Genomic DNA, 72,089 nt, shown 5'->3' with positions numbered 1-72,089 from the left:
TGCCCTGCCCTAATCAAGATAATCAGATAGTTTTGCTTTAGGGGGGCCACTGCTCACGCCTGTGCAACATATAGTCACAAGAATCCAAAGAACAGACATCAAGTCTTTGTAATTAGATTGTGATTAAGATAACAAAGTACATTGGAAAGCTTCAGTTAATAAATTAACATAAATGAAACACACTCACCTGCTTTTGTTTTTCTGCACTTAATTAGTACCAAGAAAAAGATAATGCAATCACCAAGTTCCTTGAGTGCAAGGTCACTTATGGAGTTGGTTGGAGATAATTCAACTTTCTGATCAGTATGAACCTGAATGGTTCAGTTACAGGATACTGTTTGACAGTTATACATGTATCTTACATGTACCACCACAAAATGACACATTTACTGGTAGATAAGGCCTATTGTGTACATCCATGTACATTCTCTGTATATAAAATCTGTATAAAATCGTAAAACATTTGCAAAACCTGGACAGTAAATTTTTTGATGATTTCTATAAAACAGGGCATAACACACCCCTGGTTTTTATTTATTTTCAAGATGAGGTGATGTGAAGTAACCCCCATTTTTTTGAGTAACATATATTTTTGCAAACCTCGGGTTCTGGGGGGTCAAAAAGGGGTACCCCCAAAAAACATATCTCCATAACCACAAGAGATAGCCAAATTCTCATTTACATGCAGAATCTAAATCTACATGAAAAATTACATAAATATACCAAGTTTCATCTCCATATGACATATAGCAAGTGAGTTATCAAGGAAAAGAGGATTTCAAAAAGGGGCGTGGCATGTCTTGAAGCACTTTGAAGTAAAAAATTTGGATGGCTGCCATTTTTTTCTGAGTGGAAGTTGGGACAAAAAAATTGGGGGTTTTTATTTTCATGGCAACACCAACAATTGGTAAAAAGTCTGCAAAATCTGAGAAGTGATGGTGGAAAATTTCTCCTCCATTGGTTGATTTGAGATGGAATTACTCAGATGGAGATGGTGCCTAAAGTTGCATGGTGTTGTGGAAAAAGAAAGCAAAGATGTCAGAAGCGTGGTGAAAAGAAGGTTGCTCCTGGGATTGGAGACAGACTCCAGGACAGTGTTGATGTCGCCCACCGTCTGGGTCCGAAACGATCGGAGGGTAAGGCCAGATCGATCATAATCCTCTTCTCACTACGTCGCATCCAGGACATGGTTTGGAATGCTGCCAAGGGCTGCAAATTTCTGCGCAAAAAAACAGACTTCATCTTTCGGAGCCTTTATCTCCTGGCGATAGAGCAGCGCGTCCCGCTCTGGCCACTTATGAAGAAGGCATGCAAGGAGGGCAAAAGAACAAGCTTTCCGATGGGAAACAAGTATTCTACGCGGACGTTTCCTAAGCTGAGTTTTAAGGACACTGGCCACCTCTCTCATGTGTTGTTCTAAAAGACTTAAAACTGTAAACAACACCATCTGTGCCATTCTTAGTAACAGGATAGTTACTATGTTTATTTAGCCTTGGTTGTTGTTATTTTGATGATTAATCTTGACCTCATTTATTTTATTTATTTCACCTTAAAGTCAATATAATTACAGGTTATTAACCACCTCTCCCTTCTTGTTTAGGGTTAAGTTAAAGGGAACTACTCTTTTGTTGTTTGTTTTAAATTATTTGGTGGTTCTTTTTCTTTTTTTTTCATGGAGTTCAAGTTCAAGTCTGTCTATTGTAACATTAAATGATCGAGGTTTGCGGGACAATTTGAAAAGAAAAGCAATTTTTTTATTTAGTAAAAAAAGTGCAGCTGATTTTATCTTTCTTCATGAAATCCACTCAGGGGGAACGGATGTTAGCTTTTGGAGGAATCAGTGGGGAAACTCAGTCTTCTTTAGTCATGGTAGCAATCACTCAGCTGGAGTTGCAATTATGTTACACCGTTTTAAAGGTACTATTTTAGAAACTTTAAGTTCTGAAGAAGGCAGATGGGTTATAGCTATAATCAAACAAGATATTACCACTTTCATAACTTGCTGTGTATATGGTTATAATTCTAATACATCCAATAGAGCAATGTTTTCTCACCCAGTTGATAAACTTCAGAATTGAAATAAAATATATATTGATGCTTATTTTATTTGAGGAGGGGACTTTAATGAATGTACAGATAATTATTTGGATAGACACCCCCCTAGACTCCACGGTGGGATGAGTAATGACTTAATTTTTTCGATTTGTACGATTCTCTCTCTGACTGATACATGGCGATTCTATAATCCTTATACTAAACATTTTACTTGGTCAAATAATACTTGTTCTTTTAGATCTAGAATTGATTTATTTTTTATTTCTTCTTCCATCGTCAGTTATATAAAAGATATTTCTCATGCTATTGGCCCCTTTATCAGATCATAAATTAGTCTGTTAAAGCTGAGTGACATCCATGATAACCCAAGACTTAGGGGCTATTGGAAACTTAATAATACTTTGTTAAAAGATAAAAAATTCAATGATAGTATTATCAATCTTATTAAATAATTATTCACAGCCTCAATTGAAGATTATAAAAAAGCATGGGAGTTCTTTAAATATAAAGCTAGACATATAGCAGTTAAAAGAAGTGAAGAAATTAAAAAGAGTAAACATCAAACTGATTTGGAGTTGGTTAATAAACTTAATGCTTTACTAGCTAAAAGTGATATTACAGAAGAGGATACTTTAGAAATAAATAGGCTAAATTTGGAGCTTGATGAAGCCTACTTAGATTTAGCCAAAGGTGCATATACAAGATCTCGTGATAAATGGCTGGAGAAAGGGGAAAGAAATTCTAGATATTTCTCTTTCTGCACTTAAAATAGATGGAGTCAGAAGACCAAAGAGTAATATCAGATTTTGTTGCTAAATTCTATGGTGGCCTTTATACCTCTAATTTTAACTATAATATTTCTGAAGAATTTATTGATCTAATTAAATACCATATTAAAGATATTGATTTAAAGTAAAGACAAATTTGTGATTCACCTTTAAATATTGAAAAATTAAACAAGCTTTACATAAAATGAAAAAAGGTAAATCCCCTGGGATCGACGGGCTTTCAGCTGAATTTTATCTTCATTTTTGGGAATTTATCAAATTACCTTTCATATGTACAAGGAATGCATCAGTCAAAGAGAAATGACCGATACTATAAAACAGTGCGTCATCTCTCTTATACCTAAACCAGATAAGGATCCTTTAATAATCGATAATTGGAGGCCCAATTCTTTGTTAACATTAGATTATAAAATATTAGCCTCTGTGTATGCCAAAAGATTAAGCTATAGTTTAGGAAACATTATTTCAGAATGTCAGTCTGGTTTTATGAAAGGTTGTCACATTTCTAACAACATAAGATTAGTATTAGACTTGCTGGATTATTCCAACTCAATCTGTTCAGATGGTCTCATACTCTTTCTTGATTTTCATAAAGCTTTTGACTCCATAGAACACAAATTTATATTTTGTACTCTAGAATTATTTGGTTTTGGTAAAGCTTTTATTGAGACTGTCACCATGTTTTACAAGGGTATTAATAGCTCAGTGATTGTGAACTTTGACCTCTCTAAGCGATTTGACATCCATTGTGGAGTTAGACAGGGCTGTCCAATCTCCCCATTTTTATTAATTTTAGCCACAGAGTTACTCTGTTAAAGAATCACCCAAGATAATAATTAGTGTATTTGATAAGGAGTTCAAAATTGCACAGTTAGCGGATGACACTACGCTGTTCTTGAATGACAAAAAACAGCTACTAAAAGCTCTGGAATTAGTTGAACATTTTTCTTGTGCCTCAGGTCAAAAACTTAACATGTTGGAGTTTGAAATTATCTCAGTCCATGATATAGATGATGTACTCTTAGAAGGTATTCCAGTTAAGAAACGTGTAAAATATTTAGGAATTCATATCACAAGAAATTTAATTTGTGGACATAATTTAAAGGGGTCATCCAGAAACATGTTTCATTAAATGTTAATATGATCTTTAGGGTCCTAATGAAAAGTTTGTAATATATTTAATTAAAAATTCTCAATGGTTGTGTAAAAAAAACACTACTATTAACTGGTAAAAACTAGCTCTGTTCTCAGCAACCTGTTTCAGTACATGTTCCTTTAAATGCTTATGATCCCAGTTTTGTGGGGCGTGTCTTCACAACACACGTGGGGTATAGCCACGGGAGTGTAGTCCAGTGCGGGCAATGCTTTGGACTGCATTGCCCACAACGCAGTGCTTTGTGGGTAATGCAGTCCAAACTGAAAAACGCTGGAATATAGAGCCTGAGCCTGTTTTCTTAAGTAGTTTTTGGTTTGATTTAAGTACGGAACCTACGCGGAAGTTTGTAATATCGCCTGACAATGCAGAAATTAAAAGAATGGACATGCATCGACTCGATTTGTCTTTCTCATCACTGCATGGGCATGAATTAACGGGCTGTTACGCTGCCGCGAGCAAAAACAACAAAAGCGGAGAAGCTTACTGAGAGAGATACGAACGCGATGTGTTTACTGATGTGTTTACATGACTTCTTAATCTTCGACAGACATCGTTATAAACCATCTAACGTTACAAAGGTAAGCATAATATAGTCTTTCGACTACGTACACAGTTTGCAACTAGACAATCACCTTAATGCATTGTTTATTCTAAACGGGCGATTAGGGATTATATAGAGACGGATGTACATAGAGAAGAAGCCATAACCATGTTCTATGAGAGTATAAGTTAACTTACACTCCGCATTTATCGTGATTATTAAAAAGGCGATCTGCAAAGATTCATAGAAAAAGAAATTACTCACTGAGCCTGGTAAAGATGAAGCAGGAACACGAAGCGTTAGTACAGATCCATTTTTTAGGAGCAGCTTCCTAGTAAAACCTGCTTTATATTGACCCGCGTTTATAAAGCAGTCTGGTGAAAAATGATTATCGCAAACATGAACGCATTTAGGTAAATCTGCGGGGACGTTAACTTTAAAAACTAAATTCAGCCACTGCGTCCTCAGCGGCTCAGATGTCGGTAGTGAATGACGACTGCTGTGTTCCCTATTACACCCAACAACTGTACAACACACTCGCTTTGGCGCCATTTTGCTCCAGCGGCGAAAAACAATGGCCGACAGCTTCTTCTCACTCAGGACGAGTCTTTGCTAAAACACCAGTGTCAATCAACTAGTGTAGGAGCGGCCTCTTGTGGTGTGGCGTTACAGTGACGGGCATTTGCGATTGGCCTGATTTCAGAAGGGGCATGTTATTGTAATAAATGAAAAGAAAACCACTGGGCGGCTCTTTATCATCGTAAAGTGGTTGTGTACGCACGCTCCTAACACACAGTTCAGTCCAAACAGCTTAAAAAAGTGCATGTAGGCCTGTTTGACCCCTTTAAACTTTTCTGATAAAATTATTAAAACTAAATATATTTTTAACAACTGGCTTTAAAGGGATCTCTCTTTATACGGTCGTGTTCTTTTGTTCAAGGTTGAAGGGCTTTCTCGTTTTGTATATTCTGCTCTTTCTTTATTTGTCAGCGATAAAACTATAAAGGAAATTAATAAACTGTTTTTTGGATTTTGTTTGGAAAAATAGACCCTACAAATTAAAAAGAGAAGTGCTTGATAACTCTAGGAGTGGGGGTGGTCAGGATTTTTTGGATTTTGCTGATACAGTGAATACTTTTAAAGTAAATTGGCTGAAGAGATGCCTTAAAAATACAATGTCTGTATGTTTTTTTATTCCAAATAAGATCTTTGACCAACTTGGTGGCTTACCTTTTTTTATTAAAATGCAATTTCCTCCCCAGTAAATTACCTATTTCCTTATCCAATTTTCATCAGCAATGCCTTCTTTCATGGAAACTGTGTTTTATTCATGGCTTCTCCCCCCACAAAGTTATAATTTGGAATAATGCAGATATAACTGTCAGAAATAGGTCTCTTTTATTCCCTAGATGGTTTAATAACAACTTTAATTGTATTCTATCTGTGTTTGATGATTCCGGTAACATCTTAACTTATGAACAATTTATGAATCTTCATAATTTTCCAGTCCCACCGAAGGAATATAATACCTTAATGAAAGCTATACCAACTGGCTTGATTCAGCTGACTAAAAATTACCTTAAGTTTAATAAAGGCACCATTGCTTATCCATCTTTACACTTGGATGGAATTAATATTTTAGATCGAAAATGTAATAGTAAACATATTCGCAAAATTTTTTAGTCAAAAAGAAAAATTACTCCAAGAGGGAAATTTTACTGGGGTTCATTTATAACAAATGTAAATTGGAGAAAGGCCTGGCTGTTACCAAATAAGTTTTGTATTTCTAACAAAGTTAAGGAGATTCACTTTAAAATTCTTCCTAAAATTTATCCAGTTAATTCGACCATTTCGAGATATTCTGATGTTGATGAGTCTTGCTCTTTTTGTGGAATTGTGGAGGAAACTGCTACTCACCTGTTTTTTGATTGTGGTATTACTAAAAAATTATGGATTGACCTAAGTGCTTATGTTTCTAACCTTACAAATGTGACCCATACCTTTGACCTTAAGGATATTATATTTTATTATGAAAACCCAAAGCTACCATCTGCCGAATTTGTTGTTAATTTTTTCATATTGAATGCAAAGTTTTTTATTCATAAACAAAAATAACGTAAATCTCCTGTAACTCTCACCCTCTTCCTTACTGAATTTAACCATCTTGTTTCCTCTCTTAGACTTACGAATAAAAAAAAAGTATACAGGTTTTGGTGCATTTTGACAAATTTTCTGAAAGGATGTAACTTAATGTAATATTTTATTTACTTGTTTTTCTATCTTTATGGATATTAATGGGTTAAATGCAAACCAAAGACCTTTGTTTCCTTTTTATGTATGATTGTACATTGTAAAACTATATTAATGTCTTTCTTCCCTGTTCTTGTATGTTTTAATTCTTGCATTAAAAAAAAAAAAAAAAAAAGTGAATATCAAAAAAAAAATCTCCTAAATGCGCGTTCTCTGTGCCGTTTTCTTGGGGGTGGGGCTAAAAAACGCATCCTGATGGGGGAACCAAATTCGACACAGCACCGGCCCTAGCGTGGACGAGGAAAAAGTATATATATATATATATATATATATATATATATAAAACATCTAATCCTCAGAGAAAGTCTAAACTTGGTACATGGTAATGTAGACTGCGCATGTGCGGTACGATTCTCATGCGTTTAGAGCTGCGCGCGCTGACTGTGTAGCTGAAGGCGTCAGGGGTAGCTCAGTGGTTAAGGCATTGGACTACGGTTCGGAAGATCCCAGGTTCAAACCCCACAACCACCAAGTTGCCACTGTTGGGCCCTTGAGCAAGGCCCTTAACCCTCAACTGCTCAGATGTGTAATGAGATAAAAATGTAAGTCGCTCTGGATAAGAGCGTCAGCCAAATGCCTAAATGTAAATGTAAATGTCTCGCGTGCTGTGCACGTGCACAACAAGCTAGAAGACGTGTCTGTTCAGAACAGCAACGTTCGCTAGCGTTATACTCCCTCTTGTGGTCAATGTTAGTAACAACATTGCTTTAGCTTTATTTTAAACAATGCAGTGTCTGTGTATTGGAAACTGGAGTATCAATATTTCGTAAACAAATCACACCATGATGAAAAAAAAAGAAACATTAAGTATAATTTTACTTCAAAAGTGTTAGGATTTAGTAAAATTAATAATATGTAAACAGTGTTGGGGAGTAGTAAACTACAAGTAGCGACGCTACTAACTTAACTACATTTTTCAGTAGCTTGGCAGTAGCTCAGTTGCTTTTTAAACAGTGTAGCTTTTCCAGTAGCTAACTACTTTTTGCAGCAAGTAGCGGTGTAGCTGCGCGAATCAGCGCGATGCAAAGATATTCTTTTTGTTAGATTACAAACTCATTTTTTGCCATTACCGCCACCTGTTGTTTAATCACGCATCTTGCGGCTAACGGTTCACTGACGTACAGAAGTGGGTTGACACACCCATCCATGATGGAGCAAGACGTGGCGGCAGATTTGGAGGATGGAGAAACAACTAACGTTAATTACCCATGGCCTTATTTGTCCAAGTTCATGTCTCTCAAAGAAACAACAAGTAAAAGTTACACTTTTGTATGCAATCTTTGCAAACCAAAGTTTAAAACGCTGTCTACGTCGAAGACCTCAAGCACAAATTTAAGGACGCACATACAGGTGAGTAATGGCCATTTTAAATGTATTAATTATCCTGCTTTATTGCTCTCTATGTTACATCAAATTTCTATTTCTGATTTAATTACAATGACCCGCCATGATCTGTCCGCCAGTTTGGTAATGAACATAAAAGACCACTAACGTTAACGTTTGCGCCATCGTGTTTGTCAGTTGAACAAAAAATGTAATCTTAGTTTTTTATTGCACGACAAAGGCTTTGATCTAATTAAATTGCTGTATAGATTTGTTGTGACTGGTTTCAGAGCAGCTGAACTGCATGTGAGCGAGTTTAACGTGCATTTTTCAAATAGCAGTTATGCTGTTTAACATTCACATAACTTCCAACATTTATTTATAATATACGTTGTTCAAAAAAATCAAAAGTAGTTTCAATGTAGCTAGCTACTTTTTGATAGTAACTTGTAGTGTAGCTAACTACTTTTCCAAAAGGGTAGCTTGACTGTAGTTTAACTACTTTAACTTACGAGTAGCTTGTAGCTTGTCAAACTACAGTTTCAGAGTAGCTTCCCCAACACTGTATGTAAAGGTATGTAAATATGTAATGTGCTCTTTTAAGTGCTTCATTAAAGTCACATCCCTCACACAGACACCTAGGCATTTTCAGATTGCCTGTAGAGAGTGTGTGTGTGTGTGTGTGTGTTAGAGAGAGAGAGAGAGAGAGAGAGAGAGATCTGGGATCGAAGAGTCACATGTTGTGACATGTTGTTTTTTAACAATATCAGGATGGAATCCCTTTTGCGTTAAAACTGGTAGCACTTTCTGACATTATTCATCAATGGTAAGCGTGGGTAGGATTGACTGATGGGTAGGATGAATTTATAGAACACCAACAGTGTATATATTGTAGCCAGTGAAGTGAACTAACATTGTTAGTGTTGTCAGATGTATAATAATTATTGTATTTGTGCTCTCCGTATGATCTACAATTAGTAATTGTAAACATAGCCATAGTTTAACAGCGTGGGTTTGATTTGTGAGTCTGGTTATTCATTTTATATACAGTGGGACCTCAGATTGTGAGTAACCCGGTTTGCGAGCGTTCCACAAGACAAACAAAAATTTGTAATATATTTTGACTTCATAAACGAGCGAGTCTTAATATACATCATAACATAACCACATAATTATCATGAAGTATATATATGATATACATCATGTGGCACGCATACACTTCTTCTTTTGACGCCGAGTGTCTGAAAGGAAAGCGAATCAGGATGTTCATTTCATATAGGATGAGCTGAATTTGATGACGGACTGAGTCTGATGGAGCTCCTTCAAGTCTTTTGTTTAAAAAGTTTGATATGAATGAGTGTAATTTTTTTCTAGATTTCGAGAACACAGTGAGAGTGTGTGATGTAACTGAATCAGTATTAGTGCCTGTGCTGCTGATAAACCTGATCAAAGGGAATCTGCTTCCCTCTGCTCTCATCTGGATCACCTCCCGACCAGCAGCAGCTGATCAAATCCCCCCTGAGTGTGTCCATCGAGTCACAGAGGTACGAGGGTTCAATGACCCACAGAAGGAGGAGTACTTCAGGAAGAGGATCAGTGATCAGAGCCTGGCCAATAACATCATCACACACCTGAAGTCATTAAGAAGCCTCTACATCATGTGTCACATCCCAGTCTTCTGCTGGATTTCAGCCGCAGTTCTAGAGAGAATGTTTGGTGAAGCAGAGATTGGAGAGATCCCCAAGACTCTGACTCAAATGTACACACACTTCCTCATCATTCAAATAAACATCATAAGAGAAAAGTACTCAAAGAAGCAGGAGAGTGATGAAGAAATGCTTCTTAAACTGGGACAACTGGCTTTTGAGCAGCTGAAGAAAGGGAACCTGATCTTCTATGAGGAAGACCTGAGAGAGTGTGGCACTGATGTGAGAGAAGCAGCAGTGTACTCAGGTGTGTGTACGGAGATCTTCAGAGAGGAGTTTGGGCTTCACAAGAGTAAAGTCTACTGCTTTGTTCATCTGAGTATTCACCTCGCAGCTCTGTATGTGCACTGGATGTTCATGATGAAAAAGATAAACGTTCTTGAACAAAGTAAGGTTTCTAAGCATGAGAGTAATAATATTACAATATCAGATGTACATGAGTGTGCTGTCGATGAGGCTTTAGAAAGACAAACTGAACATCTGGATCTTTTCCTTCGATTTCTTTTGGGTCTCTCATTGGAGGTCAATAAGAAACTCTTAAATGCTTTAGTAACACAGACAGGAAATAGCTCAGAGAGCACAGAGAAAACAGTACATTAAGAAGATGATCAGTGAAGATCTTCCGACAGAGAAATCCATCAATCTGTTCCACTGTCTGAATGAACTGGGTGATGATTCCATAGTGGAGGAAATCCAACGCTACCTGAAATCTGGAAAACGAAGTGAACTCTCTTCTTCACAGTGGTCTGCTCTGGTGTTTGTGTTACTGACATCAGCACAGGAGCTGGAGGAGTTTGACCTGAATAAATATATCAGTGAAGATGAGATAACAGAAGCTGTTCTTCCGTAGATGATGCCTGGGATTGCAGCATCCAGAAAATCACTGTGAATAAATCCGAATATTACCGTTTTCCCATTACAGAAAAACTTAACACACTTTGTTCAATATGTTTGTTAGGATGTTTTTAACTTAAGGCAATACAGGTTTAAAATATGGCAGCTTGATAAATAGATAAATAGGTAAATAAATATAGAACACAATTAAAAAGAATTAAATAAAAAAAATGGATTGAGCCAATTAATAACACAGAAAGGAAAGGTATTAAATGTGTGGAGGGTAACTGATTTTATCATAGGAAAAACATAAAAGTCTTGAATTTATGCTACGGTATCTTAAAATAATAATAGTTTCTTAAAATTCTGATTGTAGTTTTATCATGCTGATGATATCTTTGATATATGTTCACAGAGCTCAGAGGAAAGTCTGTTATATTGTTTAAAATTATATAAACTTTATCATTGTGATACATCTCTTTTACTTTTATGTCATAGAATTTATGTTTTAAATCAATTTAAATTATGCAGATTAAACACATAAAAGCATATTTATTGTTAATCTTCCTTTCAAATAAAAAAGTCGAATGAGTCAAGGAAATACAGCACAGAGATTAGGTGGAAGAACACGTCCATTGCATCAACAGCCACCTGACCCCCAACAAAACCACTTTTAGTTTGTGATTTAGATTTTAAGAGAGCTGTGAAAGGAGGACAAAGCTATGCCCACATGCCATCTGATCTAATGGACAACAAGGTCCATGGCAATTCTGTTAAAGACAACCTTGATCAATGTGGATGTGGACACTTTTGAAGACCCATGTAGGTTTGTTTACTAGTTGGCATTTATGACAAGACGACCAACACCTACTCACCTTTTCATGTATGTGCAGACAATAAAAATGATCCATGAGCTAATTCAGTGTTTAATTAACCATTAGATGATCTGCCATTGAATAGAATGTCCCTTTTGGAATAAGGTTTTCTAGTCGGCCCTATATTGCCCCTAGTGTGAGGCAATAATATTGATGAGGGGGAAGCAGAAATAGAAGGAAAGCAGAGGTTCAGGGAGGATCTTTGCCGCGTCTGTGTAGTTTAAGGTTGAACATTTAACTTTTAAATTAAACTATCAACATCCTTATCATTATCAAAGGTAGCCGTCATCAGTCACCACACATATCCCAGGCAGACCAGCAAGAGGCCTCCATATGATCTCTAACCAGAAGTGGGGCACCAGGATGTGTCGGACAGGTCCAGAAGGCAGAAGGGGTCGGGATTACTGGCAGCTTACACTGTAAACCCCAATAAGTTGGCAAAAAAAAAAAAAAAAATTGAGGTAATCAGTTACATCAAATATTTTAAGTAATAATGTTTCAAGTTTTAAGTAAATGAAACTATATATTTTTTCACTTGAAAAGTAGCATTTCTACAAACTCATAAATAGTTATAATAAAAAGTTCTAAATACTCATCAAGGTCTATTAATTTAAACTAATTGTAATTATTTAAGTTAACAGTACTCAATGTGTTTAATTACTTTGAGCATTAAAGTTTACAGTGCAGGAGTTCCTTGTGTAGGTTAACAGAAAGAAAGAGAGAGAACAGGTGGGTATTCAATTCAATTCAATTTTATTTGTATAGCGCTTTTAACGATTTACATCATCACAGGCAGCTTTACACAATCAAAAGAACTAAGTTTGTATGAAATGTGAATGTGTATGAATCAAAATGATATGATTGTCCCTGATGAGCAAGCCTAGGATGACGGCGGTATGCTAACAGTCACGTAATATGAATGTGATTGTAAATTTAGTGCATACAGGAATGCATACAGGAAGTTGTGCTTGCCAAGCATCATCGCATGGAGCCACTTTCAGTGTTTCTTGGGGGTATGGCTTACCCACTGTATAACTGCTGATTGCTGTGGTACACTATCCAGAAGTCGGCAGGGCACCTGTGGGCGGTTAGCTGCACCTCCTCTTTTAGCAATGGCAGCAGACCGGCTATCTTCTGGCTGCTTCCTTTATTACTTCATCATTACATCATTGAGGCGCCCCCTTTGGTTTAATTTCTGGCTTTGCCCCTGAACAATCTTTTGATTGATTATACCTAGTCAAAAGAGGGCAGAAAATTCGAGGAGCCAGACACAACATGTTCACAAAAATCTGTTGATGAAGAGCGTCTCGTCATTGTGTCTCTCTATAGGATGTATAGGTGTGGTGTCTCAGATGAAGGCCTTGCTGTTCTGTCCTCAGCTATGAGATCAAACGCGTCATACCTAAAAAAAAAACTGGATCTGTCCTATATGTAGGAGACTCAGGAGTGAAGAGTCTCTTTGCTGTTCTGGAGAATCCCCACTGTAATCTGGAGAAATCAAGGTAAGATTATGTCACATGACTTGGTAAGATGACATGATGGTTCAATTATATATGTACACAGTTTGCTTCATGTAATTGCATACACCACTCACATAATGTATGATCCTATACTGAGATAATGTAGCCCACTTTAGAAGCACTAAAAACCTATCGCCACACAAAATACTACTACTGCTACTACTACTACTAATAATAATAATTATAATAATAAATCTACAAACAACTTGCAGCATTATGTAATTTATAATAATAATAATAATAGATTTTATTTGTAGGCGCCTTTCATGACACTCAAGGACACCTTACACACCATAAAAAATAAATGTATAAAAAACAACAACAATAGTAAAGGACAATATACAAGCAATGCAGTGTTAAAAGTATGTCTGCCTGAAGAGATGTGAGTTACTATTTCGGATATCAAGAGGTAGTAGATTCCACAGGTAAGGGGCAGCATAGCTAAAAGCTCGAGATTCCATGGTTGCCAAACGCATACGAGGAAAAAACAAATTTAGTGACGATGATGATCTCAGGTTTCTAGAAGGAGTATAGGTTAGGAGAAGATCTGTTAAATATGACGGAGCCAGGTTATGTAATGCCTTATAAACAAAAAACAGAATTTTATAATGTATGCGCTGTTGAACAGGAAGCCAGTGTAACTGTTGAAGAACAGGAGTTATGTGGTCCATTGTAGGAATTCTAGTTAGTATTCTAGCCGCTGAGTTCTGTACTAACTGTAGCTTATGTAGGAGTTTTAGGGGAAGACCAAAAAATAGAGCATTGCAATAGTCGATGCATGTGGTGACGAGGGCGTCTACCAGGATAGCAGCGCTCCTCATTGAGAGGGCCGGATGGAGACGGTTATGGTTTCGGATGTGATAGTACGCTGTCCTAGTGAGTTTATTAATGTGTGCTTGAAAGGATAGGGTGCTATCAAGAATAACACCCAAGCTTTTAACTTGTGTTGAAGGAGAGATTGTAGAACCATCAATACATAAGGAAAAACTACTGGCCTTTGATAGAGTATTTTTAGTGCCCACGAGGAGTATTTCGGTTTTACCACTGTTGAGTTTAAGATTATTTGAAAACCAAGATTTAATTTCAGCTAAACAATTTGAAAGAGAAGATGGAGGAAGGTAAGAAGTAGGTTTGGAGGAAATATAAAGCTGGGTGTCGTCAGCATGACAATGAAATTAAACACCGTATTTCCGGAAAATGTTCCCCAAAGGCAATAAGTAGATGATAAAGAGTAAGGGCCCCAAGACTGACCCCTGAGGCACTCCTGCAGTGATGGGTAAAGATGTAGATTTGATCTGGCCTAGCTGAACAAACTGAATTTCTTGGACTGTTGTGATCAGTTGGCCCATCATACAACCTATGTCATGTATGTGCCTATCCATAAATGCTACTGTTTAGACTTTACAGTTTAGACTTGTTTTAGAATGAAAGTAATTTATCAATGCTACTAGGAACGATTTCCTAAATATTCTTAATAGAATGAATGAATTTAGATAAGAACCAACCCGCTAAAATTGCAGTAAGATTTACCGTACCGTACATGTCTAAAAGTGGTTTATAAAAATCTGCTGATGAAGAGTGTGTTGTGTGTCTCTGCAGGTTGTGGGGTTGTGGTGTCTCAGATAAAGGCTGTGCTTATGAAAGTATAACAGTGCCAAAATTCCTCAAAGCAAAATAGCAGGTTGAATTACATGAACTGAGGGGGGGCGCTCTTGCGTGGCTATGGGGTAGGACGTGTTTGGCTCGTGCTCTCGCCGAACTCTTGTTTTTTAATATAAATAAGCGCTTTATTTTACGAAAACACTGTATAAAATTTTATATGATTTTACTTTAAATTAAGGGGGAAATTAACATGCGGGTCAATGGCGGAAAAACTACGCAAATATAAATACGACGCATCATCTAATACTAGGCCCAACGTCGCCTCGTCTTCGTGCTCCACCGTCACCCGGTCCCGAGCAACACCACCCCCTCCGGGCTGTCCGGAGAAAATGGATCCTGAGGCCTTGAAATCCGAGATTCTTCGCTCATTAAAAGAAGACATCTCGGCAGTAGTTAAGGCTGAACTAAAAAATGCGCTTGCCGATGATTTCAGCGCCCTTAAGAACGAAATTCAATCCGTTAAAAGGGAAATTATAAACAATGCGGCGGCCTTTCACTCTGAAATACAGGAGATGAAGACCGTGATACAGGAGGTGGAAGGCGGCCTATCAACGTGCTTAGACGAGGTGACAACTTTAAAATCTGTGGTCACTTGTTTGAAAACAGAGGTAGCTGAGCTAAGAGGGAAATGCGAGGACATGGAGGGAAGGATGAGAAGATGCAATATCAGGATAGTGGGGGTGGCTGAGACAGAAGGATCAAACTCTAGTGTGTTTGTTTCGAGGCTGCTGAAAGAAACACTACAACTGGAGAAGGATGTGCTTGTGGACCACTCGCATAGAATTCAGGCTCAAAGAAGATCGGATGGAAAACCGCGTGTCATCATGGCTAAACTTCATTATCACCAAGACTGTGTCGAGGTGTTGAGCCGTGCGCGCGCTCGGGCTCCGCTGAGATTTAACGGAGAATCAGTCGCCATCTTTCCGGATTATACTGCGAGTGTTGCCAAGGCCAGGGCTGCGTTTACCGAGGCTCGGAATCTACTGCGCAATCGTCAGGGTGTCCGGTATGGCATTCTATACCCAGCCTATTTACGTGTTTCACACGACGGGAGAGAAAAGGTATTTACAGATGCAGAGGAAGCCATGAGGTATATCAGGAAAAACATTATCCCCACAGAGGCTTGAAAACTATGAAAACACTTAATTTATCCGTCTATACCGTTTTCCAGCCTAGACCGCGTTTCAGTGGAGCAGTGACCTTTTAGTTCGCGTTGTTTTTAGCTCCTCCCAGAGGACGTACAGGGTACTGTTCAGTCATGAGCAGGAGACTTTCCACGGATAATTCTGACATGACAATATTTGCTTAATAGTCTCGCTGCTGATGGAAACATCACTAATTTTACTATTGATATATCGTTAAGGTTTCCTTCCCTATTTTTTTTTGTTGCTTGGTTTATTTATTTTATTGGTATTATTATTATCATCATCATCATTATTATTGTTGTTATTACTATTTTATTATATCTTTTAATTAATAATATAGCTCTTCTTTAATTGTGAGCTTGTATTGATTAGTTGCAGTTTAAGAGAAGCGTCTAATATTATTCCCTTGCCGGTGTCAATAGGCTTACTTTAACAGTTTTTCTTATTGTTATTACCATTATTATTACTATCTTATTCCGCAGATTTTACGACATATCATAATGCGCTATTTGAGTAACTTTAGTATGGTGGGTTTGGCAGGAGCGTGAGCTGTTGGTTCTGTAGAGCTCCCAACACAAACACTTAATGTGTGGATTTGTTTTTGCAGGGTATTTTGTTCACCATGTTCTTGTAGGTGATGGGGGGAGGGGGGTTGGGGTTTTATCCGGGGGTTTTTTTCTACCAGACTTATTCTGTCAGATGTCCATGTTAATTTTCACTCACTTTCAAGTTGCTTTTATGGATTTCATACATATAAATACTTCCCCTTAAGATGACAGCTATCCAAACTTTTAAAGGGCTCAATGGCTGTTCAGTTAATTTCGTGAGCTGGAATGTTAAGTCACTTAACCATCCCGTGAAACGTAAAAAGGTATTTGCACATTTAAAACAACTTGATGCGGACATCGCATTTCTTTAGGAGACTCATTTACGTACAACAGATCATTTCCGGCTCAGAGGGATTTGGGCGGAACAGATATATCACTCCAATTTCCATTCAAAAGCTAGAGGTGTGGCCATACTCATCAAGAAAAATACACCATTCACTATGACTAGTATAGAGGCTGATTCCTTGGGGCGATATGTTATTGTGGTGGGCCAGCTTTATTCCCTCCCAGTCATTCTGGCAAATATTTATGCGCCAAACTGGGATAACCCTGCATTCTTCTCAAATATTTTCTCTCGGTTACCAGATATATTATCACACCACCTTATTCTTGGTGGCGACACAAATTGTGTACTCTCCCCCGTTTTAGACCGTAGCTCGTCCAAAAAAGCTCCCCTTTCTAAATCAGCACGTTCAATTAAACTCTTTCTTAAATCATATAGTATAGCTGACGTTTGGCGGTTTCGTAACCCAATTTCCAGAGAATATTCCTTATTTTCTTCTGTTCATAAGACCTTTTCCCGTATAGATGCTTTTTTCTTAGACAAGAGACTTCTTCCTTTTATTACCAAATGTCATTATGGAGCTATAGTTATATCTGATCATGGTCCCCTAATTATGAAAATGCGTATCCCCAATACACAATCCAGCTACCGTCCCTGGAGGTTAAACTCCTTGCTTCTATCAGAGGAAGCTTTCACTGAATTCATTTCCTCTGAGATTGCATTATTTCTTGAGATCAATCAAACACCAGGGATGTCCTCTTTAACTATATGGGAGTCACTTAAGGCATATTTACGAGGCCAGATAATTTCATATTGCGCAAAGAAGAATAAAAATGACACTGCACGCTTTAAAGAACTGGCTGATGAGATACTGGAGCTCGATAGACTATATAGTTATGTGCCCTCTGCAGACATAATGAAAAAGCGTTTACTTTTGCAGACTGAGTTTGATCTCCTGTCAACAAGGCAGGCTGAATATCTTCTTTCTAAATCAAGACATATGTCCTATGAGCATGGGGACAAGGCTGGACGAACACTTGCTCATCAGCTAAAACAAAGAACTGCCAATCAGTCTATCCCTGTAATTAACAATGAGCAAGGTTTAAAAAATACTGATAGCCTTAAAATTAATGCATGTTTCCGAAATTATTATCAGTCACTATATACTTCCGATTCAGGTGTCGATCCTCTTTCCCTGGAGGACTTTTTCAATAATATACATATCCCTTCCATAGATCCAGTGAATGTTGCTGAATTGGAAGAAAATCTCACGGTGGAAGAAATAGCCTCAGCAATTGCATCTATGCAGAGTGGCAAGTCACCAGGACCGGATGGTTTCCCAACAGATTTCTTTAAAAAATTTTCAGAGCAGCTTTCACCTTTACTGTTATCAGTTTTTGAAGAGTCACTTTCAGTAAAATCCCTACCACCAACCATGCGTCAGGCAGTTATCTCATTAATCCTTAAAAAAGACAAGAACCCTCTCGAGTGTAGCTCATACCGTCCAATCTCCCTACTTAATACCGATGCCAAAGTGCTTGCTAAAGTCCTTGCGCGACATTTAGAGGGGGTGTTGCCCTCCATCATATCACCTGACCAAACGGGGTTTATTAAGAATCGTTATTCTTTTTTTAACATCAGACGACTTTTGAATATTCTTTATGGCCCCTCCCCACCTGGCACACCGGAGGTAGTTCTCTCATTGGATGCAGAAAAGGCATTTGACCGTGTGGAATGGGGTTATCTTTTTAATACTCTGGAGAGGTTTGGATTTGGTCATAAGCTCATGGATAAAACTTTTATACACATCTCCATTAGCCGCTGTGCGTACTAATAACAGCATATCTGCTTATTTTGAGCTTCAACGTGGCACGAGGCAGGGATGCCCTCTGTCTCCACTTCTATTTGCAGTCGCAATGGAACCACTTGCTTTAACTCTGAGACAAAGAGCCGATATCCATGGTATTCAATGGGCAGGATTGGAACATAAGGTGTCGCTTTATGCAGACGACATGTTATTGTACTTGTCACAACCCCTGACAAACTTACCTAAGTTAGTGACTCTACTTACAGAGTTTGGCAAAATATCTGGCTATAAAGTTAATATCCAGAAAAGTGAACTAATGCCTGTTGGTGATGGGGTCAGTCTGTCATCTTTAAGCTCAATTCCCTTTAAGATTAGCCCTAAAAAATTTAAATACCTTGGGATTTGGGTTACGCATGATCATAAAGACTTGTTCGGAGCCAATTATCCACCTCTCTTATCCAATCTTAAACAAGATCTTGAGCGTTGGGACCACCTCCATCTTTCATTGGGTGAAAGAATTAATACAATAAAAATGAATGTATTGCCCAAGTTTTTGTATATTTTTCAGTGCCTTCCGTTATTTTTAACAAAATATTTCTTCTCCAAATTAAATAATCAGATCTCAACCTTTATTTGGAACAAAAAAACACCAAGAATTAAAAGAATTATACTGCAGAGACCTCGTGCAAAAGGAGGGATGACACTTCCAAATTTCATGTATTATTACTGGGCAGCCAATATAAGAGCGCTGTTGTTCTGGTTAAATAATGACATTAATCCCCCTGTTTGGACAATTTTGAAGGGGGCCTCAGTTAGGCCCACTTCTCTAGTAGCATTATTGTGTTCTAAAATACCATTTATTCAACCAATCTCTAGTTTGACCTCTAATCCAGTTGTTATACATTCAGGTAAAATCTGGAATCAATTCAGACTATCGTTTTCCCTTAAGGAGTTACCACAGGCTGCCCCAATTGCTAAAAATTACATGTTTGTTCCGTCTATGATGGATGATGCCTTTAAAGTTTGGGCTAGAAAGGGTTTGGTCTCATTGTCTGACCTCTATATTGATGGAAATTTTGCATCCTTCGAACAATTGGTGCAGAAATACGACATTCCCAAATCACATTTTTATAGGTACTTGCAGCTTCGGAACTTTGTGGCATTGAATTCTAATAATTTCCCATCATGCCCTCCACTTTCTTTATTAGATTCAATATTTGAATGTAAATCAGTCCAAAAACAAACTATACGCAGGATTTACGAAATACTCAATATGTATGATTTAACACCCTTAGACTTACTTAGGAATAAATGGGAGACAGATTTAGATGAACCAATTTCAGAGGAAATCTGGCACAAAATAATACAGGGAATTTTCTCATCATCCATTTGCCTTAGACATGCTGTAATACAATTTAAGATTGTGCATCGTCTACATTGGTCAAAAGTCAGACTCTCTAAGATTAAAGCTGATATAGACACCACGTGTGACAGATGCAGACAGGCTCCTGCAACTCTGCTGCATATGTTCTGGACTTGTCCAAGACTCTACATGTTCTGGACCAATAGTTTTGAAACTTTTTCTGGAGTATTTGGAGAGATAGTAGAGCCAACTCCATTTGTTGCATTGTTTGGTGTGCCTCCAGAAAATACCAGTTTTAACCAAAGGGAAATTAAAATATTGGCCTTCTGTTCCCTTTTGGCTAGGAGATTAATCTTGACTAAATGGAAAGACCCTGATCCACCAACATTTAGCCACTGGATAAGGGAAGTGATGCACTGTCTTAAACTGGAGAAAATTAGGTATACAGTTAGAGGGTCTACTGACACATTTTATAGAATTTGGCAGCCTTTCTTAACTTTTGCTGAGGTTATAAACGCAGATAAGATAGTACCGTAAAGGAAGTGTGTGTGAAGATTACTTATTATTATTTTATTTAAGGACATCTGATTGTTATGGCATCCTTGTGTTTGTCTGGTGTTGGGGGGGGGGGGGGGGGTGTCTGATTTTTGTGTTCTCTTTTGTTGTGGTTTGTTGTGTTTTTTTTTCTGTAAAGTTTGAAAATAAATAAAAAACTTTGATCAAATTACATGAACTGAAAAAAACGTGTTGCAATAAAAATGTTTGAATTCTTCTGCATTGCAATTTGATCTGAATTGAAAAAAAAATTCATAGAGCATTTACAATGTTTGAAATTTTTGCCACTGCAATTTATTGTGGTTGTATATTTCAAGTGAAAATGTAATCCAAGCATTTAAAATTCAATGCAAAAATATTTAAGTTACTAAATTGCACTTCAAAAATATTTTCAAGTTTAAAAAATACAATCTTCATAATTTTTTTAATCTTACAAATTCAGGTCGACAAAATTCAGGTCTTCACATCCGGGGTATCACAGAAAGAGCAGTGGAGAGCCGATTGCTGCTGTCCGTGCCGCAGTGTACTTTAAAGTGTGCTTCCTGCTCCCTGTGCAGTCTACTTCTCAGAAACTACTTACCGATCGGAACGCAGTCCTCTTAACTAACAGGCCGGGTTGCCAGTTGCACAATAAACTTTTTTAAAAATATTAAATTATGACTGACATGTGCGTCGACCCACCAGTCCAGGCCTGGATCTAATCAATATTGAATTTCTACCAGAAAGTATCTCAGATCATAATGCTGTATTTGCACATCTTTAGATTAACAATCTACGTAAACCTTCCAGATGGAGATTTAATACTTTTTTACTGCAAAATGAAGAATGTCTTTTTCAAAATTCTGTTTCTAATTAGGACATGTTCTGGGCATCTATCAAAGGGTTTTTAAGAAATAATGCCATCTCCTTTGTTGCTAGACTTGCTGCTAGACTTCAGCTAGGAATGCTGAAAGGGCTGCTCTTAATGATTTGCTTTGACAAAGAACAGAAAATTTTATGCATATTACAAAACATAAATATTACATAGATGGAAGTAAACCGAGTCGACTCCTTGCTCACTCTTTAAAAAAAATTTATCTCACCTCGCATCCCATGGAGATCAATAAAACATTCAAAACATTTTTTAAAAAATTTTATACTTCAGAAACGAAACCTAACATCGACCAGTTAAATAGTTTTTTCGACCAATTGAATTTAACCAAACCTTCAAAGAAAGAAACTGATAGTCTAGATTCTGAAATTACATTGGATGAACTCCATAATGCAGCGATGGATTCTCATAAAGGAAAATTCCAGTCGATTTAAATTTGGTGCTGTGGGATCTACTAGGTCATATCTGGTTACGCACTATTAATGACACCATATTCAAGGGCCACTTTCATAAAGATTTTAATATAGCTTTAATTACAGTTTAACCTAAACCTGACAAAGACCATTCAGATTGTTCTAATTATAGGCCTATTTCCTTGATTAACGAAGATGTTAAAATATATACTAGAGTTATTGCCAGACGTTCGGTGATTCACAAATTAATTGATCCAGATCAAGCAGGATTTATTACTGGCTGTTTGGCTGCGGATAATGTGCGTAGAGTGTTACGTTATTGGTGAATCAGGGAAACTGAAAACACCTACTGTAGTGGCCTCCTATTTATAGATGCTGAAAGAGCCTTTGATCGCCTGGAATGGGGGTATTTATGGTATACATTAAAAAAGTTTAATTTTGGGGATAAGTTTTTTAGAATGATACTAACCCTATACAATAATCCCATGGCCAGAGTATCTGCCAGTGGGCTTATTTCAGATATCTCCAATATTTGTAGAGGCACAAGGCAGGGATGCCCAATATCCCCTCTTATGTTTAATCTTTCAATAGAACCCCTGTCACAGTTCATTAGACAGTGTAACTATATCAATCCAATTCAGTTAGGCACATCAGTCCATTCCATTTCTCTATATGCAGGTGATACTTCATTGTTTCTATCTGACCTGCAACATTCACTCCCTAATGCCCTTAAAGTTACAGGTATGGATAAATTTGGCAATTTTTCTGGATTTAAAATCAATCATCCTAAAACAATTTTGATGCCCCTCAATTCAGGAGGTTCCAATGTCCTTGTAAGGGCCATATTTCATTCTTGTGATTTGTTGTTATGTTTATCTTATTTCAGTTTATTAGTTAAGCATTAAGCATTAAGTATCATACTCATAATTTGTATTGTGACATCATTTCATGGGTTGTTCTGTTATATCATCCCACAGTTATGCAGTTCCATATAATAAAGTCAAAAGCTGGGCTCCGCCGCAGAAATGAAGATAAGTGATTTAAGATTGTGAAGAGCGCGCGTGCGACTTCAAAAACGCGCACCAACCGATAACGAGCAACCGAAACCGAAAGCGAGAAGAGGACTTGCCTGCCTTAAACTTCACCATGTCACACGGCGAGGACAACGCCGCTATCGCCGAATCTGAGCAGGTGATGGTGCTCGACGAACTGAAGAGCGCCAGAGAAGGCAAGTGGAGTCAGTTGACTGTATTATACAATGAACTAGAGGCGCTTATGGACAATGCGTGTAATTTGCATGACGTTAAAGCCAAGCGCCGCCAATACAAAGCGCTGCTAAATGACTTTATTGAAAGTAATGCGATCGTGCGCAAGGGCATTCCAAGTGGAATTGGAAACGGCGCTTGCAATAGCCGATGCTGAACTAAATTCTTACCAGAACCGTAAAAAACAACATCCTGCGAGATGGAGCGTGGTCGTCGAAACAAGTGGTGCATGCCCCCCGGAACCGGAGCACAACGACCACTGCGACCACAGTTCGGCAACGAAATACCTCGAGCTGCCATCACGCCTCCGAGCAACCCACTTAAGCATGCCAGTGAGTGCCAAACCCATAATGTCAAGCACCCTAGTGGAACGGCCCACCCAAGGTAACGAACACTCACTTTACAACACTGACATAGTGGAGCCTCAGGGTAGGATGCCACTTCAGGCAGATCTTACAGAAATGTTTGCGAAGAGTCAGAGGCAACATTCCTTACCTCCGCGCAACGTTCCTCCATTCTATGGTGACCCTCTTGAGTTCACGTCCTTTGTAAGAGCCTTTAAACATGCCATCGAAACCAAAACTGATAGCAATCTGGAAAGGCTGTTTTATCTTGAGCAGTATACCGAAGGACAGCCTAGGGACCTAGTGAGAAGCTGCCAGCTCATGCCAGAACATCGTGGTTACGCAGAGGCTATGAAACTGTTACATGACAATTTCGGAAATAGACAAATAATCGCTACAACGCTGATGCAAAAGGCACTCAACTGGCCAGAAATAAAGTCAGAGGACGGAAAGTCGCTGAAAACTTTCTCCCTGTTCCTAGTAAAATGTTACAATACCATGTTAAGCATCGATTACATGGATGAGCTAGACAATGCTACCAACTTGAGGAGTGTTGCCTCAAAACTGCCCTACAAATTGCGTGAAAAATGGAGAAGCCACGTATACGAGTACGAAGAGCGCAATGAAGAAAGAGCTAAGTTCGTGCAGCTGATGAAATTCGTAGAACGAGAAGCAAAGGTAATGTCTAACCCACTTTTTGGAGACCTGAACGTTTCGACTAGTGGTACAACGACTAGTGGTAAAAAACACAGCAACAAATCCCCGTCAGGATTCAAGCAAAAAATGGAAGAAAAGAGAGGTAGCAGCTTTGCGACCGGCGTAAAACAGGTTGGTAAAAATCATAAGGACTCAATTACAGTGAAGTGTAGTGGTGCATTAGTTATTAGTGCCTTCACTAAACCTTGTGCATCCTGTGAGCAAGATCATACCCTAGACGAATGCCACAAGTTTAACAATGAGACATATAAGGTCAAATTGGACTTTCTAAAAAAGAATGGATTCTGCTTTGGCTGTTTAGTAAAAGGACATTTAAGGAAAGACTGCACGAAGAAAATTACATGTCAGTTGTGCTCAAAGAAACATCCTTGCATGCTACACATTGCAGCAAAGGACACAGCTCAAGCGATCGTAAAGGCTGACGAAACCGAACCAGTTCAAACATTGCCTGTTACAGCGAGTCACGAAACGAGTGCGTGTATCGGGGCTGGAGATGACTGTATTCTCTCCATAGTACCTGTTAAAATAAAGTCCAAGAAAGGCAACAAGACAGTAAAAGTATACGCCTTTATGGACCCAGGTAGCTCTGCTACCTTTTGTACAGAGTCATTAGCAAGGCGATTAAACGTACAAGGTAAAAAAATTGACATCATGTTAAGCACCATGAACGCGAGGAAACAAGTAGAAAGTTACGTGCTTACTGACCTAGAGGTTAGCAGTCTGGAAGAAAACACCTTTGTTGAACTCCCCAAAGTGTTCACACAAAAGAGTATCCCAGTCTCAGTGGAAAATATTCCACAACAGCACGACATTGATAAGTGGCCATACCTCAGCGAAGTAAAACTGCCTTACATTAATGCTGGAGTTGAAATTCTCATAGGTAACAAAGAGCACAGGCTCCTAGAACCATGGCGAGTAATTAACAGCAGGCACAATGGGCCATATGCAGTAAAGACTGCTCTCGGATGGACCATAAATGGACCTCTTCGAGAGTCGGTCGAGGAAGGCACATGCGACAATGAGCAAGTGAGCGTTGCAGTCAACAGAGTCTCCATCGAAAGTGTAGAACAAATGCTGATACAACAGTACAACCATGATTTTCCTGAACGGAACTGTGATGACAAAGCTGAGTTGTCACAAGAGGACTATCAGTTTTTAGACTCTGTAACTAATTCTCTGCAGTTTACCGATAATCACTTCTACATCGGTCTCCCATTTAAGAAAGCAGCTATTCAAATGCCCAATAACCGAAGCGCAGCCATGCAGCGCGCACTGAACCTCAAACGGAAGTTTAAGCATAACCGCTCCTTTCACAAAGAGTATTTAAACTTCATGAATGACATGTTTGAGAAGGGTCAAGCAGTCAAGGTCCCCACACCCCACCTAAGTCGACAAGACGGGCAAGTGTGGTACATACCTCACCATGGTGTGTACCATCCTCAAAAGAAAAAGCTAAGGGTAGTCTTTGACTGTGCTGCCAGCTATCAGGGAATATCATTAAATTTACATTTACATTTACATTTAGGCATTTGGCAGACGCTCTTATCCAGAGCGACTTACAAAAAGTGCTTTAATGTCTACAACATTGGATACATACTTACACTGGGTTGACTAGGTTAATAACTAAGTACCATTAGTCCAACACATCTGAGAAGAGTTTTTTTTTTTTTTTTTTTTTTTTTTTTGGGGGGGGGTTAGTCCAAGTACTGGAAGAACAGATGCGTCTTGAGTCGTCGTTTAAAGATAGTCAAAGTCTCTGATGTACGGACATCTAGAGGAAGTTCATTCCACCACCTAGGTGCCAAAACAGAAAAGAGCCTGGATGAATGCCGCCCTCGATCCCTGAGAGATGGTGGGATGAGGCGAGCAGTGCTGGAGGATCGGAGGGAACGTGGTGCAGTTCGTGGTGTAATTAGCGCAGAGAGGTAAGTGGGTGCTGGGCCATTTTTAGCTTTGTAGGCAAGCATCAGTGTTTTGAATTTGATGCGGGCAGCTACAGGAAGCCAGTGCAGGGAGCGGAGGAGTGGGGTGGTGTGGGAAAACTTGGGAAGGTTAAAAACGAGTCGTGCTGCTGCATTCTGGATCAGTTGCAGAGGACGAATCGTGGACAAAGGCAGGCCTGCCAGGAGCGAGTTGCAGTAGTCCAGTCTTGAAATAACGAGGGACTGAACAAGCACCTGAGTAGCCTGTGAAGAAAGAAATGGGCGAATTCTTCTGATATTGTAAAGAAGAAATCGACAAGAGCGAGTAAGGTTAGCGATGTGTGGGGAAAATGACAGATGATTGTCCACGGTTACCCCAAGATTGCGGGCAGTGGTTGAGGGAGTGATTTGGTTGTTGTCCATGGATATCACAAGGTCTTGACCTGGAGATGAGTCATAAGGGATAAACAACAGTTCGGTTTTACTGAGATTGAGCTTCAGCTGATGAGCAGTTATCCAAAATGAGATGTCTGCCAGACATGCTGAGATCCGGGTGGAAACCTGAGTGTCAGAGGGAGGAAAGGAGAGAACAAGTTGGGTTTCGTCTGCATAACAGTGGTATGAGAATCCATGCGATAATATGACCTTACCAAGAGACCGGGTATAGAGGGAGAACAGAAGAGGACCAAGTACTGAGCCCTGCGGGACACCAGTAGAGAGTCTACGTGGGGCAGATGTAGATCCCCTCCATGTTACCTCATATGACCTATCTTTTAGGTAAGAAGCAAACCATTGCCACGCTGTTCCACAAATTCCAAGGCTTGTAAGAATAGATAATAGAATCTTGTGGTTCACGGTGTCAAATGCAGCTGACAGGTCCAGGAGGATGAGGACAGATGAAAGTTTAGCAGATCTAGCAGCATGGAGCTTCTCAGTGACTGACAGAAGGGCAGTCTCTGTGGAATGTGCCACTTTGAATCCAGATTGGTTTGGGTCATTAAGGTTGTTCTGTGAGAGATAAAGAGACATTTGATTATAAACCGTTCTTTCAAGAATTTTGGAAATAAAAGAGAGCAGTGATACCGGGCGATAGTTGTTAACTTCTGATGGGTCCAGGCAGGGTTTCTTGAGGATGGGAATAACCCTCGCCTTCTTAAAAGCGGCAGGAGATGATATGGATTGGTTGATGATGGCTGTGGTGAATGGAAGGAGGTCTCGTGAGATAGCCTGGAGCATTGTGGAAGGGATTGGGTCTAATGAACAGGTGGTGGGGTTAGATGACGAGATGATCTGTTGAATCTCGTCAGATGACAAGTTGGAAAATTCTACTAAAGGAGGGAAGGAAAGGTCCTGAGGTTCTGCTGTAGGAGTTTGGTTGAGAGCGAAGGACTGGCGGATTGCTGCAATCTTCCCATCGTAGAATGTGGCAAAATCGTCAGCAGTCAGAGAGGAGGGGGCAGGAGGAGTCGGTGGGTTGAGTAGTGAGGAGAAGATGTTGTGGAGTTTGCCAGGATCATGTGCAGACGCTTCCAACTTTTGTCTGAAGAAGGTAGTTTTGGCAGAAGTCACATCACATGAGAATTTGGAAAGAAGAGTCTGGTAAGAGATGAGATCTGCATCAAGCTGTGATTTCTTCCATCTTCTCTCCGCAGTTCTTAATTCTCTCCTGTTGTTGCGCAGTACATCAGATAGCCAAGGAGCAGGACAAGACGTCTTCCTTGGTTTAGATGACAGCGGGCAAAGGAGATCTATGGATGAGGAGAGAGAGGAGAGGAAAGTTTCAGTCGCAGTCTCTAGTGGTAAAGAGGAGAAGGAGTCTGGGTCTGGGAGGAATGATAGGGTGTATGAAGACACAGAGGAAGGGGAGACAGAGTGAAGGTTTTTGCGGGTAAAAGAGACATTTTGGTGGTTAGGTTTACATAGAATGGGAAGGGTTATGGTGAAGGATACCAGGTAATGATCAGATTTATGAAGAGGAATAGTAGTGATATCTGTGACTGGGGAAGGGCGGCAGAAAACAAGGTCGAGAGAATTTCCTGCCTTGTGTGTAGGAGGGCAGCTGTTTAGGGTTAAAGAGAAGGAGTTAAGGAGAGGGAGAAGGAAAGAGGATTGGAGTTTATCAGATGGAAGGTTGAAATCTCCTAGAACAGTGAGAGGAGTGTTAGCAGAAGGAAAAAGACTAAGAAGTATGTCCATTTCATCTAGAAAGTTTCCTTAAATAGCGAGCTTCTGCAGGGACCCGACCTGACAAACTCACTCATTGGGGTGCTCGCACGCTTTAGACAAGAAGAAGTTGCGATGATGGCAGATGTGGAAGCCATGTACTATCAGGTCAGAGTTTCGGAAAAGGACACAGACTTGTTGCGTTTCCTGTGGTGGCCGAACGGAGACGTGGGTCAGGACTTGGTTGAGTATAAAATGGTCGTTCATTTGTTTGGTGCAAAATCATCTCCAAGTGTAGCTAACTTCGCCCTTAGGAAAACAGCAGAAGAAAACCGCAGCAATGCATCTGCCGAGGCAGTCAACACAGTACTTAAAAACTTTTATGTAGACGACTGCTTGAAGTCTGTCTCTAGTCATAGCCAAGCAGTTGCGCTATATAGTAATCTCACCAAACTGTGCGCAAGTGGAGGGTTTCACCTCACCAAGTGGGCAAGTAATAGTCGTACATTGCTAGCTTCCATCCCTGAGAGTGAGAGAATTAAAGACATGAGGGACTTAGATTTGAGTAAAGACGTACTCCCTGTTGAGAGAGCTCTAGGGGTGCTGTGGTGTATTAATTCAGACACGCTCAAGTTCAAGATTAGTTTAAAAGAGCGGCCTGTGACTAGAAGAGGAATCTTGTCAGTCACTAGTTTAATTTATGACCCCTTAGGCTTCCTTGCACCAGTCATACTGCCAGCTAAGATCTTAATGCAGCAGTTATGTAAAGAGAGACTCGCTTGGGACGATGACATTCCCAAACAATTTATAAAAAGATGGAGGGCCTGGCTACACGAGTTGCATCAATTGTCTGAGTTTAGTGTAGCAAGATGCGTAAAACCAGTTGACTTTGGAGTTACAACTACAGCACAACTTCACCACTTCTCAGATGCAAGTGAAATGGGATATGGAGTTGTCTCATATATTAGGTTGGTAAATTAGGTTGGTAAATGCTGATGGACTTACACATTGTGCATTCATGATGGGGAATTCTCGCGTAGCGCCCCAGGTTCAAACCCCACAACCACTAAGTTGCCACTGTTGGGCCCTTGAGCAAGGCCCTTAACCCTCAACTGCTCAGATGTGTAATGAGATAAAAAATCTAAGTCGCTCTGGATAAGAGCGTCTGCCAAATGCCTAAATGTAAATGTAAATGTAAACAAACTACTATCCCCCGAATGGAATTGACAGCGGCAGTGGTTGCCGTAAACAACGACAAAATGTTAAAAGGTCAACTGGAAATAGAACTGCTGGACTCTGTGTTTTGGACCGACAGCACAACTGTCTTGAGATACATTGTTAATGAAAAACTTCGCTTTAAAACCTTTGTTGCTAACAGAATCTCCATCATACGAGAGTCAACCAAGCCACAGCAGTGGAGGTACGTCAACACTTTAAAAAACCCAGCTGACGCTGCTTTCAGAGGAGTTTCCTGTGAAAAATTCATGAAAAACAACAATTGGATCCATGGTCCCCCCTTTCTTAAAACACCAGAGAGTAAATGGCCTGAAGACATTCACGATCTGTCGACGAAAGAGGATGACATTGAGATTAAACACTCAGCCTCAGCGAATCTCGTAAAAACTACAGAGAGCACAGATGCCGTGAGTAAACTGATTTACTATCACTCTGACTGGTATAAGTTAAAAAGATCCGTTGCCTGGATTCTTTGCGTTAAGGACATGCTTAAACAGAAAACAAAAAGGATTAAGGGACAGGCAAACAACTCAATAACAGAAAACCATAAGTCTTTAACAATTAAGGACTTAACAATGGCAGAAAACGAAGTCATTAAGTTCGTTCAAAACCAAAACTTCAAAGACGAAATTTTCATGTTACAAAAGGGTAATGCATCCGTAAAAAGAAACAGTTGTCTCTCCAAACTAGATCCAATACTGCAGAATGGAGTGCTAAGAGTTGGAGGACGTCTTGGTAGGTCTGCAATGCCTGAGCATGCAAAACACCCTGTCATTATACCCAAAGACTCACACATTACAACTCTAATCTTAAGAAACACTCACGAACAGGTCGGACATTGTGGAAGGAATTATATGCTTTCAAAATTGCGGCAGAAATACTGGATTCCGACAGCAAATTCCCTTGTAAGAAAGTTTCTGTCCAGTTGTGTGACATGCAGAAAGATCAGAGCGAAGAATAGTGAACAAAAAATGTCAGAACTGCCACGTGATAGAATAACACCAGATCACCCACCGTTTACTAACGTAGGGGTAGACTATTTTGGACCCTTCGAGGTCAAACGGAGTAGAAGTAATGTTAAAAGATATGGCGTATTGTTTACTTGTCTGACAACAAGAGCCGTGTACATTGAAGTCGCGCAGTCATTAGATACAGACTCCTGCTTAAATGCTATTCGACGCTTCATGTGCAGAAGAGGCCAGGTGTCAGTTATGAGAAATAATAATGGAACAAACTTCATAGGTGCTGAGACTGAATTGCGTAAAGCTATCCAACAGTGGAATCAGTCAAAAATTGAAGGCGTCCTCATGCAAAAGGGGATACAATGGATATTGCTGGGTCTCACTTCGGTGGAATATGGGAAAGGCAGATAAGGTCAGTTAAAAAAATCTTGAAGTCTGTACTAAAAGAACAAACACTAAACGATGAGAGCTTGCACACATTCCTGTGTGAGGTGGAAGCTATAATGAATGATCGTCCCCTTACCACCGCTACAGACGATCCCACAGACCTGGAGCCCCTGACACCTAACCACCTGCTGCTGATGAAAAAACAGCCAAACTTGCCTCCTGGTCTTTTCAAAAAAGAGGACATTTACGCACGTCGCAAGTGGAAGCAAATTCAGTACCTTGCCGACCTATTCTGGAAGCGATGGGTGCGTGAATACTTGCCCTTGCTTCAGGAGCGCCAAAAATGGTCTCAGGTGAGAAAAAACCTCTCGCGAAAACATCACGAAAGTGTTCCCTGATAAAAAAGGACTTGTGAGACGTGTACTGGCCAAAACTAAAACCAGTACCCTGGAAAGACCCATCGATAAGCTGTGCCTCATATGTGAAATGGACTGTTAATTACCTTATGAAGTAGTCATGTTCCTTTCATTTGGTACGCAGCGATATGAATACCTTAAGTTAAACCGTTAACAAATGTCTAAAGTGTTAAGAAAGTTAATTCTAAAGTGTTAAGAAAGTTAATTCAAATTTTAATCCAATAGTAAATGTTGTGGCCCAATCGTAAAAAAAAAAGGAAAAAACAACAAAGCAAAAAATGTGTGTAATTGTCAGTCTTCCTGCCTGTCAATTAGGGGCTGGAAATGTAAGGGCCATATTTCATTTTTGTGATTTGTTGTTATGTTTATCTATTTCAGTTTATTAGTTAAGCATTAAGCATTAAGTATCATACTCATAATTTGTATTGTGACATCATTTCATGGGTTGTTCTGTTATATCATCCCACAGTTATGCAGTTCCATGTCTATCACGCACGTTAGTTGTAGTTGTTGTTAAGACACGGAAGGATACAGAAAGGTGTGGAGCACACAAGCTTTTGACCGTAAGACAGTTAGCTAAAAGGAATACAGTAAAATAAGTTGTTGTAACTGTAATCTATCGAAGCTACAGAACACAGCAAGCGACTTGTCGGGACTACAGTGGATTTATGCAAGAAACTGTAACAACCAGTGTTTTTGATGTTGAAAATAAACAAGAGACAAAGAAATCAACGAAACGTCTGATGTCGTCAGTGACACTGTGTAACTAAAGACACGCGTCAGAACTTGTGAATAACATGCACCTACAGTCCTTATTAATAATAGTAATATTTAGATATCAACGCAAGGTAAATACTTAGGGATTAAATTAAAACCCTCATTATCCCTCATTTCAAAAGTCAATTATATGTTAGTCTATAGAAATGTTGAAGCTGATATCCAAAGATGGATGTGTCTACCTCCACAAAACTCCCTGAGATGGTAGTAGGAAGAAACCTTGAGAGGAACCAGACTCAACAGGGAACCCATCCTCATCTGGGTGAAACAGAGAGCAGGAATTGATCTGCATTCATACTGTGTGTGTTAGGTGGCAGCTAGTTCAGTATAACAGTTGATGTTAATTGATGTTAATATGAAGTCCAGGTAGTTATTGGAGACTCAGTTAGACTTGTAGGAAATTCCAGTCAATTGCAGCCAAGTCAAGTCTTGTGGACCAGGTTACCTGGGCACGCCGATGCATATGCTTTGGGAATGTCCAGATGTGCCAGATTTCTGGGATACGGTGCTTGAGTTTCTGTACAAGAAATGGAATTTTGGTTAGCTGTTTTGACTGCTGCTAAAAAACTTTTAGTTCAACGATGGAAACCTCCACATGACCTTTCTATTACGCATTGGTTACATTATCTACTCGAGATATTATATTTGGTCTTCATCGCGGACAAACCACACTAAACTCACCATTTTATCTATGTGGAAGAACTGTATCTGTTCAGTCAGAGGGATTTTGGATATTTAAACCATTTTTTTTTTATTCCTTAAGTGCGATGGGTGGGGAGAGGGTTGGGGGGAGGTTGAGGGGGGGTAAATTTTTTTAAATACTTTTTCTTGTTTGATGTAACTTATATGATACTTTGAAAAAAAAAACAACTAAATTACAAAAAAAAAAAGAAAATGTCAATTTTGGAATCCCCAGAAGCTCAGTGGTCCGAACACAACTTAATAATCTTTGTATGATAAAATGACTCCTGGCATGAATCCACACGAAGCGCTTCCCAGATAGCACAGGTACTTTGCGGAGACGTCTGCTAAAGAGCGTATCATCTGGTAAACATCGCATTCGTTTTTTATAGTTGTATTTTGATCGTCTGTAGATCGCCTGTTTGTGCTGTTAAATGATACATCGTCTTTACATCTATATGACGTCTATACGACGTATCTTTATCATCCGAAATTTGCTGGTTTGTGGACAGGATATATATATATATATATATATATATATATATATATATATATATATATATATATATATATATATAAATAATCTGGAAATAGAGTGGAGAAACACCAAAGAATCAACCAGAAGGTGGCGGTAGTGCAACACTTACGGATGCAAGCCGCCGTTAAACACCAAAGAAGAAGAAGCAGAACAGTTTGTTGAGAAGACAAACGTTTGGCGGGCGTGTGGAAAAGGTAAGCAGGAATTAATTTCGATCTTTCTAAATAGAAACAAAATACTAAACATAAATGTCTTTAACGTGTTTAGTCACGTTATTTTGGTTTAAGCTATTTCTTGTATTTTTAATCACACTTCAAATACCGACGGTTATATGCGCGTGCTTAATCTGCGGTTCGGTTCTGGTTTCGGTCTGTTCTTATGAGTTGTGAAGCGAGAGGAACAAAGTATACAGTAAATATTGTTCAATTGCTAAATTAAGTATCATGAATTTTAATTAAATATCTATCTCTGTATTTTTCCACAGGAGTTTGTGAGTGAAAGTGTCCTGTCTGCATCTGACTTCAAGAGTTTCCTGACCAACCGTCTCTAACGGTCATATTTAAAAGTCATAACGGACAGTTATAAAGTACAAAACGTTTCTGTTGGTGTTTAATTTCTTTTTTTCTATGATTAATACTTATTTGTGGTGTTTTATGTTTTGTACATCTTTTCAAATTGAGACCTCATTTGTAAGTTGCTGCTGGTGTAAAACAGGGTTTTTATTAAATATAAAATAAAAATCTCTGTTTTGTCTTATGCTTCCTTCCTTCACAGAATTCTGTTGATCATGGTTAATTATAATTAACTGAGGGTATTTAATTAAAATAATGGGAGGGGGGGGGGGTTTAATTAAACTACGTCTTTCCGACATGAATCAGACATTTGGCAGATGTATAAACATCTGATTAACATCGTCTGAAGAGCGGATCAGGGTCGTTTAATTCATTTACGTCTTAAATACGTAGGCTTAACGTTCTAACATCGGGCACGGACGTCTCGGTGACGTCTGCCAGATGACCAAACGCCCTATGCCAGACATCTGCCAGATAAAAAAGACGACGTCGCATAGAGGTCTCCGCGAAGTGTGTGTGCTATTTGTATGGGATCAAATTTCCATCAAAAGTATTGCGGTAGCAGATCTAAAAATAAGACTCACAAATTATACTCACAAATTATAACGCACAAAAATGAAAAATAGATGCAAAGTCATTTAGAAAAACAAACAACGCGGTCACGGGTCGAAAAATAATAAGCGCAACTTCCAAATGTAAACCCATTACAAATTATATTGCACAAAACTGAAACACGAATTCAGCATTTTTCGAGTCACAAACAAAATCAGGTTTTTCGCTCATATTTAAATTTTTTGTGTGCTTATGCTCCTTTCCCTTTTGCTCACGTTCTCATGTTTTGCGCTTGCGTTTTAAAACTTTGCCGACAGAGTTTGATGTAAATTAGGGCGGGCTTCAGAGTCACCATTGGTTAACTAGTCCGAATTGACAGCTGCTCCTCTAGCCAATCAGTCGAAGGGGGAGATTACGTCACTGCAGTGCGACTCATGACTTCTGTGGCTAACTCGTACAGGTGTGAAGATGGATAGCCCCCGTCAGCTGGCAAATGCTGGACAGTCTCAGGTAATTGGCCTTAATTGTTTTTTTAGTGGGTGACCGATACATTTCTTACGTGCGTTATGAATATTTTCTGCAAGCTTTATGTTGTACCGAGTAGGTCATATAGTATAGCCTGTTAACATGTGTCTTTTTAGTTAGGTTTAGTAAGCAGGTTTTAAGGCATTATTAAAGGTTATTGGCTGTATATCAAAAAAAATAAAATGCATGATTTTGCTAGCCGTAACAGTGTAGCCTTGAGTTAAAATGTCATAGCAAAGGGCCTTGATACTTACATCTGTGTGTTTTATTTATTAATTCATTCATTAATAAATGTGCCAAAATATGTGTTGTCATTGTGGAGTAAAAAATAATTTATTTTACCATATAATAAAAACATTGTAAAAACTGAAGTGTTCTGAATACCTTCTGAATGCACAATATAAACTTTTTTTTTTTTTTCATTGTTTCTCATTATACTTGCATTACTTCTAATTTTAACTTTGTGTTTAGCAGACAGAGTACCCGGATGTGGTTAGTGCAGCACAGAGCCTCATCTCTGTGCTAACACAGACTCTAAATCAGAGTCCTGTAACACCACGTCCACAAGTTCAAGTTCAGGGTCAGGGCCAGCAGACAGCAGTGCAAGAACAAAGACAGACAAATGCCACCATTGATCAGGACATGGCCAGGTGCATTTTGCTGGCCACACAGAGCATGGATGCCCAATCAAATACTTAAAAGCTTTAATTTGCAGGCACTCTGTACATAGTCAACCCCTTACAGTACAGTAGTTGACAAAGTTAAACAAACTTAGTTAGACATGGAATTATTTTTATGACTGTTTATCTACCAACATTAATTTTATGTTGGAAAACAAAAATAAATACATTTTCTTTTCTTTGTAGGGCCTTTCCTAGCATGTTTTGAACACATACAATCTGTGGGAAAAAAAGAATACATTTAGCATCCCGAACACATACCAAGCCTGCAAAAGCATTTAAACCTTATGATTTAAATGTGTATCTCCTGGATAAAAATTCTGAGACCACCCCTTCATGAACTCAAGCTTGTGCAAGCAGGGCTTGGCAAAAGGACAATCTCAATTACAATGGACATGACACATTCAGAGGTAAGGTAGTCTGTCTGTATTTTTTGGGGAAAAAGTAGTTTATATACTAGAATCACTAGTAAAAAAATAAATAAATTCAAAATGAGTGAGTTTCTTTGCATTTTTTAATAGTTTTCCAGCTTACTGTATGAAGCATTCCCAAAAATGGAGGGTTTGAGTGGAGGATGGATGCTTTATAAGGCTACTTTACAATTTTTCTTTATCATCACTTAAAGGGGTCATACAGCACTACATGCACTATTTTAAGCTGTTTGGACTGTACTGTGTGTTAGGAGAGTGCGTACACAACCACTCTACGATGATAAAGAGCCGCCCAGTGGTTTTCTTTTCGTTTATTACAGTAACATCCCTCTTCTGAAATCAGGCCAATCACAAATGCCTGTCGATGTGACGCCAAACCGACAGAGGCCGCTCCTACACTAGTTGATTGACACTGGTGTTTTAGCAAAGACCCGCCCCGAGTGAGAAGAAGCTGTCGGCCATTGTTTTTCGCCGCTGGAGCAAAATGGCGCCTAAGCGAGTGTTGTGTACAGTTGTTGGGTGTAATAGCGAACACAGCAGTCGTCATTTACTACCTAGGGTTAGTGACCTAGGGTACCTACCTAGGGTTAGGTATCTGAGCCGCTGAGGACGCAGTGGCTGAATTTAGTTTTTGAAGCTAACGTCCCCGCCGATTTACCTAAATGCGTTCATGTTTGCGATAATCATTTTTCACCAGACTGCTTTATAAACGCGGGTCAATATAAAGCAGGTTTTACTAGGAAGCTGCTCCTAAAAAATGGATCTGTACTAACGCTTCGTGTTCCTGCTTCATCTTCACCAGGCTCAGTGAGTAATTTATGACTCTTTGCAGATCGCCTTTTCTAATAATCATGATGAATGCGGAGTGTAAGTTAACTTATACTCTCATAGAACATGGTTATGGCTTCTTCTCTATGTACATCCGTCTCTATATAATCTCTAATCGCCCGTTTATAATAAACAATGCATTAAGGTGATTGTCTAGTTGCAAACTGTGTACGTAGTCGGAAAACTATATTATGCTTACCTTTGTAACGTTAGATGGTTTATAACGATGTCTGTTGAAGATTAAGAAGTCATGTAAACACATCAGTAAACACATCGCGTCCGTATCTCTCTCGGTAAGCTTCTCCGCTGTATGTTGTTGTTGCTCGCGGCAGCGCAACAGCCCATTAATTCATGCCCATGCAGTGATGAGAGACAAATCGAGTCGATGCATGTCCATTCTTTTAATTTCTGCGTTGTCAGGCGATATTACAAACTTCCCCGTAGGTTCCGTACTTAAATCAAACCAAAAACGACTGAAGAAAACAGGCTCAGGCTCTATATTACAGCGTTTCAGTGTTGCCAACTCGTCAGTAAGGAAAGTAGCTATTGGCTGTCGTAGAAGTCGCTAGAAGTCGCTAGATGACGTCATCACTTAATTTGCATAATGCACGCTGCACAGTGTGAAAAAGCAGCTTTACATGCTTCTCCAATGTGATCACATGCCAGCATAGAACAGTGTTTAGCGATAACTAATGCCATGGTGACTTCAGAAGAGTCTTTTTTTTTTTTTTTACCATAAATGGCAGTTTGTTTTGTGTGAAACTATTGTAAGGCTTTGCCTTTTGTGTATGTTTCTGAGTTGACATGTGTTTTTTTATATCGCAAAGTTTGGCATAAAAATCAGTCTTGCAATACAGGCAGTATGCCCGTGTATTATCTCCAATAAAAGGCTTCAACCATCCGTTGAATTCAGGATTTGATTCCCACTCCTTTCTGAATTTCTGAGAGTATAGTTTTGACTGAGACATGATGAACTAGCGAGCTATATGTTTATGCTAAAGTCACAGAGAAGCACACACACAGTGGATGAGGTAAGTAATGAGGCTGTTTGAGTCAAATGCAGTGAAGGGGCGGGCTCAGCAGAGGTCATGAGCATTTAAATTAGCATGTACTGAAACAGGTTGCTGAGAACAGAGCTAGTTTTTACCAGGTAAAAGTAGTGTTTTTTTTTTACACAATCCTTTTGAATTTTTAATTAACGTATAATACAAACTTTTCATTAGGACCCTAAAGATCATATTAACATTTAATGAAAAATATGATGTGTAGGACCTTTAAGTCAGTATGTATTTGGTTATAGAAAAATGTCATGTTAATTCTATCTTTGTTTATAGGGGGGTGTGGTGTAAGGCGGCTAAACATTATTCCTCCAGACTCAGAAGGTTACACTGGATCCCAAATCAAAACTGCCTCTGCATCTGGAAAGACAATGCTGTATGTAGTTCCTCTGCAAGAGGAACTGGACCTTAATCCTTTCCCTAATGATGCCAGAGAATTCCAAAAAATGCCAAAGGCTACTTGCCAAATGTGCAACAAAAGCATGCTCCTGCAGGTGCTGGCTCTCCACATTCAGGTTTGCAGGTCACATGATTCAGCATCTTCAAATGAAGAGGTAATGGAGAAATGCTGTTTAATTATTTTTATTTTATTATATTCTGGATTATTATCCAGACTCCCTCTGCCCTCCGGACCTGTCTGACCCATCCTGGTGCCCCGTTTCTGGCTGAAGATCTCGTCACATGGATGCCCCGTGTGTCTCTCTGGGATGCGTCTGGTGTCTGGGGATGATTCTCTCTACCTAGAAGATGGTTCTGGCCTTGACTGGTGTTGGCAACTGTTTCTCTGGGGACTTGACAGTTCGATAGTTCATGACTGGAACTTCTTACAAGTCTACCTGGGTCTTCAATAACTACCTGGACTCCATATTAACATCAATTAACATCAGCTATTATAGCTAAACTGCCTCCCACCCTACACACTGTATAAATGCAGATCATTTACTGCTTTCTGTTTCACCCAAATGAGGATGGGTTCCCTGTTAAGTCTGGTTCCTCTCAAGGTTTCTTCGTATTACCATCTCAGGGAGTTTTTCCTTGCCACTGTCGCCCTCGGCTTGCTCACCAGGGACAAACTGACCATTTTGATTCATACAAATTCACATTTCATACAAACTTAAATAATTTTTTTGACTGTGTAAAGCTGCTTTGCGGCAATGAAAATTGCTAAAAGCGCTATACAAATAAAATTGAATTGAATTGAATTATTTGCTGATTTCATGATGTATTTCGACTGAATGTTTAATTTGTATTAATTTAACATTCCACGTTGATTTTATATTAGATCTAGAAATGTGTTCAAACCTTCAAAAGAATACCAAATGATTTCAGATTTAATTTCTCTGTTGTTGGAGCAGACAGAAGGCCAGTTTGTCTCAGAAAGCAATTTGGATTAGATGAAACAAGAAAATTCTCCATCTGAGGTAATGTGGCATTAAAACTCTCCAGCCCTAATTAAACATTTCTCTAACCCATGGTGCTTTTATTGTTCTGTAACAGTTATTGTTAAATAATAATTAAGAATTAATCATTTGTTAATGGTTGTCTCCCCCTAATGGACATCTTGATAATTACGTATTGTAGCAGTTACCATGTGATCAATCAGGAAGTTAGTGTTTTCCGTGATGGGCAGTTCTGAACATGTGCTGCAGTTAATCAGCAACTATCTGTGTTCATCCCTGGCCTTTGGTAGCTTCGTTGGTATTGTCGCGTTTTTCACCGCCACGCAGGAACTTGGAGAGACGAGTGAGCTTCTTTGTTGCCCAATGCAAATGGCTGGGAGTAATTTATTTCTTCGTACACGTAAACACAGAACCACCACATCCAACCTCCATAAAACACACATCTAACCACACACACACCTATGGCCGAAGCCACTAACTTAAACACCTTTTCCCAACAGGGTGAACACAAAACAATCCCTCCCGCAAAGCATGATGGTAGCCCATCAAAACCCCGCCCACGCCACAGTATGTTTATTTTTCCTTTTTATCTATATTTTATAGCATTTGATTATTTGTTGGATTTACAGTTTGTACATATATTTGTTTGTTAGCTGTACATGCCCAACATGCCTGTTGGATTGATATTGGGGAATATTGCATTTGTAGAATTTGTGTAAATATTGTGTGTATACTTATATTGTTTATTGTTTTCTTACTTTGTTTCATAGTTTTACCCTATCCTTATTAAAAGCTGGAAAGAGACATTCCGTGTCTGTCATTTTGATGAGAGAAAAGCCTCCTGAAGAACGCAGAGCATTCTTAAAAGAGAATGGGATTTGCTTCAGATGTTGCACATCTTCATCACACATTGCTAAAAACTGCAAAGCCTATGTCAAATGCACAGAATGTGGTAGTGAAAGGCATGATACCGTTCTTCATCAAGATCCAGCACTTTCAACTAAAGACACAAACTTCCATCCAGAGAATGGCGGGGAGGGAGATCTTGAAATCTCAGCTCATTGCACTCAGGTCTGTGGTGGTGATTTAACTAACAGGTCATGTTCAAAAATCTGCCTTGCCAAGATCTATCCTAGGGGTTGCCGTGATGAAATATTAATGTTTAACAAAAACACAGAAACATCAGAATACACATAGGAATAAATGAAATTACATATATAATACCGAATGTTTCCTTATATATTGCTCCTCTGGAATTAACATGCTGACGTTAAACCGTTATTGTTGCACTATGGTTCCACTTTTTCTCTGATGTTATTTTAATTTACTTGTATTAATGATCCATTTCTTTGTGTGTCATTATTTAGTTTCGAGTGTCCGATAAAGAAAATAAAGATTAAAAAAATCAATAAAGAAAAGCATGAATTAGAATAGGTACTTTCCTATTATTTTCCACTAATTCCCTCCCAGTCATTGCGCCCCACCTGTCATGTCCCTATTCCCCACTAGTGGGGCGCGGCCCACACTTTGAGAACCACTGGTCTAGAGGGTCTTCTGGAGCTGCTTGCTAGCCGAGTAAATGCAGAAAACCACTTTCGCATTTGTGTTTCACGGGACAATCTCCTAGAGAGGGGGCTCAAGCAGTGGCAAAGACAAAAAAAAAGGAAATCCAGTCAACCAGCTAAAGGTAACCTTCATTGGCGAAGCTGGAATCGACTCTGGTGCTTTGCGAAAGGAGTTTCTTACAGGCAAGTTATTAAGTATAATAAAAGTGGAAAAGCTGTAACAAAAAGAAATAACATTTATTTGGTAATTTACAGTTTTATTCTCAATATAATATTAAGAAATGATCAGTGGCATTGAAAAACGCCTCTTCTTGGGTCAGAGAGCAAAGAGTCCACAGTACTCCAACAGTGACCTTGACAATGGTCTCTTCAGGTTTGTAACATTGTAGCTATTTTTTTTTCTTAATTATGTGTAATGGCATTGACTGAGTGCTTTTTGTAATCTCACTTTGGAATAATAGGACTGCTGGAGAGATCTTTGCAGTTAGCTTAGCTCAAGGTGGCCCAGCCCCATGTTTCATAAGAGAGTGGTGCTACTATTATCTCACCACTGGGAAAGTTGATGTCCTCAGAATTTGCAAGGATGATGTACATGATATTGAATACTCCATGTTGATCTCAAAGGTAACTTCACTCTGAGTACTGTAGTATATTGCATTGTTGGTTTGCATTTTACCACAAAGTAATGTACTGTTAATTTGGTATCCTGTTGTTACTATTTTTCATGAGGTTGAAGAGACAGCTGATCTGACTGAAATTACAGATGAAATTATCAGCTGTGGATACACAGGACCACTCAACATAGACCAAAAGATGCCATAATTCGGTAAATACGGAACATAATTGCCCTTCCAATAATCTTTTAAGCAGTCTGTGTCATGAAGGACATTTGAAAGACTATTCAGTGTTGCTTGTTAACTTACAACTTAAACAAACTTTTGCTATATTGGTTCTTTAATTTTGCATTTTTTTTCTTTTTTTTTTTTTGTATATTAAATTTGTCACTTTTTTGTTTTCTCCACAAGCGCAATTGTTCTCCATGCAACATTTAGAGTTACACCAATGCTTGGAGACTTGCGCAAAGGCCTCCAGCTGTATGGACTGCTGGACATACTTAAGAAGCATCCACATTTTTGCAAGAGTCTGTTTGTTCCTGGGGAGGATTGTACAGTAAGTCAAATGTTTGTAATAATGTTGTTTTTTGAACCGAACACTAATTTTTTGTTTTACTGACAGTTTGTTGTTTTTCCAGCCAGATGCTGACTACATTCTCAGCAGTGTTGCTCCTGAAATAAGTACGAGAGGAACTTCGAGGGCTTCGGTAGAGAGTAAAATCATAAACTACTTTCAAGACTTCCTACAAGAAATTGAATGTGGAGGTGGGCTTTGCATTGTATTGTATTTTTTTTTTATTATTAAATGTTCTTGATAAGATGGTTTATCCAAAAATAATACTGACCAACACTACGCACTCTCAGGCTGTCCAAGATATGACTTTCTGCATCAAAACTGAAATACTGAGCTGGGATCAAAAAAGAAAGTTTTTTAGAAAATGAAATTTGAGATCAACAGTCTTTTCAGTGTAACAATGTATTGCTGTAAGAGTCTCTCAGTACTTTGTTGCAGTAACACTTGTTTGCTTGTTTTCCCCCTTTCTTTACTCAAAACTATAGAGAGTGCTAAAGATGCAGCAGAAGTGGAAACCGAGCCATCCGACCTCACTGTTCCTTGAGTCATGCAGTGGATTACAGGCCAAGGGCATAAGCCACTACTGCTTTCGGAACAGAAAGCTTTTCAGATAATTTTAAAGTTTAACCATGATTGTCAAATTAGAATGCCACAGCACACCATATGCTACCCAATAGTGAGCGCCTGCACTTATACAGTTACCTTTCCAGTGGCACACATGACAACATATAAAGACTTTAAACGCATCATTGTACAAGCCATAAAATCAGGGGGAGCATTTAGCAGGGTTTAAATATCCTCTAGGTGCTGGATTTAAGTTTATTTCTTACACCACATGTTTTAGTGTTACAGTTTGTTAACATATTTCCTATCTCAACTTGTTGGAGGTCTACAGTATTTTATCTACATTAAGATACTTAAATTGCAATTCCAATTCTAAAATGTTTTAAAAATGTTAGCCCCTGCTAAGAGTGCTGTTTCTGGAGTTTATATCTGATACAAGTTATGTAACTTGCATTTGCAGTTCAAATTGTTCAAATTAAGCTGCTCTGTTACAGAGCTCTCCTTAAATTTAAATCTGTTTTAAGGTACTAATGTTGCATTTCATTGATATGTTACAGTGCTTCTAAGGGAACCTTGGTGTAGAAGTTTGCCACTACAGTAGGTATTTGGCAATGTTAATAATAATAATAATAATAAAAATAAACCTTTTAAATCCATTGCTTTTATTTATTGTCATGTCAAAGGTGTGCATACACACATTTACCACATTAGTTATACATAAAAAAAAATAAAGCTAAAAAGTCTACGATTTGTTTTTTTTTCTGCGTACTACTTCACAGTAGTTAAATGACACTGTAAACTTTGCAGAACAAAAAAAATCATAACTTACAGTCTGATGTTTTGAGTTTCAAAGTATGTTATTCAAGAAGCTGCTGAACAAAATTTAACACAGATAAGTAAATATCTTGTCCAAAGTCTCTAGACTGGGATACTGGATTAATGGTTGTCCTGAGTCGAGCCATTTCATACTCAGAAAGCAGACACTCCACCTGAGGGACCTCTACTCCAACATTCTGCTCCTCCAGTGGGTAAGTTCTGTCTTGCACAAAAATGTTGAGGTCCTGAATTAGAAAACAACAACATGAACAGTATAGACATAACATACATTGTGTTGTGCTTTAAAAAAATAAAAAATCATTAGTCATACCTCCATGTCGCATGAAACATTGACTGCATTCTGTGCAAGTCCTATTTCCCACAGCTGACTGGGGGAAAGATTTTGTTCTGTACGGATGGAATGGTCATTCCATGCATCAGTAAAGGTCTCTAGGTCTCTTTGGAGGCGAGGAAGAAAAGCATAATGTGCACAGAAGAGATGAAGGCTGTTTGATGGGTCAAGAGAGCCACTCTCTTCCATACTATGTAGAACATCATAATACACATTTGAAACCGACATCCACACGTCTTTCCACAATCGTTCGATCCTAAATGTAAGAGACAAAAACAACCTTATTTCTTAGTCATTTATAATTTAAAAAGTAAAACAAATACATTACCTACACTAACGTAACACAAAATTACCTCTGATTATGAACGCTCTTCCCCGAAATGAAACTTCCCCTGCCACAGCCCTGAACAGTGAACATCCACCTTGCTATGTCCACATTTTCTACACCTTGGTCTGCTCTTACCCTACACATTAAGACAATACATTTAATAAGAACAGACATACAGACTAAAATGTGCATACATACCGTGAAGGAACTCCATGCTTCTCTACTGCCTCGAGAAAGAAACCTAGAGCAGTCTCTGCTCTGTTGTTGTTTGTGGCCCCCAGATACATGATCTGATAAAATAATTTAGTTAAGTTATTGGCATCTTACACAATTAATTCATGATTGTATCACACATACAGTACACACAGAGGTCACACAAATAAAGATCCACCACTAACCTTTTTTGAGTAGCCATCTATGCCCCCAAATATTACTAAGCCATATCTGAATATAAAAAAAGAAAACCTCTTGTGCACACAGGTACCTAAACCGTTTTAATAACAGAATAACATATCTTGCTGTACAAATATTGTCTACAAAAATATTTTAACCTACAGTACCTGATCAGCTTGTGGTTGGTGTCCAAATGCATCAGGGATAGAGGAGCCTGTACTGAATATGATCTTCTCACAACATGTCCAAGTTGTGACAATCTAGCAAGGACTCCAGCTGAATCAACTCTATTCATAGAATCCCAGACTCTGCTCCACTGGACTCGATGACCACGAGCTTTTAGTGTCCTTTCATCATTCTGTAGCCTGAGTGTGGTGATGTTGTTTTGATTGCAACCACAAGATTGTCTAACTCCTCGTCAGTCAATTGACTGTATGTTCCTCTCACACTAATACAAAACTCTTGCATTCTCCGTTCCACGGTTGCTCCGTTCCAAGCAGTTTTGAAATGCAAGATACAGTCAGACCAACTTCTAACAATCGTCTGAGATGCTGTTCAGATACAGTGATTTTGGGACATCCCGTTGGTCCAGCAATTTCATTTACAACAACTGAAGGGGTACGTCTTGTGTCCAGGCAATTAGAAAGAACAGAACACAGGTTTGAAAGGCACTGCATTACCTCTTGAGGCACATGTTCACGACTTGCATGTGAAGTGATCAATGTCAAATCATTTGTGCAAATAAAATATAAATAATCCAGGTCCAGAGGCAAGCGCTGCATGGCCTCCTGTAATCGTGACAAGAGTCTCTCTAAAAGCAGCCTTGTCACTGCCTGAAAATATACATGAAATAATAAGTAAAAATACCAAAATAAATAAAAGTGATCAATTATTTGATACTCGGTACAACATAAAGCTTGCAGAAAATATGCATAGCGCACGTAAGAAATGTATCGGTCACCCACTAAAAAAACAATTAAGGCCAATTACCTGAGACTGTCCAGCATTTGCCAGCTGACGGGGGCTATCCATCTTCACACCTGTACGAGTTAGCCACAGAAGTCATGAGTCGCACTGGAGTGACGTAATCTCCCTCTTCGACTGATTGGCTAGAGGAGCAGCTGTCAATTCAGACTAGTTAACCAATGGTGACTCTGAAGCCCGCCCTAATTTACATCAAACTCTGTCAGCAAAGTTTTGAAACGCAAGCGCAAAACATGAGAACGTGAGCAAAAGGGAAAGGAGCATAAGCACACAAAAAATTTAAATATGAGCGAAAAACCTGATTTTGTTTGTGAGTAGAAAAATGCTGAATTCGTGTTTCAGTTTTGTGCAATATAATTTGTAATGGGTTTACATTTGGAATTTGCGCTTATTATTTTTCGACCCGTGACCGGGTTGTTTGTTTTTCTAAATGACTTTGCATCTATTTTTCATTTTTGTGCGTTATAATTTTAAGAGTCTTTCATTTTCTTTTATTTACGCTTATTATTTTTAGATCTGTTACCGCAATACTTTTGATGGAAATTTGATCCCATATATTTGGGTTCAGTTTCAAATAATCATTCAACGCTAATCCCCAAACAGCAAGAGAACATGATGATAATAATAATCAAAAGTTATCGGGTAGTTATAACACTTTAAGCACTTGGTTCATTTAGTTATTACACATTAAACATGGTTTAAGTAGTTATAACAGATTAAAGACCTCCCTTATTTAGTTTAAACACATTCGACAGACTGAGGGATATGAGAAGTGTGTTTATCATGCACAGGGAATTAGACTGCACACAGTCCTATACTAAGTGTATAACAATCTCTGATCTCTGGATAAAATTCCCTGAACCTGAATTCCATAAAAAAAAACCTGAGGTATGATTTGGAACAGAAGGTAAAAAAAATCACATGATCTCCACCTGATGGCCGTATGGATCATGAAGACAGTGCATTGCTTCTTGTTGTGGTAACACGCAGGCTGACTGCCAGCACAGAGTAAGTGTAGTAATGGCTTCAGTATAACAAACTTTCAGAAGCATTTTACATTTGTTAAATATTAGATCTCTCACATCTTAAGCAGTTATTGTTAATGAAACTATCACAGATCAGGAGTTTGATTTACTCTGTTTAACTGAAACCTGGATTAAACAGGACGAGTATGAAGCTCTAAATGAAGCTAGTCCTCCTGGATACAGCTACATACACCAGCCTCGGCTAACTGGTAGAGGAGGAGGCGTCGCAGTTATTCACAATGATAATCTGACTATCGTACAAAAGCACGGACACAAATTTTATGCATTTGAAGTTCTCTGTAGTAACATAAGTGTAGCTACAAATATGAAGTCTGCTCAGTCGATCCCGCTAATCATCATTTACAGACCTCCAGGGCCGTACTCTGAATTTCTTTGTGAATGTGCAGATTTCCTCTCAAGCCTAGTCGTTTCTGTAGACAAGGCGTTAATTGCTGGAGACTTTAATATTTATTTTGAGAATGCAGAAGACCCCCTAAGAACAGCATTTATGGCCATACTGGACTTGCTAGGAGTAAATCAGTGTGTAGTAGGACCCACTCATAAAGCAGGTCACACTTTAGATTTAATATTGTTCTTTGGATTAAGTATAAGAAATTCCACAGTCTGAAGTTATCTGAATTAAAGTGTGTCATTGTCGTTATCGTTAGTTAAAATTTTCATGAAAATAAAATGTTCTTTAAATTTTTGCGGCGTATCTGTATCTTATTTTTAAACATTATCATAGCGACCAGAGTTAGCCTTAGGGCAGTGGTCGAGAGGAGAGGAGTAGCGCTTGTGAGTATTAGAGGCTCGTTGGCCAGCTTCATCCTTAGATAAAGGAGCAGATCTGGGGGACTCATGGACGTAGAGTATTACGGTGAACTGGTATGTTTAGATGCTGTCTTCCCCACTCTCAATGATCACTCAGGTTTGTTGACGATGAGGTGATTGTTTACTTTACATTCCAGTTCCCCCTCTTGTCTGCGTTTCCTTCTGGCTCTTCCTTTTAGTTATGCCGTCATAGTTAGTCCTGCCGGAGTCCAGCCTTGCACTCTGCACTAAATATACATTCACATTATTCATTGTTGAACTGTGACCAGACCTAACAGCCTATTACTATCCCTCGGCTTGTTCATCAGGGACAATCTTATCATTTTGATTTATACACGTTCACATCTCATACAAACTTAAAATAATTATTTTGATTGTGAAAAGCTGCTTCACGACAATGTCAATTGTTATAAGCACTGTACAAATTTAATTTAATTTAATTTAATTAAATCAAGTACTTGTGGTCATGGCCAGCTGAGGCAAGGGGGCGAGCAAAGCTTAGATGAGCAGAAGGCACTTTGAAAGAATAAGTGAAGGGCACGATCACGGCCAAGTTGCAGGCTGCTTTCTCCATGACAAAGTCTTTTCAGAGCAATATGATGCATGCATGTACATGTGTGTAGTGTGTGTGTGTGTGTGTGTGTGTGTGCACCCGTCCGCACTAGACTTTTGATTACATTGTGTTTTCATCAAACCTATTAACCAATAGATATATCCATTGCTGATGTTCATTTGACCACGTGGTTGGGGGGCTTGAGGTCATCTGTCTTTTACTTCTTCCTTTTCTTGAGTCAGGTTTTGCTTGTCTGTGTTTCCCTTTCACAACTTCGTCAGAGCCGAGAAAGTCACTGAGAGGTTTTATTATACGGAAAAAGTTTATAATGTAACAACAGTAATAGTAACTGAATCCTGAAAACTTTCTCAGCTCTCTTATTGTGGTTTAAATCTTGTGCTTTAAAGCCTGTACAGGGGTGATGATGTCTGCAGGATCTATGGTATAGACATCCACTGTCACCAGCTTCCACAGGAATCTCACATCGTGTTTGAGGATTTCACATTTCCTGGGTGTTAACGGTCCCTGAAATACTGCTTCAGAATATCTGTGTAATGTTCGAATATTAAACTAACTTCACCGCGGTAGGATTAACGCTATCGGGAGGGTTTTATCCCGACTGTAGTATGTGGATTCTTCCTGCACTTGGCAACCCTGCTGTCCAAACCGAAAGTGTTTCCTACTGTAAAGTCTCGGCTACATTTTGTGCAGCGTTTGGAGAATGTAAACTTTATCGGCAGAAACGGTGATATTCACACAACAAGAATGTCGATTGAAGGTGAGATATTTTATTATTATTAACGACTTTATATAAGATTCACGCGGATATTGTGTAAATGAAACTCGTATAAACCCCGAAGTGGTAAATCTTTAGGGCTGTTTATGGCGTTTGTTCTTTATAGGCCTCTCAACTTCCTATTTTTTTATTTTTATGATTTAAAACCGTAAAATATGTGGGAAATATACTTTTATTAGCGCGAGTCTTTTGTTTTTTTAGTCCTGAATTTAATTTCGTCTTTCTTGTTTCATTGTTAAGCGTAAAATGTAAAAATAAAACTTAAGTTGTGGCTTTTGTGGTCAAGAAGAAACAACGAACATTTCATCGTCGGGGATTATAGATACATCATTCAAAACTAATACGTGTTTAATTATTTTCTTTTTAAATAAAAATATTAAATAGTAAACGAAATAAAATGAGTGCGTTTTTATTCCTTCTAAAAAACAGCGGTCCAAAAGTGTGAAAAGTGTGTTTTCGCGCATGCGCAGAAGGCAGCCTGAGGACTACTGTAATATTCTTATTTTCATGACATTTTAAATTCTTAAACCGGTAAGTATTTGCATGTACACACTATCTGTAATTGTGCGCTGAGGAATATTATTATAATCTCACTTATTTTACAGTTTTTCTCGATTGGTTTGGCTCATTTCTTGAAACCCAGATGACATTCTCAAAACCATAAGGTCATTTGGCCAAACAGTCTTACAGTTCTGCTCAACATTATAGCTCACTAGCAAAATCAAATATCTTTCCCCAAACTCTTCATCCATGCTTCAAAAGCAGATTCCTTTCCCATATAAAAGGTCAGTACAGTCAAAATAGCACAGATCCCTCTCAATTGCCTTGACACATGTGCATTCATTTAGTGCTTTTGTCAAAATAACCTGGATGGTTTAGCACAACACCATGGATCCCCTGCAAAAGCTCATATCTCTCCCAAAACAGTTTATTCATGTGTCAAAACTAAATATCCTTCTCATATAAATAGTCAATGCCCCCAAAATGCATTATACCTTTGGCATTGTTTAAGCACTGCAAGTCAAAATGCTTAGACGTTTTGTCACTGAGGCACAGGTCTAGCAACAGAATACAACTATGAATAAAACTAAAAGATTTTACAGTAAAAGCAGCCTCCAATAAACCACTCATACTCAAGGAAACTGTAAACATTTTTATTCGTACAAAGAAATGCTAACATTAGGGAACATACTGTGAAAAGAAAACGTATACAGGATTCTGTAAATGTGAACAGTTATAAACACAAAAACAAAAAAAACTCTAGCCTACCATACTGTAAATAAAGTTGCAGAACTATAGTACAGTAATATTTTCAGTGGTCGCCATTGTCACCCTCTCTTTCCTGGCCACCATCCTCATCCTCCTGGCCATCGACGAGCTGCTCTCTGTTAGGCCATAAATTCTCATCCACATCGCAACGGATATTTTCTCTTGCGATGCAGCGAGGGAAGAAACGGTGTGAATGTCTCAACCATCCCCTACATTGATCCCCTGTGATGTCCTCACATGCAGCATCCATTGCATGCAGCAGGGCCCTCTGGTCTTGAGCCTGATGCTCATACACCCTCCACCTCCAAGATGAAAAAAAACTCAATTGGATTTAGGAAAGGAGAGTAAGGTGGAAGAAACTTCATTAGCATCCGGGGATGGGTGATGAACCAGGTTCTGATGCGTGGGCCACGGTGGAAGTTCACATTATCCCACACAATGACATAATGTGGTAGCTGAGGTCCTTCTTTACCTCTCGTATTTTCCGGGATCAGATCAGTATAAAGGTGGTCCAAAAAATTGGGGAGCTTTTGTGTATTGTAGGGCCCTAAACTGGGAATGTGTGTGGCCACACCTCTTTCTGATATAGCGGCACACATTGTTATATTTGCTCCTCGCTGGCCTGGGACATCCACAGTGGCTCGGTGGCCAATGATGTTATGGCCACGCCTTCGATCTTTGCCCAGGTTGAAGCCAGCTTCATCAACGAACACTAGGATGTGAGGGGTTTCGTTGCCTTCTAATGCCATTATTCTCGACAATAGAATAAAAATAAATCTAATCAGTCAAGTAGAGACAGATACTGCAGATGGGATCTAAAGTACTGTAAAAAGAGGGAGTGAAAAACTGAAGACAATTTCTAGTCACACAAAGCTGGATTCTGAAGGTAAAAAGGATAAAGCAAAACAAAAAAAAGTGGTAACCATGTCTTACTATAATAGTGTTACAATGATAGACAACCAGTAGTTGACTTACATGCACATACTGGTACTGCAGCTCTTTCACTCTGTCAGAGTTTCTCTCAAATGGTACCCTGTAAATCTGTTTCATGGTCATCTGATGTTTCTTTTTTCTATTGTGGAGATGCTGACAGAGTTTATATTTTGGAACATTACATTGTCTAGAAGGATTGCATTACGAATCTGTCTCAGTGTGATGGCATTATTTGCAATGACCATGTTGCATATTTCTCGTTCTTGTTGTTCATTTAGAAGTTTTCTTCTGCCACCCACTTGAGGCTGTCGTCCAATCCTAGACATACAAGTCAAAGGTCAACACTGTAAATTTGTTACAAAATGAGTTAGCAATGTATTTGTACTGCTGTTTTATGGTACTAAAAGTGTGATGCACTGCACAGTGACTGGAATAGTATTCACAGTATTTTCTCTATTTTTTTTTTCTTTGTCATTTTTATAGTATCATATAACATCACATGAAGATATTCCAGTACTCTAGGCCTACACACACACCAACACTGAATAGTTCAATAGAATAGTTCTGTACCTGTTTTCCCTGCGAAAGGTTTGGATGAGACTGTAGACCGAGGCACATTAGGCTGCACTCGGCGACCTGCCTCTGCCATTGTGAGGCGATGGTTTATAATGTGGTCAATAAGGGTGGCCCGGGTTTCATCTGGGACATCATGGTGCCTCCGTTCTCCTCGGCCTCTTCCCCTTATTCCTCCACGCATTCTCACTCCTCCTCTTCCTCTTCTTCTTCCTCCTCTTCCTCGAGCAGGAAGTTGCTGTTGTACTTGGCGAGGTGCTCCATGTTCACACTGCAAATGAAACTGGCCCCGGGCCAAGCTCTGTCTATATACTTTTGGCAGCAGTCATAATCATAGACAACACCTGTCAGGTAACTACTGTAAACAAACTGTTTGATTGGTCATCTGAGATGTGTGAGTTTGTTTAGTCGACAAACAAAGTACAAACAGGACAGTGCAAAATGGTGTGCACTCGCCGACAGTGTAGTTTGCTTGATTGCTAAAGAGATGCTGCCCTTTAGTATCGTCGAAAAGCCGGCTAATCTCCCCCAACACAGTCTAATACTGGTGAGTGGTGTTTAATTCACAGATAAAATATTTATATAATATGCTCATTTCGGTTCATTTTCCCGACCGACAACCGCCGCTTGTTATCCGATTTTTATCCGTTAATATTATAAGATTATAGTATTAAATTGTCATTAAGTAAAAAATTAAATTGACACGTGTCTGTGATCCGTTAAAAATAAAAATCACGGGTTTATTTTAACGAGCAAACGAAACATGCAGAACAGATCAACAACAGAAGTTACAGAACCTGGATTCATATAAAATTCACGCACCTGCAGCATTTCTGATAGTGACAACAGAAAAAAACAATAAAATAATATAAATAAAAAAACATAAGATAGGCCTACAATAAATATATTTAATTAACTTAAATAATTAACAAATTATGATGACAAATAGAAGACACTGAATCAATTTGAAGCTTTGAAAAAAAAAACGGCATTTTTTTCATCAAATAAAAATAGCAGACCTTAATCCACAGCTTGGATTGTATATATATATATATATATATATATATATATATATATATATATATATATAACCATTTTTCAAAAGTTTTTTGCATATGGCTTGAGGCTTTTTGTTTGTTTGTTTACAAAGGTCCTAACAGGCAGTTTTGCCTGTTATGGAATGCATGTTGAGCCTTGCATATGGAATGCATTTTTTGAAGTGCAATTTTTTTCTACGTGCATTTTGTTTTATGTGCATTATTATGCCATTATTATTATTCTAAATTAAAATGGTCTCAGATCGACAATATTATCGTTTATCGCAATAATTTCTTGGACAATTTATCGTCCAGCAAAATTTGTTATCGTGACAGGCCTACTCCTTCGTTAGTTCTAATTTCACCTGATTGATTGTCAATTACTGTCATAAATTTATCAAATGTTCCAAGAAATTCTTTTATGGTATTATATCCTTGACTAATTTTGACAGTTGAACAGACAATTGTGCATATGATGACTTACACAATAAAACCATGCTGATATGTTTTGGAGAGAGTAACCATTTCACTGAAAAATCAACTAATCAGTTTAGATCAGCAAGATCTATTTATTTGGAAAATGTGCTAACTGTAGGCTCATTGTGCTAACTGTAGCTACTTGTACATAATCATTTAAAAAAAAGCACAGAGTCACTTGAGACATGTACTTAAGCCTTTTTGAATTTGATAAAACCAATGAGAAATGACATTCTGTTGTGAACAATTGCAAGGTGGTTTGGAGATTTGTCCATGTTATTTTGAAAATGTCATCTCGGTTTCAAGAAATGAGCCAAACCAATCGAGAAAAACTGTAATACACGGTGTATTTTAATAAAACAGCAGCAGCTCATAAACCTGAACACACCGAGAGCACGAGGAACTCACGGAGCACAGGCGCGCGCACAGCATGACGTAAACACGGGCTTTATACTTTTATAACAATAAATATAAAAGCACTAAAAACTAAAAGCACTGTATACACAGTGTGAGTGTTTTTACAGCTTATAGCTCTCAGACATTCAGAGCTACAAACTGTTTAAACACTCACACTGACAACAAGAAACACTTATTGGTTTAATTTGTCAATATTATTAATCACCTGAAAAATGGTTTGGATTTAATAAAATATTTGATGTTATTAGTTGTTTCAGTCTCACAAATGCCTCAAGTGTAAAACAAAAGCTAATTAATTAGCCCAGCTGTTCCAATACTTTTGAAGGGGACTGTAGATTATATTGTTTTCTCTAGAGAATCGTTCTAGTTTCCTTACCACGACACTTAAACATATTGTACTCACTTTGAGACAAAAAATAATGACTCACTATAAAATATTTAGTTTAAAGTAATTTATCATGTGAGATGTCAGTGATGAACAGTTAAAAGTGAAATTGACCGTCATAGTCCATCATCTCCACTCAAGAAGAGGAACTCATGAATTCTTCTATATGACTGAGGAATGAGAGACTTTTCTAAATGTTACATGTTAAACGTATTTTGATTTTCAATACAGTATTAATTTAAAACACACGTTTTTAATCAAAGAAGACCCGTTTATGGCAAATTTGTGATAATTTGTGTGTTTAGTGTAACTGCACATTTGTTTTTGTGTTTTCTAGGAGTGTAATTTATCACAGCAGAGGAGATCAGACTCTTCAGGATTTGGCTGTGTGTTTGTGCTATCTTTACTAATTTTCAAAGATGGATAATCCTGACTGGGACAAAGATATTTCCAGGCTTTTAGAAGAACGGTAATGTATCATGTAGTGTTGGATAAGTTTGACAATTAATCCAAATTAAGGTTGAATATGTTATACTGTAAGCACACACACACACACACACACACACACACATGCACACTACCCGGCCAAAAAGTCACCACCTAGATTTAACCAGGTAAAAAGTTAGGAGTCTTCCAACACGTTATTTATTGCTAAATGATGCAGTGAGAAGCGTCACTAAGAAGGTTATTAAACCTATAATTAAAATAATTAGGTATAGTGGAGAATGACTGTCTTCAAGGAAGAAATGCGATGGAAAAAAATTTTAATGACGCCATGATTAATCGATGCTATCAACTAAAATCAATAATCAAAATAGTCTAAAAAAATTTAATTAATTAAGGATTAATTAATCGTTCATGGCGTTTATACGCTTGATTTTTGTGTGAACGCTCTGACGTGTAGTTGTACAGCTCACTGGAGTGAAGCGAGTCATAGAGTGATGGCAAACACCTTCAGAAGCTGGTGGGGAGGCTGCTAGCCGGGGGGTGGTGGTGGCTGCTGTGTGGGACGACTTTCTCACACAGTCAGTCACACACTGAGAATGACCATTGGCTTAGTTATGATCATGTGATGCTCAGTGTCAAAACAAGAAGCGCATACGTACTACATAATAGTGATAATTGGTATATCAAGACTCGCTCGTTAAACAAGGCAAAATTTAATAAAATTTTTTGCTCGTCTTTAATTATAAATAATTGTAAATATTGGTATCTGGTGCACTGCATTTTTTTGTACAATACACGTAAATTACTTCAGGCAAAGAGCAGCCTAAACATTGAGCAGTAATATAAAATTAAATAGTAAACCTTGAGTTTTTTTGCTCCGCCCTGTCTGAGGCGCCGAACTCTGCTAGCATCAGTGCACGAGACCGAGTGTGTTCACTCCACTTCGCTCTCAACTAAAGTTTTTTTTTTAAATAATCAAATGTCTCTGTGTCGCGCGACACAACAAATCTAAAATGAAATTCGTTGCCAACGCTTTTAGTAATAGATTTTTATAGATTCGTTGTTGCAGCCCTACTCTCATGCCCAGCAGTATTATATTCTAATAGACTACAATGGGACACGGCTCACAAACACAAAACACCTATTTTGGTGTCATTATAAACCATCAGTGTTTGGTGTCTAATCTTAATTATTTTCCAGTAGTTTTTTTATATCGATGATAAGAAGTCGTGTAGTCGTTAAGCTGCAGGGGGCACAAACACAGATACAGATGGAGCCACGCCAAATAGCCGCGGCCGTGTGAATGGCGTACGAATGGCGTACGGCTGCCCTATGCACGCCGTAGTCCCCCCTCCTTTTTCTTCGAGAAAGGCGTGTCAAGATTTCACAGTAAACACGCCCATTCAAGCCCTATTTATGTATTTACCTGGTTCGTTCTCAGGGACACGTTAACACAAGCCAGCAATTTAGCTGCGCTGAGTTGCAATCACGTGATTTTAACAACCCGCTCCCACCCCCGCCGAACTGACGCTACCAAACTGCACTAGAGATGAAGATGGCGGCTTAATGGACTATTCGCGGTAAGTGGTGTTTTAATTTATAAAATTTGTTTGGGATTAGTTTACAGTTTATTTCCCAGTTTAGTTTTTTTATCGGCCATTTTGAAAATCACTGGCAGCACCAGCAGCGGTCAGATGTAACTTTAGATATCTTAATGATCTGTTTACCAAGTCTGGAGTTAACATTACAGCTTACTGTCAGTGTCACAAACTCACAATGTCACTCCTCTTCAACTAAAAAGACACTAAAGCTTCGAAAATACTCTTAATGTCCCTATTACAAAAGCTGCACTACCGGATGAAGAGTGTTTGTGCTCTATAAAAATGCCTTTAGAGTCTGACCGCGTGTTGTCTGGATAAATTCAGCATTTATTTGTTCTTTGGGTAAGAGTTAATCTGCAGGTTATATCTGTGAATATAATGTGATGCAGTTCATGAAGGACACAAGCTGAGAATAGATGTACAGGAGCTCGCGAGCTAAACGCTCATAACCCGGTTTATATTTTTCTCAATTTGCCCGTGACTTTGCGCGGCAGCGCGAGCGCTTAGTTACCGAGCTGGATAAAAACTCTGAAGTGTTTATCAGTTAAGGAGTGGGGGGGGAGGGGGGGTGTGTGTGGAGGTGTGGGGGGAGGGGGAGGTGTGTGTGTGTGGGGAGGTGAGGGGGGCTTCAGTACTCGGGAAGTTATAGTTTGGCTTCAGAGATTAACTAATATATACGAGTGTTATATCGCCTAACTTATTTGTATGAAAAGCGCATTTTAATTTAATGCAGACGATAATACAGACAGACCGGGGTTAACACTAACAAAGTTCAATGGTTAAAGTTATCCCAGTTTATTTACATTCCAGAATTCCCCAAAACAGTATTTTACACACTCTGTGGTGTAGGTTTACTAATATCTTTTATATTTATTATAACTAGATATTCTGTAAAGTTTATTTATCTTTGTCTTCACTAAATTCTCCTGTTGTCTTTAAGCAGAGCTCCGCCGTGGAGGATTGGGGGGTCAGACGGATGACGGTTGGCCTTTTGGAGCTACTGGAGGAGCCTGAACAAGCTGTTGAGGGAGCTGTAGGAGGGATGACGTCACAGTGCAACAGCTTTAGAATGATGTTTGGTCAGGTCTACTGTATGTTCTGAACATAGAATTGCAAAACGTCTGATACTTTAGGGGGGAAACAAAGAATTAAACAGTTCCATCTTTAATATAAAAAAAAATGATATTTTAATATAAAAGAACCAGATAGAGACTGATAAGCAGCTGGTGTTATCCGGGTATTTTAATGACCTTTAAGCAAAAATTAAACATGTTTTCACCTGTTTTATACAAATTATTGTTTTACCTTTGACTAGTTTTGGAAGAATAAATTATATTTTTAAAGTCATGTGTGCGTGTTTTAATTGTTGGGGGATTGTGTATTTAAAAATACATTTACTTAAACCAACAACTTCAATGTGCAAAAAATGGGACCCGACATTGTTTTAAATAGTCAAAGAGTTGGGCTAATAATAATAATAATAATAATTATTATTATTATTATTATTATTACTGGTTATAGAAACAAATGAAAACAACAGTTAAACACTTGATCATATGTATCTGTGCTAGTTTGTGATTATGTGACCCATAATAATTTTTTTCTCAGTATAATTTTTTGGGGGGTTTTAAGAAACTTAGGAGGAGTGGAAGGTAAGAAACCTCAGTGGAGAATACTGACTATGACATGGTGCTAATTGCTCTGTGTGTGTGTGTTTGGCGGGGGGAGGGGTACTTCAGGCTTACTTGTCTGCGCCCAAAATGTTTGTGTTAAACCAACGGAGAAATGCAGGAGCGCGCGCGCGCGCACACACACACACACACCTCATCCACAAACGCTTTAACTGTTGTCTTGTAAATCGTTAATTAAACCTATGAACACAGCTGTTCAGCATCAGTCCTAAACACAAGCGCAGAGTCTGTTTTTGTCCTTAAATTGCCTTTTGTCCTTACACAATAATAACATGTTGTTTATGTTTAATGTTTATTTTGAGGGAAAAGGTAATAAGCAATATTTAAAATAAAACAAACCAGGAAGTAAGTTTTTCATACATTAAAGTGCTGTGTATAACCAAGTGCCCTAACAGACATAGCAGCAGTGTAGAGAGTGTGTGCGCTGTGGGGGATTGGAAGGTGAACGAAGATAATCATTTACAAGACAAAAGACGTTCAGAGGTGTGTTATGCCCGAACCCCCCCCGCCACGGATTGCCCCCCATTACGCAATCGCTATCTTCAAAGAAAAGCCGCCGCCCCTTTTCATTCAAACACGTTAGCCAGTGTTTTTCTTTCCCTCCGCTCAGTTTTGTGAACACAGTTGCGTTCAGTAACACGATGGAACCAATTACCTAAACAGCAGCAACAACAACCATTATGATCACACTTTGGAATTTATATTGCTTAAATATTTCGCAGCTCTGTCCTCTTTGCATTGCTACGTGTTTATTTACTTCCTTTTTACATCGCACGTATAATGCACTCTAAAATCGACACTATCAAACTTGGAAATTATATAATATCCAACCAAACATCACGTTATTAAAAGTAACGAATTTGTCAGTACTCTTCTCTTATTCAGCACGGCTAAAAAGATAATAAAAATTACAGTTTGGTGCTGCAGGTTTGGTGTCCGTGAGCTTTTCTTAAACAGAGTTAGACGGGTTAGACGGGGGGCATTTTGTGGCTGCTCCAGTTACACTCTACTTAGATATTACACAGAGAGTTAATTTCTGTTCTCTTCATCCTAGCTTAATTTCATCTCATGAAATAATAGTAAGTTTTGTAAAGTCTGAGTTTATCTCCCCAGCCAGTGTTGTGTATGGGCAGGGTGGCATCATGGCAGGATTGGTGTCATTTTTTTAAATCTTTTTAGCCGTGTTGCGTGAGAGAAGAGTAGTGACAAATTCGTTACTTTCGTTACTAGACTATTTTGTCTGCAAGTGAAATACATCGATACGTTAATAATTTACACCAATAACAATAACATTACTGCAGAAGGATCTAGAGACGTGACTTTGAGACGTTCACAGTATATTCGAACCGTAGACAGGGTTTATTCTGCAGAACATTACAAAACAGCCATGTCTAATAAAACAGTGCATCTTTAATAAGCCGCATTGGTTTCGAGTCAGTAGTAAAATTAACGAAAGACTGAGAAGCCCCGTAATTATATATATATATATATATATATATATATATATATATATATATATATATATATATATATATATATATATATATATATAATGTTCAAATTAACGTTTCAGAGTAGCCTATATAATTTGTCTTGTCATCTGTTTACAGCGTTGGCTGATTTTTTGTGATTGAGACCCATGGGTTACATTGAAATATTTTTATTAGTAGTAGTAAGCCAGTCTTTAGTAACCTTGGATAAATCACAATACTAGCCCTCTCCCGCGGACGCTCTCTCTCTCTCTCTGTCTCTCTCTCACACACACACACACACACACACGTACACACACACAGACAAATAAAACATGAAATCGCGGAAAACCAAATGAAACTATGGCAAAAATATATAAGCAGTAAAAATTACAGTAGTATCCTGTAGGTGATCCCTGTCCTGATAACAGGCGCTGACCCTCTGGACCTGTTTAGTTCTGTTAGTATTGTGTTCAGGTGTGAATGTTTATGGGGATTTAATCTGTCTCTGCTGCCGCATCTATTCACCATAGTGATAAGTGATTACTGCCCCATCAGATCTTTGATGGGGAAACGTTATGCTGGTTAAATGACTAAAGACATTCTGATCAGTATGAACAGATATTTGATTCAGATATTATGCGTTATTAATCAATTTGTTATGCCAATTTTTGACTATCAGCGAAAAAAAACATCAAAAATATAACGAAAACAAACTCAAGCAGAAGTTAAATTTCAAGCTTTACTTTGCAGCAAAATATTATCTACCAGTGTATTAAACGGAAATAGATAAAAACACCATAATGTAAAATACTCTACATAGCCCGCATTTGTATTCCATACCTACAACGACTGGTATAGATAAATTACAGATATTACCGTGTCTTTAAGTATTATTGAGGATGTCGTGAAAAATATTGCAATAAGTAGTTTTATTAATTAATTAATTTAATAATTAATTAAAAATAGCATAAGCATCATGGATTGTGTATTGAGGGATTTAAATCTGTTTTATGAATCGTTTTTTATCCCTCTTTTTTACCACATCATCTATTTATGAAACTATGTTGATAAGTCCTGCAGAACTTCTGCATCAGATGAACTCTTTCAGACACGCCTCATGAGTTTTCCATTATTATAGCACTGACCTGTACAGTTATCAACACTCATGTAGTGTTACAGCATCAATAGCAGCAGTAATGTTAGGTGAGGTATTTTTATAATACTGTAACAGTATTTAGTGATGATACGATGCTTTAGCTTAAATAACTAGTTTAATTATTGAGCAGTAATTTGAAAAATAACAGGAAATTAACAGACATGAGAATTACCAGTGATGTGTCAGATACAATATTATCACCAGTCAGGTGACTATTTAAAACTGATTGTTCCAATTTTAAAACCTTTAAACCTTTTTTTAAGGTGTGCTGTGTAAACCCAACACTTTTACTAATAATAATAAAAATCTGCGCGTCTCTGATGTGAGATTGGAAAGTGGAAAAGCATCGTTTAAATATTTGTAAATCATACAGACAGATAGTGTAAGGACCTTCAGACTGAGAAAAAGGTGTATTGATTTACTGTCTGTTTGGAATGTTTAGAAATCTTTTTAGAAAGTTTCTTTAAAAATGTCTGGAACTCTTTAAAAAAAATAGCCTCTTCAGAACACGTGACCTTTTTATTCAGAGTGATGGGTTTATGCCATACCAGCTATACAGTAAATAACTGGAATTAAAACAGTATCCAACCGTGTCTAGTATTTTAGTGATTCACTTTTCAGAGGAAAATATGAAATCAGTACATATGAGTAATTATTTATTCAGAGGTTTAACTATCAATAAAAATACTAGCAGTCACAACTTAGCATGAACATGTTAGACTCTGAGTCAATGACATGTTAGACTTGTGTAAAATTACTTTCTTGTTAAATTAAGAAGTTAGTTACAATTTGTATTTTATTACAATACCCAGGTGTCGATTTCGTTACAATTTACAATTTTAGTTACAATTTTACAATTTTATGATATTTTAAGTTGATATTAAGACATTTTATATTATCCATCTCCATCATAAAACTTGTTTAGTTTTACACATCTTGTTAAAATTTGAGATCATTTGAGCAAGAATTGGCTTTGGTCACTTTTTGTGTATATATATATATATATTTTTTTTAATTTATTTATTTTATTAATTTATTTTTAATTGAAGCACTTAAAAAAACAAAAGAGCAAAAATATGCAAATGCTATTACAATCTCTGTTAGCTTAACACAGTACATGTAGCAAGGTTTTTATAATAATAATAATAATTATTATTATTATTATTATGTAATAAATAAAACGAAATGAGAGAATAGAAAAAGAAAAGAACAAGCTAGTGTTAGATGCCTGTTTTACTTTTGTTAATTGTATAATAAAGAAAAATAAAATAAATATATAGAATACGAAAGGAACATACAGTAGATACTAGTGTTAATTAGTTAATGTTAGTTTTTTTTTTTTATAATTAGCTTATTAAACTAATAGCACAATTTAAACCCTCTTACTTTATCCGCGCTTAGGACCGGCTAAGGTGACCCAAAAGAGACTGTAAAGTTTTTCTAAAGTTACGTAGTACGAGAGGCGAGTTGCTCGGTCTGTCCGCTGTGCTTCGGTAAGCTTCTCTGGCGCCAGGAGAGACTCAGTCAAACACACACACACGTTGTCTGTCAGAAAGGTCTCTGTTTATTAACAGCAAAAGATGGGGTTTATATATGTTAGACCAAACGCCTGTGCCATAGACATATGTTACTACAAAGAACATGAACCACTGTAAATGTCCTGCTGGGATCCTAAAGAATCAAAGGAGAGGAAGATAGAGAGGTGTCCGTCTAGAGACAGATCACAAGATGTTGGCTCGAGTTAGGGGGAGAGGGGGAAGGAGACAGAGGGGGAGAGAGAGAGAGGGGAAGAGAGACATGAAGAGAGAATGGGAAGGTGAGCGTGGGAGCGTTCACACCTTAAGGAGCAGATGCAAGAGGAGACAGGAAGATAGCAACAGGAAAGATTTAACACGTTAATATCAGATCTATGAGGAAGAGAGTAGAAATAACTCCTTTATATATAAAATAATTCTTACAGTTGCCCCCTTAAATTCTAAAAGAATTTGTGAATGTCAATTAGTTAACATAGCAAGAGATTCATAATTAGTAAAGTCAGCAAAAATGATAAGAAGGATGATAAAGAGAATAGATAGAACAGTTATAGAGAAGATCAGGATTAAATCACTTCTAGAATCACAATTAGAAATGAAATTAACAGTACATAGGTCATCAGGCGTTGGCACAAAATAAAATAAAATGTGGAAAAAGAGCTAATACAAAGTTGAACCTATATGTGTATGTGAAAAAGGTGAGAAGCGACGAGAGCCCCCTTTTGAGGTGTCTTCAGGACGTGTGTCGCTCCACTAGCCCCTCGGTGCGGGCTAGGAGATCTTGTGAAGTAGTGGTCGATTATTTCAAGCAGTCAGAGTCGTCTGCGGTGCCTTCTTCACAAGGCTGGCGTGAATCCACTGTGGCTGTGAATCTGTGAGAACAGCTGTGCGAGTCACTGCAATTACAGTTGTAGGTGTACTGTAGGCAGCGTCCCCCACCTTCCTGGGATTCAAACTTTTCACCAGCACTGTATCACCTGGGATGAAAGAATGAGTAGGCTTGTCTGTAGGCAGAGGCAGAGAAGCAGAGACATTACCATGAACACTGTTCAGTTTTTCAATGAGTGCTTGTGTGTAATCGCCGACAATCACGTCCAGATCACCTGTAAGGGAAACACCGGGGTTACTTTTACCCAGAGGGTGGGGAATGGTCGTCCCATTATAATCTCAAATGGTGAAAGTTTGGTTGTAGAGTTGGGTGTCATTCTAATTTCACAAAGCACAGAAGGTAACAGGTCAACCCAGTTCTTACCTGTATCCATCATGGCTTTGGTCAACCTATCTTTGATTGTTCTGTTCATCCTTTCTACCACACCAGAACTTTGGGGATGGTAGGGGATGTGAAATTTCCAATCAATGCTTAAAAATGTACACAATTTTTGTGTCACTTTGGAGAAGAAGGGCGTGCCATTATCACTGTCAATAGATGTTGAAATACCATATCTAGGAATGATTTCTTTAGCCAGAATTTTAACTACCACTGGGGCATTTTCTTTTGAGCATGGAAATGCTTCTACCCATTTAGAAAATCTGTCCACAATTACAAGCATGTATTTAAGATTTCTGACAGGTGGCATGTGTGTAAAGTCAATTTGTAAACATTGAAATGGTGCAATAGGCATCGGCAAGGCATCATGTTTAACATGTTGTCCTTGTGTATTTGCGCGAGCACAGATCAAACAGGAATCTAAATGAACAAGTGTAGCCTCTTTGATATTGCGAATGCAGAATCTGTCCTCGATCATACGGATTACCCCCCGTTTTGCGACATGTGAAATACCATGAAAATGTCGCACTAATAACGGGAGGACAGATGCTGGAAGAGCTATACGGCCAGTCTCATCCCGAATTAGCATATCGCTGCCAGGTGAACACTTACGGGAGGACCAAAAATGTAGATCTTCGGGTGATGAATGGGTTTGCAAGAAGGCTATGTCAATGTCAGATGACAAACTTGGGATGGAGACATGGGACGCCAGAGAGAATACTGTATCCCTACAAACCTGTGTGGACAAAGGTGCTTCTTTAGCGGCCCATTTGGCAACTTCATCAGCTAAACAGTTACCCAAAACCTCTTCAGAGTCACCAGATGCATGACCTTTGACCTTCACTATAGCCAATTGTGAGGGAAGCAAACTAGCTTGTAAAAGATCAGTTACAAGAGTAGCATGTGAAATAGGCTTTCCATCGGCTGATTTAAAACCTCGCGAAGCCCAAATCCTTCCGAAATCGTGTGCGACACCATAAGCATAACGTGAATCTGTAAAGATAGTAACAGGTTGATTTTTAAATAGGAGGCATGCACGAGTAAGAGCGGTAAGTTCAGCAGCTTGCGCTGAAAGAAAGGGCAACGAATAAGCTTCTAATACAATATTGGGCAGTTGACAGATAGAATAGCCGCAATATGTCACATTATCATTAGGCCTCGAACAAGAGCCATCAACATAAATATGGGTGCCATGCTCTAAAGGAGTGGTAGATAAATCGGAGTGCACTGCCGAGGTAGTGGTGATCTCATGTAAACAGTCATGATCAGCCCAGTCTGGTTGGGTCTGATCGGGGCCACAGAGTGTCATGAGGCGGTGTAAGAGTACAGCCGGAGTGTTGGGTGTTGATATTGGTTTAATAGTTAGATTATGTGTGGCACAAAGAATAGCTTCGTATCCTGAACGACGTTGAGCTGTCATGTGCTGTGTTTGAATATTATTAAGGATCGTTATAACTTGGTGAGAAGAGTGTAATACTAAGGGGTACGAGAGAACAATTTTTTCAGCATCTGTGACAATGAGAGCAGAGGCAGCCACCGCTCGCAGACAAGCAGGAAGTCCTGATGCTACAGGATCTAGGGTTTTAGATAAGTATGCAACTGGCCGATAAGACCCGCCGTAATCTTGGGCTAAGACCCCCGCTGCGACCCCCCCGCCTTCAGAGACATACAGGTGAAATGCCTTGCCATAATCAGGTAGACCCAATGCCGGAGCTGAACTTAGAGATTGCTTGAGGTAACAAAAAGAGTCCTTCATCTCAGATGTCCGTGTGATTTTGTCTGGTTGAGTGGAGGAGCATGACTGTCGCAATATCTTGTCATAGTAGGAACAGTCAGGAATGAACTGCCTACAATAGTTTATAAGTCCAAGAAAGCTCATCATTGCTTGCTTTGTGGCAGGTGGATGAATCTCGACAACAGATTGGATGCGATCAGCAGATAATGTTCTTTGTCCCTGGGCGATTGTGAATCCCAGATAGGAGACCTGCAGTAAGCAAAATTGAAGCTTAGTGAGTGAAGCCTTGAATCCAACATCAGCCAGATGTGTCAGCATGCGCAGTGAATGTTTGCGACATAAGTCCTCAGTTTCAGCTGAGAGGAGGATGTCGTCCGCGTATAACAGAAGGCGGACGTTCTCAGGCAGGGTCAGGGAAGCCATGGCCTCTCTTACAACAAAGGAGAACACAGCTGGAGAGTCTATGAACCCTTGAGGAAGACGAGTCCAGGTCAGTTGGTTTTTGAAGGTGAAAGCGAATATAGGCTGCGTCTGCTCACTGACAGGGACACTGAAAAAGGCAGAACACAAATCAACTACTGTAAAATATGAATGATTTGGAGGTATTGACGTCAAGATGGATGGGACGTCTGGAACAATAGGACTGGCAGGAATTACAATATCATTAATTTTGCGCAAATCTTGGGTAAATCTCCATCCTTTTCCACCTGCCTTTTGTATAGGATTAACAGGTGTATTGTATGGAGATTGGGTAGGAACTAGGACACCTTGTTGTATTAATGACAAAATCACCTTCTCAATGCCAGCCTCTTTGTCTGGTGAAAGAGGGTATTGTTTACAATACACAGGTGTCAGTGTTTTAAGTCTTGCTGTGTATGGTGTAGTGCAAACTGTGCCCACTTCATTAGCATGAGTCGACCACAACCTCGGAGGTACAGAAGACAAGTAGGATGGGATGACAATAGATTCACCAGTAGAATCAACCTGTGGGATCACATCAGAGAACATAGTCAGATTATTAGGGGTCTTTAAAACAGTTTTGCCCTCTGCAAAAGATATAGAACAGCCTAATTTAGACAGTACATCTCGGCCTAGTAAATTGAACGGAGATGAGGGTATCACAACAAATCGATGACGGAAATGCAAATTTGGATCATCTGGGCTAGTTACAGGAAGTTGAAAAGTTTTAGGGCATGAAATTGGGACCCCATCAATCCCTACAGAGCTGATAGTCGATGCTGAAACAGGTCCATGGTACTGAGAACCACTAAAAGAAGAGCATGTAGCTCCAGTATCTACCATAAAAGGATAAGGAGTACCATTGACATTTAACATTAAAATGGGTAGGTTTTGTGGATCCTTATTCAGTACCAAGGTCAACATACTCACTGTGGGGTTCTTGCTCTGTGGGCAGCCCTATGGGCGAAATTTCCATTGTGTTTTAACATGTGTAGGCCTGGTTGGGCCCATATTACCTGATGGGGTGGTCTGATGCATTTGGTGAGCCTGTAAAGTAGAAGAGATATACCCATTTTCCATATCGTTCTTTTTTTGTCTACAGTCACGTGGCCAATGTCCTTCTGCCTTGCAATAATTGCATATTGTTTGTTTGCATTGCCGTTCCCAGTGCCCTAGTTTATTACAGCATTTGCATGTAATAGTGTGGCATTTAACAGGTTTTTTTTTTTTAACCATTAGCACTTATTGTAGGTAACGTGTGATTAGATTTTCCTCTGAGCGAGGCAATAAAATTGCTTCTAACATCCAGATCACATACAATCCTTCCCATGAGTTGTATGGCAGGTTAGTGTCCGGTCCCTGCTAGAGAAATTTTAAGAGATTTAGCAGAATTACGGTCTATATTATTAACAAAGAAAGTCCCTGTGTAAAAACATGCAGTTTATTTATTTATTTTTTTTATATATATATTTTAATTCCTAAAACCTACTCCTGTCGAATAGGTGACACAAAAGGTTGAACAAAATTCCAAATCCTTAATTATACATCCAATCATTAGGAGTAAGAGACTGTTTGGAACGACCATTACCCATTTTGTTAGTAAGTTACAGTTAGTAAACAAACCAAGCTTATCGAAGTTAAGCGGACACTTTAAGCTTCTTTTTTTTTCTTTTTTTTTTTATTATTACGGGTGGTGTGACGTTCGAACAGAGTGTATCAGAATCTATTTAAAACTGAAGAATACTGTAATTTATAAGTGTATTATCAAAATGTGCAATATCTCCGCGTTCCTGATAACACTATCAGGAATATGGATTCTATTTTAAATCTCACGTGCCTCTACACCTTTGGAGACTATTCACACATTTATCAAATACCAATATAGTGAATTAATAAGGCATTCGGCCAATCTACCCTGTTTCTGAGAACACTCTCAGAAAAATGAACCTCAGGTGCGCCGGGCTGAGTCCACACGCCTCTACGTCAGGGAGACAATAAAACTCATGCACCTCCCACGTGTATAACTGCAACTGCACGCCGTTCCCTGTTCCAAAGAACACTCTAAGGAATATGGCTATAACCAATTAATGTATTTATTTTCTAACCACGCGCCTCTACGCCAGGGCCAGCTTATACACAAAGTGCACACTACAAATGCCTCACTAAATTACTAATATTGTAATGCATAAATTACGTCAACAACAGAAGTTAGTGAACGTAAAACTTTTTAAAACACACCCGATGTAGCGCGTCTCCTCTAAAAGAATGCGGTTTTGGTGACGTAGGTACTCGCGACGACAGCGCTGTGTATGTTTTTAGCTTATTGCTAACAACACCGGTTCAGTTTCAGTTAAACACCTAGTTTTATCTATATCTTTTAATTAACCACAATCGCTACAGCCGCTGTAATTTAAATCAATAAATCAACGCGAGTAATGACAAAAACAATGCGAGACAAAAACAAATTAACACGCATAAAGTATCTTTTTCCAAAATATACCCCAAATATACGCCAATTTACTACGTAAAATGAACTATTGGTTCAAAAACTTTTCTGACCAAGGAAGGAAGTACAATAGCAAAAATAATGCTTAACTTACCTTCCTGGAGAGAAAAGGTTAGACGAGCCCCCAGATTGTAAAGTTTTTCTAAAGTTGCGTAGTAGGAGAGGCGAGTTGCTCGGTCTGTCCGCTGTGCTTCGGTAAGCTTCTCTGGCGCCAGGAGAGACTCAGTCAAACACACACACACGTTGTCTGTCAGAAAGGTCTCTGTTTATTAACAGCAAAAGATGGGGTTTATATATGTTAGACCAAACGCCTGTGCCATAGACATATGTTACTACAAAGAACATGAACCATTGTCTCACCATTGTCCTGGTGAGATCCTGAAGAATCAAAGGAGAGGAAGATAGAGAGGTGTCCGTCCAGAGACAGATCACAAGATGTTGGCTCGAGTTAGGGGGAGAGGGGGAAGGAGACAGAGGGGGAGAGAGAGAGAGGGAGAGAGACATGAAGAGAGAATGGGAAGGTGAGCGTGGGAGCGTTCACACCTTAAGGAGCAGATGCAAGAGGAGACAGGAAGATAGCAACAGGAAAGATTTAACACGTTAATATCAGATCTATGAGGAAGAGAGTAGAAATAACTCTTTTATATATAAAATAATTCTAACAGAGACAATCTGGCGGAGTATGTTTTTTTTGTTTGTTTGTTGCTCTGGAAAAAACTTTATGCGTGTGGTTGGGCGCTGATTAGACTACGTAGGAAATTAAAGAGGAGGATCACAATGTTGGCTCAACATCCCGAGCCCAAACATTTTAATTATTTCATTTTTTTGGTTTACATTTTTTTTATTTAATCAACAAATATTGAAAGTGAGCAACAATAGCCCATGTTTAGAAAGGCATTTTTATATAGACTATTAAAAATAATCCTGCATCTATTTTTAACTTTTCATACAAATCTATGAAGTTACAAAAAGGATAAAAAGAAAAAACTTATTCAGACGTTTTACCAACATTAAAAAGTCAGTCACAACTTATCATGAAAATGTTACTCTGTTCATTATAAGTAAAATAAAGTCGCGGCTAAATTAAGAATTCAGTTAAAATGAGTAAAGAGTGAATATAAATCTCTAAAGGACTGTCTGTAATGTTGTACAGTGAATTCTATGGAAAAAGACCAGGATCCCCATCACCCAGCGGTGTCTCCATGAAGAGTGCGAGGTCTATGGAGCCTCCTGAGAATTTTAGTGGTGAAGTTTCATCATATCTACACAGGTAACGTCTCCTCACTGTTAATGTCACTGTTAAAGTCACAGTTACAGGGGAATTCTGGGATAAAGCTAGAACTTTACCCCGTACTGTCTGTTTTAACAGAATTCATAATTATTTGTCATTTTGCTGTTTTCACTCAAACACTATGAAACCCTGGATGCAGTAATACAGGGACTTGATTTCTGTAATTTTCTGTTATTATAAATAAAAAATATTTCTGTAATAGTTGGTCTAGACAACCACAGTGCCATATCAGGAAGACACAGTAGATGGCGCTGTATTACATGTCAGAGGGGTGATGAACATCAAATAGACCTACAGGACCTGTTATATCCCCCTCCTGCTTTTCCAGGTCTCTTATACCCAGCAATATTAAATGTTATCCTGTAGTCTATGATGTGACACAGCGATGAGTCCTGCAGAAGTTCTGCATCAGATGAACTCTTTCAGACACGCCTCATGAGTTTTCCATTATTATAGCACTGACCTGTACAGTTATCAACACTCATGTAGTGTTACAGCATCAACAGCAGCAGTAATGTTAGGTGAGGTATTTTTATAATACTGTAACAGTATTTAGTGATGATACGATGCTTTAGCTTAAATAACTAGTGTAATTATTGAGCAGTAATTAAAAAAAATAAGAGGAAATTAACAGACATGAGAATCACCAGTGATGTGTCAAATACAATATTATCACCAGTCAGGTGACTATTTCAATTTTAAAACCTTTAAACCTTTTTTTTTTTTTAAAGGTGTGCTGTGTAAATCCAAAACTTTAGCTATTAATAATAAAACTCTGCGCGTCTCTGATGTGAGATTGGAAAGTGGAGACATGGTGGAAATATTTGTAAATCATACAGACAGATAGTGAAAGGACCTTCAGACTGAGAGAAAGGTGTATTGATTTACTGTCTGCTTGGAATGTTTAGAAATCTTTTTAGAAAGTTTCTTTAAAAATGTCTGTAACGCTTTAATTTTTTTTTTCTTCAGAACACGTGACCTTTTTATTCAGAGTGATGGGTTTATGCCATACCAGCTATACAGTAAATAACTGGAATTAAAACAGTATCCAACCGTGTCTAGTATTTTAGTGATTCACTTTTCATAGGAAAATATGAAATCAGTACATATGAGTAATTATTTATTCAGAGGTTTAACTATCAATAAAAATACTAACAGTCACAACTTAGCATGAACATGTTAAACTCTGACTCAATGACATGTTAGACTTGTGTAAAATTACTTTCTTGTTAAATTAAGAGGTTAGTTACAATTTGTATATTATTACAATATCCAGGTGTTCGATTTTAAATGTATTTAATAATAATATTGTATAATATTCTAAGTTGATATTAAGACATTTCATATTATCACTGGCACGCCCGATTCATCTCCATCATAAAACTTGTTTAGTTTTACACATCATGTTAAAATTTGAGATCATTTGAGCAAGAATTGGCTTGGGTGACCCAAAAGAGACAATCTGGCGGAGTACAGTTTTTTTTTTGTTTGTTTGTTTCATATATATTAAAATATATGGACACATCAAAGTCTCCAAAAGTTTCCAGTATCACAAGAAAAAGTCGCTAGTCGCTTTCAAAAAAATGTCGCGCGCGTGCGTGCGTGCGTGCGCTGCAGCCTGTGAATGAATACCCACAGCAGAGGGACAGAGACATGAGGGAAATCTTATACCGTATTGTGTAGTGTCCCTTTTTCTGCAGATTTTTCCGCTACCGCAGATCATTTTATCAGCTTGTAATATATTCATTCTGTGAGTATATTAACATGTGCTTTCTCAACATTTTCAAAATTGTGTTTTGAGCGGGCAAGACATTTATTTGAGTGGGCGCTGCCCCCTCTTGCCCCTGTGTAGAGCCGGCCTCGATAATTTTGAAGTTGAAGACAAATTAAGCATGTGTCTTATAAACTTCTACTACAGCTATTAATGTTATGAATAATAATAATAATAATAATAATTATAAAGAAAATATAATTATAATTAAGACAGAAAATTTAAATCCTTGTGTAAATATTTGAAGTCATACAGACAGATAATGAAAGTACCTGCAGACTGACAGAAATGTGTATTGAATTCCTGAATAAATGTTCTTTTAATAAAGTACCAGTATCTGTCTCACAGCTCCAGAGCTCCCAGTCACTGTATGTGTGGAGTTTCACATGTTCTCCTCTTGTCTGTGTAGGTTTACTCAGCCTTGGATGGTTGTACCCATGGACAGGTAGGTGGATTGTCTAATATAACTTGTCTCTGTGTGTAATGGACTGGCGTCACATCCAGGCTGTAGTTAGGGATTTTTTTTTCATTAACTGTTCCTTCATACCGATGCGTTTAGTAAAAGCCTGAAATTAAATCAGGACCTGAATTAAAAAAATAATAATAATTTCATCTCCCCCCCCCCACCCCCATATTCCCTATAATTGTATTTATTTATTATTATTTAGTTTTATATACAATTATGATGACGTCAATAACATATCATACTGGTCACATCGTAGTTATTATTTTAAAACAACAGTATCCAACTGTGTCTAGGTATTTTAGTCATTAACTTTTCATATAAATCTACAGATGGTACTCAGCCAGAATAATGATTTTACCGCCGCAGCTCCCGCAGCAATGTCATTAGGGGTGTGCATTTCCTGACTTTACCGCTAAGTGGCGCTATAACTATAGACTTAGTTCATTCTCTCAAAGATTAATGAGCCGCAGCTCACGTGGTAGCAGATAAATAAAAGTGAAACATTTAAACGAATTTACAATCACAGTACAAAAACTACAGTACTAATTTAGAATTTACATTAAATGTAGGCGTTTTATATTTGCATCGAATTTAAGCAAAGTAAATATTAACACAGTGAGCCGTTAGATTTTATTATATGTAGCGTAGCCAGAAAACAGACTCTGGGTGTACAGTTGTGGCCAAAAGTTTTGAGAATTAGATAAATATTGGTTAAGAAAAGTTGCTGCTTAAGTTTTTTATAATAGCAATTTGCATATACGCCAGAATGTTATGAAGAGTGATTAGATAAATTGCATAGTCCATAGCCATGAAAATTAACTTAATTCCAAAAAACCTTTCCACTGCATTTCATTGCTGTCATTAAAGGACCTGCTGAGATCATTTCAGTATTCATCTTGTTAACTCAGGTGAGAATGTTGACGAGCACAAGGCTGGAGAT

At 38.4% G+C, this 72,089-nt stretch overlaps 1 long non-coding RNA gene across 1 annotated transcript; it reads left to right on the top strand.

Moving 5' to 3' along the window:
* The first annotated feature begins 48,559 nt into the window (after positions 1–48,559).
* Positions 48,560–68,890, top strand: LOC128534572 (uncharacterized). Its single transcript, XR_008361493.1, has 3 exons — positions 48,560–48,646; positions 54,093–54,224; positions 68,775–68,890. It is a non-coding gene; the product is annotated as an uncharacterized LOC128534572 (long non-coding RNA).
* Positions 68,891–72,089: the final 3,199 nt, after the last annotated feature.

The sequence above is a fragment of the Clarias gariepinus genome, chromosome 12 (assembly GCF_024256425.1).
Source record: "Clarias gariepinus isolate MV-2021 ecotype Netherlands chromosome 12, CGAR_prim_01v2, whole genome shotgun sequence".
NCBI classification, from domain to species: Eukaryota; Metazoa; Chordata; class Actinopteri; order Siluriformes; family Clariidae; genus Clarias; species Clarias gariepinus.
Note: the sequence above shows the minus strand (reverse complement) of the source record. Positions and strands in the feature narration are given on the sequence as shown.